This window comes from Silene latifolia, chromosome 4, assembly GCF_048544455.1.
Source record: "Silene latifolia isolate original U9 population chromosome 4, ASM4854445v1, whole genome shotgun sequence".
NCBI classification, from domain to species: Eukaryota; Viridiplantae; Streptophyta; class Magnoliopsida; order Caryophyllales; family Caryophyllaceae; genus Silene; species Silene latifolia.
The window spans coordinates 31,282,685-31,354,015 of NC_133529.1; the positions used below are offsets into that span (position 1 = coordinate 31,282,685).

Here is a 71,331-nt window from a genome sequence, read left to right on the forward strand (position 1 = left end):
TCCGTTGTGGTTGTGAGATAAAACCACTTTTCGTCAATATGGACATTGCATGACATGTCTTTGAACTTGACCATATTTTCATCAACATAGAGTGAAGCAAGTGAAAACAAAAGCCGTCTTAATTTGTTTAAATCGTTTAGTGAAGAGTGTATTGAATTGCTATACTTTTTTAATTCACCTTTGTTGACCCATCGTTGGACCGTACCATAACCAACTTTCAGTTTTTTTGCTATCTTGCGCATTGATGAACGGTTCTTGAAAGGCATGCTCTTTATCATCTTAATGTTCATTGGCACCGTTGGTGCATTGTTGTTGCCCAACATACGAGAAAGTAAGTGGGCCACTTCATCAATTGATATCGCCTTAGCTCGTTTCCACCATAACCATACCGTCTTTCGAGTGACGGACCATTTCAATGCCGCTTCTTTGATTTTTCCCCTAGAAGGGACGCCTTTTATCGGAATTCGCCCTCAAGAAATGCATAAGACCTTCTCTTTGTTCTATTATTAGGTTTTTTATACCCATTTTGTTGAACTACTAACCTGTTTTTGTGTGTTTTTAGCCAAGGTAAGAAGAAGGCTTTGATGATAAAATGAGATGAAGTGAAGATAAAGTTATGTGTAGTGTTTAAATGGTATAATAGAGTATGGTTAAGATGATATAATAGTTGATGTAGTATTAAGTGATGTCATTGTATGGGGTGTTGTGTAGTTAGGCGCCAAAATAGTTGATGTAGTATTAGGTGATGTCATTGTATGGGGCGTTGTGTAGTTAGGCGCCAAAATACAAAATTTGGCAAAAATTTGGAAAATTTTCCACTGTTTCTGTATTTGTACGTGGGAAATGTGTTTGCAAGTGGACTTTTTATGTAACTAAAGTGGATGGTTTATGTAACTTTATGTTTATTTTTTCACTCTATGATTAATTACACACTTCATTTCAGGTGGCCCCAATCAATATTTCCTACTTTACTCCTCATTTTTCCACATTTTCTTAAATAACCACTTTTTCCTTATGTTTACAATCATCGGATCGGAGGGAGTAACTTGTTTAATGTAATTTGAACACATATCCGATAAATTAGAATTTAATTAATCAAAACACGAAGTAATTTTAACACATACCTGATAAGTTGGATTTTAGGGGAAAGTGTCATATTACCCCCTTAAGTTTGATTGTATGTGCAATTAAGCCCCTTATGTTTAAGTTGTAGCAAATTAACCCCAAAACTTTTCATTTCCTTGCAATTAACTACTAGCCTTAATTTCAATAATATTTCTTATAAAAATCATAAAAAAATGTTCTTAAAAATTTTTAAATTTCGAGAAGTCAATTTTATCCTTTTCTTCAACATTCATCCTCGACCTTCTTTCTCTTTTGATGGGTTTTCATTAACATCACTACCTATTAGGCTATTAATAATCAGTACCAACATAAAGTATACACGATTATCCGGTAATCTAAAATACGAAATAAATATATTAGTCACGGTAAATTTTTAGGAAACTTTTGATGAGATCAAATTATCAAAAAGACACAAGTTTATTTCTTTGGAGGGTTTACGCCTGTACATATAAGTTTTAGGAAATTGAAAGACAGTTGTTCACGCCATAAACCATTTTTTACCCAGAATACATTCAAACATGCCTAACAGTCGTGAATCTCGTGATTCATGAAGCCATTATTTTATGGTGATTGTTGAGGTGATTAATGGGGTATAGAAGGTGAGGATAAATAAGACATTTTGCAAATATAATTGACTATAATAATTTCTTTTAATTTTATATAATCCCCTATTTACTAAATGATTAGGAAAAACTTGGAATTTTCCCGCCTAAAATGCATTAGCTATAAGTTGGGTCTTAATTTAGGAAATTATTCTATTGGTATATATAATGTCTTCGAATATCTTCTCAAATAATAAAAGTTCCATAATTGAGCTTAATATTTTGACTCATATTATTAAACAATTTCTTCATATATCTACATATACAAATGTTACTCTTATTTTTAAATTAGTTTATGTATTCTACCTTTTTTTATATTTTTTTTCTTTGCATATTCTAACAAAAATTACAATAATAGTTGTACATTTCCTACAACGTTTATATGGATAACTTTTCTAAAATAAAAAAGTCTCACATAAACTGTTAATTTTATTAGAGCTAAAAGTTTTAAAATTTTCTACTACCTTGTTAGGCCCAAAATCTGGATATGGGCTGACTTGGGCAGCGAGCACTGGAAGCATTGCGGGATGCGAGGATATCGGGAGTCGGGGTGACAAAGATCAGCAAGCGGCGCAAGATGTGGGCTTTGATCTGCGTGAAAGAAGCGTGTGAAAGTCCAACCTCTTGCCGAATCCGAAGAAGGAAAGTCCTACCCGGTGTCAAATTAGGAATAACTTAGAGGTAAAGCAAGAAACCCTAGCTCATCGAGCTCCCCTATATAAAGAGCCTCAATGCAAAGAAGAAAGGGGATCCGAAAATACGAGAACTAAACCCTAGCATTCATAGCAAGCAAACAAACTGTACTTCCTCTCGAATTATAGTGAAAATATTGGTGGGATTCCGTCTCCTCCGCGGTTGTTTCCCCACATCGGGTTTTCGCGTCACCAAAATTGCATGTGTTCTTTATTTACGTCGCTCATACAGGTTAACATACAACAATCAAACGAATCGTAATTCAGACCTAACGTTAAGACTACTTTAACCCTAAATTGGTATAAATTTACCAAAACAGTTTGGCGCCCACCGTGGAGCATAGTGGTCGTCTCCGTTAGCCAGTCTACAAAGCAACTAAAACATGTCCGGACACAAGGAAACCAACTCAGGCGGCACCAGCGGAGCCCCAGCAACACAGGTACCGCCCCCCTCGACAGCGACACAGGCACCATCTCCCTCGGCGGCGGCGGAAGACGTACAACCTCTGTTGGACCACCACGCGCTCGGATACCATCGGTCAAGCAAAGTCAAAGCTCCTGGCGCAAAAGTAGCAAGCCCATCTTCGGGAGGATCCGGGCTAGAGACACGGAGTCGTTCGGGGACGGCGAGGAGTCACACACGATGCGAAAGAGGAACACAATCCAGGCAACAGGTTCAGGCTCCTCCGAGTCCCACCAGCATCATGATAAGCGGGTTGGACACGTTAGCAAGGACAATCCGGACTATGCAGAGCGAAAATAGAAGCATGAGATCCCAGATGGAAGAGGACAACAATCTCCTCCGAGCGCAGATCAACGAATTGAGGAGCCAGGCCGCTAGTTCGGCCCCTTGGATGGAAGAAGACAGATCTGGAAAGCCGCCAGGAGAAAGTAGGGATCGAAGGCAGACACGGGTATTACCACGCGAAGTAGCACTCAGGCTGGATATGGATGGAACACCACAGCCAAGAGAAGGTCTGGTCCCAACAGGACTGGGGGCATTAATACCAGATGAGGAACCAGCACGCCAAGAGCCTACTCCCACATCAGGCGCAGAGGGACATCAGAGAAGCAGGGCTACAGTTGCGGTCCCGATAACCAGGATGCCAGTTACGAATCAAATTGAATATACCTGGGGAGGCACCCCGGCGGCAGCAACATCGCAGGTGCGCCAAACAGAAGTCTTGGAACAGCAAAACTTCGTACGAGGAGCAGAACGTCCGTCACAGGAGCATCTGCGACCCACCAAGAGAGAGACATATATAGAACAGCAGTACCAGGAACTACGGAGCCTCCTCCGGAGGGTCCCAGGAATGCCTCTGCCGATGGAGATGGCTGCACCAGAAAGCTACACTGACTCGCCGTTTACTGAAGATATAGCTACGGTGGCCTTACCAAAAGGATTTAGCGTCCCAACGATGACCCTCTTCGATGGAACCACAGACCCCTGTGATCACATCAGTCAATTCAAGCAGAAGATGATGGTTACTACCGCCACGGGAGCCTCAAAGGAGGCATGTATGTGTAAAGGATTCGGTTCAACCCTAACCGGAGCAGCATTACAATGGTTCGTCGGCTTGCCTAACGGGACCATATCTTCATTCGCTGACCTGGTCAACGCATTTAACCAACAGTTCTCCAGCAGCCGGAGAACACCCAAACAACCAAGCGACCTATACAGGATCGTCCAGGAAATAGGTGAATCAATCAAAGATTATGTCACCAGGTTCAATGCAGAGAAAGTCTCAATATGAGGCTGCGATATGTCCACTGCCATCAACGCCTTCAGGCAGGGCCTGGATAAGGAATCCAGCCTCTACAAAGAATTAACTATGTACCCTTGTGAGAGGTTCGAAGAAGTCCAGCAGAGAGCTACATCGACATTAAGGTTAGAAGAAGACATACAGGCTCGAAAGGGAGTAGCAAACTTCGACAAGACAAGCAGGAAATTCACAACAGAAAAGAAAGACGAACGAGCTAAGCCATACAAACGGACCCAATATATCGTGAGAATAGCATAAAAAAGTCAGCAAATTGACGACTCTCCGCATCCTCCTAAGCTATCTGAATACGGATTCAACACGGGAATGGAAGGGCTGCTGAAAGCACTTAGAAGCCTGGGTGATCAGGTGAGGTGGCCAAAGCCTCCCACTCAGGACCGACCTAACGATGACAGAGACAACAGCAAGAGATGCGAATGACATCAGGACATAGGTCACAGGACAGAAGACTGCTACAGGTTGCGAAAGGAAGTAAAGTTCCAGGTACGCAAGGGAAACTTGGATCACCTGCTATCACGTGGGGGCAAGCATGACAGGAGGGAAGCAGCAAATCAGGTGCTTCCTTCTGCCCCACCCATATGCACGAAATTTATTAACGTGATAACAGGCGGATCCGAGCTATCAGGTTTGACATATTCCGCCGCTAAGAGGAAAGCCACCGGAAGTAAAGGGGATCATCCAGAAACTTCATACAGGGTAAGCCAGAGCAATTTACCCGCGGTAACTTTCGACGAGACTAACATAGAAAGCGGTGCATAGCAACATGACGATGCCCTAACTATAACGTTATCCGTTGTCAATTGCACCGTACGAAAAGCATTAGTGGATACAGGGAGCTCTGTGAATCTCATCATGCTCGAAACCCTCAAAACCATGGGTTTTGATAAAGAGAACCTGATAAAGAAATCTGTGCCCCTGGTAGGATTCAGTGGTGAAACTGCGCATTCGGTGGGTGAGATAACCATCCCAACATATATTGAAAGAGTTAATAAACTAGTGAGATACCTAGTCATTGAGGGTCCAACCACCTACAACGTGATACTAGGAAGACCATGGCTACATCAGATGAAGGTGGTGCCCTCAACATATCACCAATGTCTCAAGTTCCCAACGCCATGGGGTACGGTCACAGTAAAAGGAGATCGAGAGGATTCCAGGAACTGTTACGCTCAAGCCCTCAAGGCTACAACCAAGCTCCCTTCATAGCAATTACAGAAACGGGGCACCTCGACAGAATATAAGGAGCCTCCCTCAGAGGAACTGGACCAGATACACCTGGACGAGGCACACCCGGATAGGACAGTATTGATTGGGGCGACTTGCAGTGAAAAGCTGCGCGGCCAGCTGATTCAATTTCTCAAAAACAATATGGATTGCTTCGCTTGGTCCCACAATGATATGGTGGGCATAGACCCATCCGTTATTTCGCATACATTAAGCGTGAACCTAAGCAGCACCCCGGTACAGCAGAAGAGAAGAAAATTTGCGGCAGAAAGAAATGAGGTCATTAACAAAGAAGTAGACAGTCTCCTGGCAGCAGACAAAATTAGGGAAGTTAGCTACCCTGAATGGCTCTCTAATGTAGTAGTGGTGCCCAAGAAGAACGGCAAATGGAGGGTGTGTGTAGACTTCACAGATCTAAACAAAGCTTGTCCCAATGACCCTTTCCCACTGCCACATATCGATGCAATGGTGGACGCTACTGCGGGACACGAGGTACTCACTTTCCTCGATGCCTGGAGCGGTTATAATCAGATCAAGATGCATCCACAAGATCAAGAGAAAACAACATTCATGTCAGAAAGAGGCATATATTGTTACAAGGTCATGCCCTTTGGCCTAAAGAACACCGGGTCCACTTACCAACGGTTGGTAAATAAAATGTTCAAACAACAAATAGGAAAGACCATGGAAGTATACATAGACGACATGGTAGTGAAGTCCAAAAAAGCAGAAATGCACATGGAGCACTTGGCGGACACCTTCCAAACGTTAAGGGAGTTTAAAATGAAACTCAATCCATCTAAGTGCTCATTTGGGGTGTCCTCGGGAAAATTCTTAGGGTATATGGTGACCCAGAGGGGAATTGAAGCAAGCAAGGAACAGATAAAAGCAATACTCCAGCTGGAATCACCCCAGAAGCCAAAGGATGTGCAAAGATTAGCAGGGAAGGTGGCGGCCTTAAACAGGTTCATATCAAGGGCTTCGGAGAGGTGCAAGCTGTTCTATGATATATTGAGGAAGAGTCAGAAATTCGAATGGACTGGGGGACATGAAAAAGCGTTCGCAGAACTCAAAAGCTACCTAAGCACGCCACCATTACTCGCAAAACCGGAGCAAGGGGAACCACTATTCTTGTACACCATCGATCACGGAAGCAAATTGTAAGCGCGGTCTTAGTCAAAGAACGGGAAGGGTTGCAGCATCCGTATATTACATTAGCAAGTCTCGCTTCTGCCGGGAGACCGGTACACTTCCTTTGAAAAACTAGCATTGGCTTTGGTTACTGCTTCTTATAAACTGCGGCCATACTTTGAATCTCACACCATCCACGTAATAACCAATTACCCGCTAAAGACTATTATGAGGAAGCCTGAACTTTCGGGCAGAATGACTAAATGGTCAGTACATCTTAGTGGCTATGACTTACAATTTGAACCCAGAACGGCGATAAAATCCCAAGCCCTAGCAGATTTCGTCTCGACTTCGCCTGCCACCCATGGGGAGGCAGAAGAGGGAATACTGGCGATAACAGGGAATCGGGATGGTGAGATATGGACCTTATACATTGATGGAGCCTCAAATGCAAGAGGGGCTGGTGTAGGTTTGGTCCTTCGATCTCCTAAAGGAGATATGATAGTACAAGCTATTAGGTGTGAGTTCAAGGCAACCAACAACGAAGCCGAGTACGAAGCCCTTATATTTGGGATGCAGATGGCGTCAGGGCTCAAGGTGAGGAACCTGAGGGTATACAGTGACTCCTTACTTGTGGTAAATCATGTAAACAACGAATATGTAGCACGTGATTCAAAGATGATAGCCTACTTGAAGATAGCCACAGAGCAAAAATTAAAGTTTAGAACATTCAAGATAACTCAGGTGCCGCGGGAGCAGAACGTGGAGGCAGGCGCACTGGCCACGTTAGGATCCACCTTCCAGCCCACAGAACTATCAAACGTACCGATTACCCATGTGTTGACCCCAGCCATCCAGAGGGAGCCATATCAGAGACCAGTGAAAGAGGATGTACACATGCAGTGTGCACAGGGAGCCAGGACGCTGGTTTCCACAGTAGGACAGCAGGATGCAGATTGGAGGATTCTATACCTAAATTGGTTAAGGGATGGGACACTCCCTGAAGACAGAAAGGAAGCACAAAGTTTCAGAATAAAAGCTTCCAGGTATATCATGATTGATAATATTCTCTTCAGAAAATCATTGGCAGGACCATGCCTCAGGTGCTTAAGCAAAGAGGAAGTGAAAAAAGATCTGCAAGATGTACACAGCGGAGAATGCGGGAACCTTATTTGGAGGGCGAAGTCTGTCAAACAAAATCTTGAGACAAGGGTATTTCTGGCCCACCATGCGCGCAGACGCCGTAAATCACGCTAAACGATATGAATCATGTCAAAAGGCGGCTCCAGCAATCCACCAGCCAGCAGAACCAATGCATCCGATTATCTCTCCATGGCCATTCATGATGTGGGGCATGGACATAGTGGGTAAGCTGCCAGGGCTCCAGGAAACAGAGTATATATGCTAGTTATGACCGACTACTTCTCAAAGTGGATTGAAGCAGAGGCAATGACAGAGGTAAAAGAACAGCAGGTGATCTCTTTCATCAAGCGCAACATCATAAGCAGATTTGGGATACCATCCGAAATCATATGCGACAATGGGTCCCAGTTCATATCAGATAACACCGAAGGCTTCGTGCACGATGGAACATAACGCTAAGAAAATCAACCCCAGATATCCACAAACCAACGGCCAAGCCGAGTCTAAAGCAACAAAATCATTGTGGAGAACCTTTAAAACTTTGGAAGAGTTGGGGGAAAATGGGCGAGATGAACTACCATTGGTACTGGTCGGACGTAACAACACCGAAAATGGCAACAGGCCAAACTTCGTTTAGCCTTGTATACGGAGCAGAGGCAGTGATACCCTCAGAAGTTCTGGTACCCATGCATAGATACGGCTATCAGACGGCAGAGAAAAACAAGATCGAAATGGCCAGGAGCCTAGATACAGTTGATGAGCTGCGGGAAAGCGCCTACATACGTATGACATCGTATAAACAGTTCGTGGTGAGGACATATAACAAGAATGTCAAAATCAGGACCCTTGAAGTAGGGGACCTCGTACTAAGAAGGGTATTCGAAAATACCAAGAACCACAAGGCAGACAAGTTTGCCTACAAATGGGAAGGGCCGTATCAGGTCGAAAGTGTTATCAAGAATGGGGCATACAGGTTGATGACCATGCACGGTCAAATCCTGGATAAACCCTGGAACATCCGTCGGTACTTTGTTTGACAAAGTGCCAAAACTTTAGTGTATAAAGGACCTTTCAAAAGTCCGTGAAGCAAAAAAAAAAAAAAAAAAAAGGGGGGGGGGGGGGTTAGTATATGCTTTAGGTATTGGTGTGTTTCCAAAAACTTTTTATTTTGTCTTCCTTAGTTTTCCTTTAACCAAATAGAGTCATTTTTAAACCAAGTAGTTCAGGCTGTGGCTTCCTGGACCCAGGTGTTGCCCTGAAACACCATGAGATAACACCAGGTAATTTGCACTACTTAGAACTTTATAATGCTTCTACGAAGAAAGGCTTTGATACTAATGTTGGTTACTTGTCAGATAAGGAACACTTTGAGGGTCCAGCCCCTGCCATGTGAGGCTACGAAGACGTTTATCTTAAGTCAAGCCACATGGAGAGCATACGCCGAGGTAGCGCAGGGTACGGCATACTAAGACCACCCATACCTTAACGTTAACTCAGTAATCCCATAGCTATGTCGTAGATCAAAGAGTGCACGCACGGATTTCAAACGTCTGGAACCACAAGGAACGCAACATTCCTTGTTAGTCAGAAACATTCAATGAAGGTACGCTCTAATCAGCTAACCCTAATGATAAGATATTTTACGTCATGGGTAAAATATGTTATCAAAAGTCTGTCACCAGGAGCAGGAGCTGTGCACCTGGAGCCAGGTCAGCTTCCTGGGTACACCTACGTGGAATCAAAACTCCAGAAATCAATGGCAAAAACGCAAGTATAACAAAAGTAGGGCCTAGAAACCTGGGCCCAGAGCTACTTTAAGTAAAGGCACCTGCTACCTTTAGCAGGCGCCATCAGAAGTTCAAAACCTGCACACCGGCAGGCACAAAACGAGCCAAAACAAGAAAGAAAATAAAAAAGAGTTTTTTTACAAAACTTGCGCCACACAGGGCCAAGTCCCCAGATAATTTGAAATAAAATTTAAGAGAGGTCAATCCTATCGACAACTGCATCCTGACCATTGCTCTGCTCCCCGTGCTCTACTTGATTCTCCATTGCGGTGCACAGACGGCCTCGGGAGTTACTGATGGCGCCATCACCGATCTCCCCGCCAGGATCTCCTCCCAGTCCCGAGAGATGGTTCGAGAGATATCCATGTTTGTGACATCGAGCTCGGGTTAGCAGCTTCAGCCCGGGAGGAAACAGGGCGCTCGGGTCCATGCCATTGGGAAATGCGCGGGCAAACTCAGCAAGCTCCTCCTCCAGGTTCCAGGATGTGTGCCTCCCCTCAGTATAAGCATGGATGCAGTCAATCCGCCCCTCAAAAGCAGTGTAAGCTCCCACATTCTTGGCTAGCTCAGCCATCTCTTCAGCACGGGCCTCCGCCTTTGTCAGCCCAGAAGTCAGAATGCAGTTAGCTTCTGCGTCCTCGCCGGTGGTCTTTAGCGACTCCTTCTCTTTAGAGCCACATGGAGCTGTTCCCTCAGTTTGGCGCAGGTAGTTGTGAGCTCCTTATTCTTCCCCACGGAAGCCAGGCACTTAACCTTGGCTCTCTGCAACATCTTGCGAAGGTAGAGAGATGATTGAAGAGCCTGCAATAAGTAAACCGAGAGTCGGGAAAGCACGGGGGCAAAGAGAGAAAGGAGATAGTGAGAGAAGACTCACAAGGAAGGTGTTCGCGGCCAGGTCGGTCATCTCCTAGGGGCGGTCGAGTCAAATGCCTTAGAGCAAACCGGAGTCGGGAACCTTTCCAAAGACAGCCGGTGGTTGGCCCGATCGGCATCCCAAAGTTAGCAGAAGGCACGGACGGCTCGTCGGCATGAACGGGGGACCCGGGCGCACGCGATATTGGGGTCACTTCAATAGGCTCGGAGCAGGCCTAGAGGAGGATCTCCTTCTTGAGGAGGCGGGGAGTTAGAGGAATCAACAGTTCTTTTTCGGCATGGCGCATCGGATCTCGAGGCGGACGGTCTAGCACTTCCTACAGTGGCACAAGAACGCAAGGGATCAGAATAAAGAACCAATGGGTTAGGAGGTTCCTAAAGATTGAAGGGTATTTACCAGAAGACATGGTTTCTTGAAGCGGAGTCGGCTAAGCCGAGAGAGCGAGAAGGGAAACGATCTACGGTCTTCAGGAATGGAAAAGAGCTTGGCAAATGAAGTGTCCTCGTCCTCGATTTCTCAGGGTTCTTGAGTTCTGCATCAGATCAAAGAGTAAGGACAGTGAGTGACAAGAGCAATCAAGAAAAGACATGCGAAATATACTTACTTTTAGCAAAAACCCAGTTCTCGAACAAGTAATCGGCGTGAATGGGAAGAGAGTCAAGCTTGACATAGAAGAAATCCTCGTACCACCCATCATTCTTCCCCTTGGCGGCCCGATCAAGGAAATTCTCGGTCTTCTCCACAGCCCTAAAAGTGTATTGGCCATGTCCCAATGACCGACACTCAAACCTATGGGCCAGATCTGATAGTCCAATTTCAGCGCCCAGACTGTTGTTCAGAGCAACGGTGGACAAGAGGATTCTCCATACATAGGGGGCAATTTGGGCCATGGGTAGGGAGTTCAGACGAATGAACTCTTGAATCATCAAGGGAAAAGGGAATCTAAGGCCAAGGGCGAAGGGGTAAGTGTATAAGCGAGATCCCCCCGCACGGAAGGCGTCGCTTTCGACCGGTTTGGGGATGAGGATCACCACGTCATCACCCAATCCAAGCAGGGCTTTGATTCTAGGGATATCCTCTTGGGTTAGGTGGGAGTCGCCGGAATGCGGTCTTTTGAGAACTCCATGTGAAGGGAAATCGTTTTCGAGGTCGATGGTGGTGGAGGAGGATGATGTTAAACGGGTCTTTGTCATGGTAAACAAGGAGAGAAGCGAAGTACAGAGAGAAGACGGATGGCTGCGGCGGGCGGTGAAAGGACGTTGACGAAGAGGATTTGGGGAGACGGAAATTTGAAGATTTTGAGGAAATGAAATGATGATGAAAGAGAAAAGGCGGATGGTGAGATTAAATAGGAGGGGGTAGTTGGGGTTTTGAGAAATGTGAATTGAAATGGAGTATGCGAGAAGTCACTCAACGATACTGCGCAATTTCCGCTCAAACAATTAGGGTTGCACTTTCGCGGAAAATTGGGGCAAGCTGTTAGGCCCAAAATCGGATATGGGGCGACTTGGGGCGATGAGGGCCTGGAAGCATTGCGGGATGCAGGATATCAGGGAGTCAGGGTGACAGCATCAGCAAGCAGCGCAGGATGTGGGCTTTGATCTGCGCGAAAGAAGCGTGTGAGAGTCCAACCTCTTGCCGAATCCGAAGAAGGAAAGTCTTACCCGGTGTCAAATTAGGAATAACTTGGAGGGAAAGCAAGAAACCCTAGCTCATCGAGCTCCCCTATATAAAGAGCCTCAATGAAAAGAAGAAAGGGGATCAGAAAATACGAGAACTAAACCCTAGCATTCATAGCAAGCAAACAAACTGTACTTCCTCTCGAATTATAGTGAAAATATTGGTGGGATTCCGTCTCCTCCCGCGGTTGTTTCCCACATCGGGTTTTCCGCGTCACCAAAATTGCATGTGCTCTTTATTTACGTCGCTCATACAGGTTAACATACAACAATCAAACGAATCTTAATTTAGACCTAACGTTAAGACTACTTTAACCCTAAATTGGTAAAAATTTACCAAAACATACCTCCTAATACTTCACATTTAAAATTGTTAGTTTTACAATTAAATACAATTAATTTAATTGTAAGATCTATATACAAAGCGATCTAAAAACCGCGTTTTGGCGGGATCTTCCCTAGTGTATATTATTTAATTAAATTATGGACTGTAGTCGATTGCACTTGAAAGCAAAGTTATGGGGTTAATTTGCCCCCGTCAAAACTTAAGGGGGTTAATTGTACGTATAGATAAACTTATGGGGTAATTTGCTACTTCCCCGGTTAGAATTTAATTAATCAAAACTCGAATCAAGATTACAAAACCACTACGTTGGATGGAAATAAATTTTATGCATAATTTTTTGATAGAAACGGAAGATGTAGTTTGGAAGAGGAGAAAAAAACTTTCATGGAAAATGATAACTATTAACAATGTTAAGTAGTGGGGGCTTTTGTAATTTTTTTATTTTTATTTTTTAATATTGGGAGTAGGAAGTACCACACAGCTTGGTGTATGATATAAGAATTAGGTATATGGTATAAGAATTGAAGTGTGATCGTAGCTATTTTGATAGTGGATCGTTTTAAAGGTTAAAGATAAATAGTGCCAAGAGTGCGATAAAACGTCGTTGGCAAGTGGCAACCAAAGCCGGTGACGCCAGGCCCAGTGTTGTAGGTTACCCGCCAAAACCCAGTGGTACTTTTCCCGCCAATACCTTAAAACACCGCTACAATTACCATCACTCCACTACCAAGCATCCAAAATTACACATTCTTGAAATCAAATAAAATCAAAAAACCCCCCTTTTAATTCCTTTATCTTTAACCTAAATTATATCCTGTAATTCATCATTATGGACGACGATTTGCATTTCCCAGATCATAATAAGCTCCCTGAACTCAAGCTCGGTATAACCCTAATTACTACTATTGCTTTCATATCTCTCTTTCTTGTTCCTTCTATTTGTATACCCTCCGTATCAATCATTTGTTTACCTTTGATTAAAATACGCTTGATTGGGACGGATGAAGTATTTCAGTTTTCATTGTTCTATACTCACTCGGTCGAGTCATTTGTTTACTTTTGATTAAAATACGCTTTGATTGGGACGGAAGGAGTATTTGTATTTCGGGAATTGGTTTTTGGGATTTATGGTGTGTTTTGCTTGTTATTTGTAGATGCTAAACAGGCGCAGGGTTTTTTGTCATTTTTTAAAACCCTACCCAAGGTTAGTGTTCTCTATTTTCCGAAGCGATTTGTTTTTTTTTTTATAAATAAATTTGGGGGTTTTACGGATTTTGAAAATGGGTTTATGTGTTTGTATTGATAGGAGTCTCGAGCTGTTCGGTTCTTCGATCGTCGGGTTAGTTTCTCTTCTTTTGGTGCTGTGGAAATGTTGCCATTTTTCTGCTCATTTATGATTCTACTTGTTTGTTTGTTTTTAAATAGACGGTTTGTTTGCAATATTTGAAGGTTTATTGGTTGATAAAACACCTCCTTGTGACAAATTTAGTTAATTTTTTGGGACATGAGAAGAAAAATGTTGAAATGGATGGTTATGGCTAAATTTTAGCATCTAGTTGATTAAAGAAACACACGCGTGCGCGCGCGCACACACACACACATTTTCTGTATTTTGGAAACCTCTTGCGGTTAATTCACCTACTTTCAAACTTCGGGCAATACATCCACGGTTTGAACTTTGAAGGTGTTAATGATAAAATATATCACCCAAGGTATGCTTTAATTGCAATCTGAAGTTTGGAGAATTAATAATTAGCAAACAATTTAGGAAATGGAAGATGACTGCTTTAACTAAGTCTATTTCTTGAGGATAGTTATGGTTTACAATTTTAACATATCGTATCAGATATGTTTTCCTTTTCAACTAGAGTGACTACCGCCCATCTTTTCATCAGCCTTAGCATCTGTAAACAAAATGTTTTATGTTTTGTTTTGTACTTGGCGTCTGAGAAAGAAGTTGCGTGTCTAAACCAGGATTATTTTACTGCCCATGGAGAAAATGCAACTTTTATTGCGAGAACGTATTACCACACTACCACAGCCTTGCGGCAGTTGGGAAGTGGTTCTGAAGGCCTGTCAAGTGTAACTATTAGTAAAAGCATGTTTGAAACGATTGCTCGCGATTTGCTTTTGGAAAGGACAGACCACACTATTGAGCTGTATGAGGGCAGCGGTTCTAACTGGAGACTTGTGAAGAGCGGAAGTCCGGGAAACCTTGGCAGTTTTGAAGACATTTTGTTCGCTAATAATGAAATGCAGGACTCTCCAGCCACTGTTGCCTTGGTTCTAAACTTCAAGGACATTGGATGCACTGTTGGGCTAAGTTATGTTGACCTTACCAGAAGAGTTGTTGGTTTGGCTGAGTTTTTAGATGACAGCCACTTCACTAATACGGAATCTTCATTGGTTTCGCTTGGTTGCAAGGAATGTTTACTCCCGGCTGACTTGGCAAAGTCCACTGAAAGTAGAAGCTTGCTAGATGCATTGTCAAGATGTGGTGTAATGGTAACTGAAAGAAAAAGGTCCGAGTTTAAGGCAAGAGATTTGGTGCAAGATCTCAGCAGGCTTGTCAAAGGCTCGATTGAACCTGTTCGTGATTTAGTTTCCGGGTTTGAATATGCATCGGCTGCTTTAGGCTCCTTATTATCGTTTGCGGATTTACTTTCAGATGAAAGTAATTATGGAAATTATACTGTTCAGCCTTATAGTCTTCACAGTTTCATGAGATTAGATTCTGCAGCTATGAGAGCTCTAAATGTCATGGAGAGTAAAACTGATGCAAACAAAAATTTTAGTCTATTTGGTCTCATGAATAGAACATGTACTGTTGGGATGGGAAAACGGCTACTTCACATGTGGTTGAAGCAGCCTTTGCTAGACGTGAATGAAATAAATGCTCGACTGGATTTAGTACAAGCCTTTATCGAGGATATAGAACTTCGCCAAGATCTAAGGCAACATTTAAAACGAATATCAGATATGGAGCGACTAGCTCGTACTATTCAGAGGAAACGGGCCAGTCTACATCAGGTTGTAAAACTCTATCAGGTCGGTGAACTAACTCTATTTTTTTTTCATCATGTCTTCGCAAATTTTCAGTGTTTTTTTTAACTCCTGAAGTTGTTTTCGATGCCTAAGCTTGTCTTAGTGACTAAAGTCAAACAGCCATGAGTCAAATGCGTCACGTGTCACTCATTTTTTGTCAAAGTACTTGATTTGTTAAATTTAAAGTCATATCTACTTCTCAAAAAATTAAATTGTCATATACAAAGACGGAGAGAGGCTTGTATAATCACACGTGCAAATTGTAGCTCATCTGTAGCTTTATCATTCATGTAATCGCAATTTTTCTGCTTCACAGTCAAGCATCAGACTTCCTTACATTAGAAGTGCTCTCGAAAGATATGATGGACAGTTTTCTGCATTGGTTAGAGAAAGGTTTTTGGAACCTTTTGAAATTTGGAGCGATGATGATCATTTGAACAAGTTCATTTCCCTTGTGGAAACTTCTGTCGACCTTGACCAACTGGTGAATGGTGAGTATATGATTTCATCTAGTTACGATTCAAGGCTTCTTCAACTGAAAGACGAGCAAGAGTCAGTTGAACGCGAGATAGAAAGCCTTCACATCAAAACTGCTACTGATCTTGATCTTGCTGCTGATAAAGTCTTAAAGTTGGAAAAGGGAACACAATTCGGACATGTTTTCAGGATCACGAAGAAAGAGGAGCCAAAAGTAAGAAAAAAGCTTACTACACAATTTATTGTCCTTGAAACAAGAAAAGATGGTGTGAAGTTCACAAATCCAAAGCTAAAAAAATTAGGGGATCAATACCAAAGGATACTGGAGGAGTACAAAAACTGCCAAAAAGAATTGGTGCTGCGAGTGGTTCAGACTGCTGCCACTTTCTCTGAGGTATTATATCTTACGTTCTGCATCTACTTATTTTTGAGAATGGTTTATGCATTTAGAAAGTTTGGATGTACAGGTGTTTGAGTCTTTAGCTGTGTTACTGTCTGAACTGGATGTGTTACTCGGTTTTGCTGATTTGGCTTCAAGCTGTCCAACTCCCTATACAAGACCAGACATCACTCCTTCTGTAAGCCTTTGTCCATTAATTTGCTCTTTTTTTGAAGTCAATTTTATTGTGAAGTAGTAGACGAATTCTTGACACAATTTTCGTGTACATATGGCCAATCTATGTTGTTAACACAAGGGTAAAAGTGTAAGACTGTGTACATATGGCCTCGCTTACGTGACCATTTGTGTGAGTCCTTTGGGCAGTGGGATAATATTGATGTTGTTGGTGTAAGAGTTCATGAATGCTTACTCTATGTTCGTTGAGACAGGATGCTGGGGACATCATCTTAGAAGGGAGTAGACACCCTTGTGTGGAGGCTCAAGACTGGGTGAATTTCATACCAAATGATTGTAAACTTGTGAGTCCCTGTTGTGAATATCTATAGATGTCATTATGATGAGTTGACGACCCCTTACCCCGCAATTTGCGGGAGCCATTGAGGCATTGGGGTAACGTTGTTGTTGTTGTTGTTGTTGTTGTTGTTGCTGCTGTGTCTAGAGTACTAGACGGCCCATTTTCTAACAAGTTATTGTATTTATCATAAACCAGGTCAGAGAAAAAAGTTGGTTCCAAATCATCACTGGACCCAACATGGGAGGAAAATCCACTTTCATCAGACAAGTAAGCATATAAGTTCATAACCTAATGTTGATGATTGATTGGTCCTTATGGATGTATTTGTGACATTGGTCAATGTCTTCTTTTCGTGCCATCAATGTTTTCTTAGTACACAAAATATTAGATCACCATTTTATGTCAGAAAGTTAATGTGAAATAATACTCTGTAGAATGCAACTACGTAAATATGCCATTATGTTTGAAAAATGAGATGAGGCATTGGTAGCAGTGTGCTATAATTTTTTGACACACAATCACCCCATTTCATTTCCAATGGAGTAAAAATTCACTATTTTTTTGTTTTGAGTATGCGTTTCTTATGTTTGAGCATCGGTCCAATCATTTTTCATTATGGATCATCCCCAAACGTACGTTTGCCGTAGGAATTAGCCCATCCATATTCGCTGAAGCTTCTGGATATGCATATAATAACTGTGAATCACTGTTCTCATGAGATTATGAGATTGTTTTTGACTTCTTGTTAGCTACATGATCAAGATAATCCAGGATAGTATTAGTCTTTTAGCATGAGTGCATTTTTTGAAGTCTTCTTTTGCTAATTGTAAATGGTGTTTCTTCAATATGTTTTTTTGGCTTTTGTCTAATCTCCTTATTATCCCTTCAGGTTGGTGTGAATATTTTGATGGCGCAAGTTGGTTCATTTGTTCCTTGTGACAGGGCCAGCGTTTCTGTTCGTGATTGCATTTTTGCTCGTGTTGGTGCTGGTGACTGCCAAGTAAGTTCGCTATGCTTTCAACCCCATGCTTCCTATTGTCTTGGTTGGCAACAATCAACTTAAACATCTGGTTTGCTTGAATGAAAAATTAAAATGAAAAAGGAACTTCAAAATCGTTGCTCGCTTAGCTTAAATCCGATCTAATTCAAAATTTCCCATGACTTCATGAGGACCGTCAGGTTGATACCATTCTAGAGATGACCTGTGGCGAGAGCCTCCAGATGTTTCTCATCAAAGGACATGAACTGTTTGGAAGAATTTTTTTTTTTATTACAAAATAATTGAATGTCATTTTTGGAACTCTATCTGTATGCTAACATGATTTAAAAAAGCCTACGTGCCGGCATAACCTAGTAACCGTGTAGTTCAGGCCTTTGTTACTTCAATTTTGTTATTTTTGTTGGGTCGTCAAAGCAATATACAGATGTAGGCTATCTATTAATGTGTACAGTGAACTATATTTTATTTGTGAGCATCATCTCTTCTTTCCTGCAGTTGCGAGGAGTGTCTACATTCATGCAAGAAATGCTAGAGACTGCATCAATATTAAAGGGGGCCACTGACAAGTCTCTGATAATAATTGATGAGCTTGGCCGAGGAACATCAACTTACGATGGATTTGGTTAGTTTTCCTTTCTATCTTTCTTGTAATTACTCGTGAGCTGACTTAATCTGTAGTCCTCTTTATGAAGTAGATGAGCTCTCTTCGCCACATCCTTAATTTGCAACTTGCATATCCTGTACACAAGAAACTGTATGTGTTGAAACAATAGTTGGAACTTTTTAAAAATCCTTGATCGTTTAACTTTCAGGATGCATTAAGATTTAAGGGGTATTTCATTAGAATTTTCACTTCACTGAGTAAATAGAGAAGTTAATTCCATATATTCATTAGAATACTCAGGCATGTGAAACTGGCCTGGACTTGTGTTTTGCTCGCGTATTCATTCTTCTAAGCAATGCAACTTCAAAAAATTAAGTTTTTCATATAGTAATGCAGTCACATTATTAGCGTATTATTCAGTTCACGAATTCAATGGTCTACCGTTACAGGTTTAGCTTGGGCAATTAGTGAGCACATTGTTGACGTCATTAAAGCCCCTACTCTGTTTGCGACTCACTTTCATGAACTAACAGCTTTAGGTCATGATAATAGTGATATGCAACCTCAGAGTAGAAAGATTGCTGGCATTGCAAATTATCATGTTAGTGCACACATTGATTCTTCAAGCCGCAAACTGACTATGCTATACAAGGTATTTTCATAATCAGAAACTATTCTCTTTCCAGTTAGCTGTTTGTTACTTCGTTATTTTATTTGGAGCCTGTATATTCCTTTTGATCATGCTATTTTCCTAGTGACTTTGCTGTTACATTTGCTTTGGATTGTTTTTTTTTTCTATGCAAGCACATGCAAGTGGGTTAAGAGTATTTATAATAGATAGGTTAGAATGTAATAATGGTGCGTTAACGTCACATGGATACAACTCAACGAAAGTGATGGCAAAAATGTCCTTTTAACACAATTAACTTGCCAAAGTAAGACATGTAAACAAATGACCGAGATGGACCAAAAGGGAATAGTAAGCAAATGTAATGACAGAGGGAGTGATACTGCTGCTCTCATGAATCTGGTTCCTCCCTTTTACTTAATTCCCATAAATCCATAATCGCACTTGTCATTTTGGTTAATCAGATGTTTGAAACCAGATCCAATCCATCGGGAATCAAAGTGCTAATAATGATTTTCTTACTCTTGTCTGGCGTGTCTCTTCCTGTCTCAAAACTGAGACAGAAAATTATCACCGCCGCTCAATTTTACTGGAGCCTGTTCGAGGATACGTGGCACTAGATATTTGGTTCCACATTGAATATCGAGGAATTGATCCAACACAACACACGATGGGGTTGCTTAACCAATACGTTGACTTGAATCAATGGCTAGTGGAGTATTGTATCTTGAGGAAAACGGGACCGTAGAAAAACTTGTCATATTCAATGTCATGAGTAAGTGAGTAACACAACACTCGGGAATATTAAGAAGATACAAGTCCCTAGAATCTATGTCTATGGTTCATATCTGGTGTCAACTTTATATGCTCTTTGATTCTCTCTTAGCTGAGGGTTATCCTTAAAAATCCGTGTTCTCTTTGTACTGTTTTCAGGTTGAACCAGGAGCGTGTGATCAAAGTTTTGGTATCCATGTTGCAGAATTTGCTAATTTTCCTGAAAGCGTGGTGTCACTTGCTAGAGAAAAGGCAGCTGAACTGGAAGATTTTTCTCCTGCCATAATCAATACTGATGATCCCACTAAAGAGGTACAGGTTCTAAAAATGATGCTCAAAATTGTGTGATGTAGAACTTGTCTCCTTGTACCATCTGTATTTTCAAATTATTGAAAAGGAAGATTGCTGCGTGTCAGTGAAGTGAATTTTTCCATACATTACAGGTCGGAGTGAAAAGGAAGAGACCTGACCCCGACGCAATTTCCGAGGGTGCTGCAAGGGCTCACCGATACTTGAAAGAGTTTGCAGAGCTTCCATTAGATCGGATGGAGTTGAAGGAAGCATTGCTGCGTGTCAGTGAAATGAAGAGCGACTTGGAGAGGGATGCTAAGACACATCCTTGGTTGAAGCAGTTTCTCTAGTTCAGTATCCCTTAGTTTTGTTTATATCAGGTGGATGCATTTAGGTACTCCCTTAGTTTTGTTAACCTATCAATGGTCGTTGTTACTCAAGTAGTCTCGTGAATAGTTTTCCCCACCTCCGAGCATCGATGTAGTTAGAGTGGACAGCTCTTTTTGGTGTCAATTTGCGGGATGAAACTGCAGCAAGATTTGTAATATGTTAATTGTTAAGTTGCACGAGTTTTTTGCCCGATGCTTCACTAACTAGTAGTATTAGCGATGTCCCATGGCTATTAAATGTTGTAACATGTACGAATCTTTATATGAAATAGTTTCTTGAGTTAACCATGCCTGGCTGTCTGAACATCTCTCCTTGTACAATTAGCATTAGACATGACTACAGATGCCGTAACATGAACTAATACATAAGATCCTGTGAGAATCTGCAGCGAAGTGCACTGGGACGATGTAGATACAGAGAATGTCATTGCATCCCCTATACTCTTTTAGAGTTTCTTAAAGATACGTTCCACTAAAGAAAGTTCTTACTCTTACACAGAAGAACGAATTTGCTCCGCGTAAGGTATAATTACTATACTCTATTTCTACGCTCTTACTGTAAAATTGTTCTTAGTATTAATTAACGCTCATACAATAATAAAAAAATAAAAAAAAAGGACAAATTTATAAAAAAGAATTGGCAAGCTCAGATGCGCGGTAGTTATCACCTTGTATCAGATAGATGTGGCGGACCACAGTGCCACAGTAGCGCAGAATTCATCACAGCTTACAAATGCACCAGCCGGGAATCGAACCCGGGTCTGTACCGTGGCAGGGTACTATTCTACCACTAGACCACTGGTGCTTGTTGAACATTATTACTACTTTCATATATCTAACATAACAAACTGATAACATGATGTAACTAAAAATGGGACACCATCGTCTTTTCCTTTAATTTAGACTTTTTCAAGAAATGATAATAAAATGACAGTAATATTTTGTCTAATTCAACTTTTGAATTAAAATTGATAACCATGATTCTATTAGATTTTATTCTCTAGTATGATTCTTAAATAAAAAAGTTTGCAAAGAATCACCCTAACTACTAACCAAGAGACCAAGAAGTGTCGAATAATTTGTGGAAAATGAAAATGTCAATTACTAATTTACTATACAAATAATATAATATAAATTCAGTAGTTATACATTTACTTGGTTTATTTTATATACTCATTGAGATTCTTTTTCAAAATTGAATAATTGAGCATGCAATCCTGCCGAGATTCGTCCGTCATCGCGTCCTTTTCAAAATAAAATGTTTGTTTATCCTTAAATAATGAAAAGGTTGGTTGAACAAAAAAAAATTGAGAATTAGAGTAATTGAAAGCTAATTATAAAGAATCATTATTGTCTTATACCGTCTTACAATCTGGGACGTATTAATAGTAATAAATAAATGTTGACAAATAAAATGTATGTCTCAAATTATAACTTTATTCTGTAATTTGTGATTTATATTTTGTATGCATAAATATTAATATAAATCATAAATTTAAATGTCAATTACTATTTCTATTCATTTTCGTTGCATTATTTTCTCAAATACGTGAGTAAAATTTGAAACAAACATGTAGAGATTTGTTGTTTTCATTGATAAATCTCGCTGCTCATAACATAAATATTCACATTTTTCGTGCTAAAATACATTTTACATGAAACGATATAAAAAATGTTTTATACAATGCAGATTTACACAAAATAGTGTAATCGGGTCTAAATATAACTATTTTAATGGGTACAAGTACTTATTAAAAGAGTATGGTCACAACAACTTTGCGTAAGGCTGTTTCACACAAATTGTTTAACTTTATGATAAGGGAGCTCAATATGTATCAGATTAGTCACCCGAGGGTAGCAAACTTAGTCTTGAAAACATAGTCTCAAATCGTAAATAATCTTTTCGAGATTACTTTTTAAGAGGCTTGAACCTAAAATCCTAGAGAGTTTTACAAATATTTCACTATACTCCACCCTTACGGACAAGTTTAGCCTTCTTTTAAGATTCGGAATTTCACATATATTTCCATTTGCTTAGGGGAGTAGCACAAATTCTCATTGAAAACATGCACTATCCGTCATAAGGTAAAGACGGGTCGAATAATACCATTTGACATTGAAATGGGTTGGATAGTGCGTAAGTTGGCCGGAAAATAGTTTGTAATAATTTACGATCACATATTAGTTTCCTTTGTTAATATTATGCTATGTTACCATTTAAATTGAAACTATTAACATCTAATTTAAATTATATATACATTCTCAAATGCTAATAATGTGCTCTGATATAGTAAAATTATATGCTCTCTTATAATAAATAAAAATATAATCCCCAATAAAAACGTAAGAAACGTTAAATTATAAAAAGCTAAAATAAAATTAAACCGTATAATTTTTGAAGATGTAAATAAAAATTTAAGTTTCATAAATGGACATATTACAAAATTTTGAATCTTCAAATACAAATTCTTACCCAAATTTCTGGTAAATTTGATCCTTAATCTCTTACCTTTTACAAAATTAATTTTAATGTGTGAAATTACAAATTTTTACCTTTTACAAATTCAAATTTGTGATTCTCAATGCTATATCTTCCCTTTTTAATAGAAACATGAAAATATATATATATTTTTTTTTTTTTTTTTTTTTAATCTCACTTTTTAAAATTATACATGATTTTGTAAACCTACTAATACATTAATTATACGAATATAAATAAATAGCAGTTTTTTTTGTGCACAAAGTATCAAAAAAGATACTATATGACAAAAATGAAATTTGGTGAAATTTCTAAGGGATTCAGGTTCAAGCCTCGTCAAAAGCGATCTTGTGTAGTATTTATAACCTGAATATATGCCTTCTAGATTTCGATGCTGCCACTCTCGGGTGGCTTACCTGGTATATGTGATTTGCAGGCTATTACGTATAATCGAGGGTTTATTCAATACGCACCAAAAATAGCGGCTACAGATCTCCCGTCATAAAAAAAACGAACTTAAAAATACAATATCGACAATAAATTATTACTCCAATAAAACTATTGTAGGGGTACAATTGTCTTTCAAAACACCCATAAACATTTTTGAGCATAGACCATTTTGTTAAGCATGGACTATAAAGACCAAAGTCTCCCCTTCATTTCTTGTGTGAGGGGGTTAGTACTAAGCTTTCTAAAGTCCTTTTAAATCTCTTTTACTAAAGAGCTACTTGTATCGTAAAGAACCAAACATAAAAACTTTGACAAGAAACCAAAACTTTCCTTCAAAAAAATATTCCATTTCTATTGTTCACCCTTCTTCCATGTCAATCCAAATTCTCAAACAATCTTCTCAAAAAACTCCATCAATTCCTCAATTCATAAATTTAATAATCATTAATGGCACCCACTGAAAAACTCCCCTCTAATTAAATTCTCAATTTATATTTCTTAGACCCCACTAATCCAAAATCTCCCCTTTTACAAAATTAACTCCAAAAAAATAAAATAAAATTAGTGTAACATATTTTTGCAAGTAAAAAAATGATGATGAGTGGAGAAAGAAGAAGATATGCAATGAGTTGGAGAAAAGTTGCAAAATCTCTGATGAAATTAGGAGCTCATGTCTTTCTTTTCTCTTTTACTTGCTTACTTGTCTATAAGCTTGATCATATGGCTTCTTACTCTTGGTGGTAATTTTTTTGCCCTTTTTATTTACCCAATTTACCCCTTAAAAGGTGAATAGAACCCTGCTAATTAGTAAAAAAAAGGATAATTTTTTTAGTGTTGTTTACATGTGTTGATTATTTTTCTACATTTGGATTATTTTTGGGTGTTGACTGTTGAGTATAATGAAAGATATATGCTTTTTGTTCACTACATGTTATTTTTAGTATGTTTTGGTTGTTGGGGTTTACCCCATGTGGATTGGATTAGGTCAATGATTGATGTTCATAGAATGTTTTGTTGGAATTTTGAGTTGGGATTTTGTCAGAATTTCTACTTTTGTATGCTTTGATTAGTGTTATTTGGGATATATTGGTTTTGTTCCAAGGGAATTGGATCAAATAATTATTTTTTGCTGAATCATTTCTATGAATTATTAGTTGGGAATGTGTCAAAAATTCTTTTTTTTTGGTTATCAAATTGTGTTAAGAGCTAATCTATTTGGGGTTGGGGTTGGGTGGGTTCCTGTATTGGTGATTTTGGATTTACACTAAATTGAGCTAATGGATGACATGGGTTGAAGCTGAATTCGATTCCGAATTGCGTCGAACTTTGTCCTTGGGTGATTCGGACTGAATTATGTTGTAAAGACTTGTGGCCATGTGGGTCTGTGAATTTCTTTGCCTTAGGTGGACCTTTGAAGTTTATGGGTCCTTAGACCTTAGCTGTCGGTCATCGTCATCGAATTTGGTAGGTTTACTTTAGTATGGTATCAGAATTTAAGAAATTAAATGATTTTTAGATGAAATGGGTATTTCAGTTTTGGGAAGAAAAAGTAGGAAGTAATCATTTGTGTTGAAATAGTAATTGAAATGTTCTGATGTTCTCAGTTCGTTTATTGACTGTGGATTTGATTAAAAAGGAGAAAGAAAAGCTTGGGCATTTGTAATGAAGTTTCCAGTCTCTTTTATAATTGATTCCTATCTTCTGTTGCTTTTCAAGCACAAGACGTAATAATTTTGTAGAATATCTTTCTGTGTCATATTTCTTAAAATGGAACAAAGGTCAATGCTTGTTGAAATTTTGTTGGTGTTGAAGTTGAACTTGAAGTGGCAATCGTCATGTTACAAAAAATAGTTAAATTGTGTTCGGTATGTTGCTTAATTGCTTTATAAGCAACAACTATGAGAATGTGAACACCTTACACTTACATCCATCATGATCTTAAGATCCTTTGATTCCCATTTTTTCAATCATCAAGTATGGCTTCTGTTTTTTCGAGTGTCATTCTCTTTTTGTTCATGATAATATAGTTGATGTACGCAGTACGCTTGCTCACCTGCAAACTTTTAAAAGTATTTTCTGGAAGTGTATGTTGGAGCTTATAAATTTGCTCTAAACCTAGTTTGTTTACACAATGGCCTTCTAAGAAAAGGACTATTGGTTTTGATTGGTTTATCTCATAGTGTTTGATATTGAGTTTGTGTGCAGGACGGTGTTTTGCCCTATATGGCTCTTTCACATAGTCACCGCCCGAGGAAGATTCTCAATGCCTGCTCCTTCAGTTCCGCATGACCGTCATGTATATTTTTTCTCCCAGTTATTTCATACATTAGATTAATAGTCCCTACCCCAGAATTTACTGCGGGGTTTCTTCTGCTGAGGCTTATCTATGTTGCCTAAGTTTAATATATCGCCTTTCATTAACAGTGGGCGCCCTGTCATGCTGTTGTTGCGACACCATTGATAGTTGCATTTGAATTGCTCCTTTGTATATATCTCGAGAGTCTTCAGGGTATGTACTTCAATGTCTTCATTTAATTCCTTTGATTTTAAGCCAATTAGTCTGCTGTCCTTGGAGCGGCCTCTTGTCAAAATGGCAAGGGAAGGCTTGCCCCTGTTACGCCCTTGTGGTGGGACCCTCGGCGCACCGGTTAAGGTGTTGCTTTGTGACCGTGAGGTCACGGGTTCAAGTCCTTTGAGCGGCCTCTTGCCAAAATGGCAAGGGAAAACTTGCCCCTATTACACCCTTGTGGTGGGACCCTTTCCCGGACCCTCGCCTAGCGGGGACGCCATCGTGCACCGGGCTGCCCTTTTTTAGTCTGCTGTCCTTCCCTGCACGATGATAAGATGTTAAAGAGTGAAATTTATTCTGTTTCAGCCTTCAATATTCCTGTTGTGAGCCTGAAGGTTGTTTTCATTCCATTATTGACTTTCCAGACATTTATTCTAATTGACAATTTCAGGTACAAACTTTATTTTCTTGGTATTGGATTATCGACTGTTGTTGCTACATTCTGATACCTAACTGCAAGAGCTTAGATTATAAATTAAAAATAAATACTCCTCCGTCCAAGAATGAGCTTCTTACTTCAGGAAACACGTGAGGGGAATTTGAGACTTGAGATCATTGTTGGACAGCGAGAGTATGTATTAGCATCCTGTTTAAGTTCAAAATTATGTGGGGCGCTTCTCAGTGAGTGAGTTCTCACTGGAGCGCTAGTTACATTCTGGCTAGAGTTTGGATTGTGGACTTGATTCTAGTAATTTGGTCTGGACAATGAAGATATGGTGTCCCAATTACTATGACATACATACTACTGTATTATTTAAAGATTACTTTGATGATAACAGTCTTCTTACTCGTTTTCTGTAAAAGCCCATTTTTCCTTACTTTTTCAGCTAGTGCATTATTTGATGCGCAGAGTTTCTTACAGAATGTGCAGGGCCCTAATACCAAGCGATGAAGAAAGCTTGAGTGATGAAGCAATATGGGAGACACTTCCGGTGAGTTTTACTTCAGTTTTTTCCACTTAATTTTATCCCTCCTTGGAAAACTAGCTTTTCGCAGGGGAATGCATTTATTTGAAAAAATGGGAGAGCCCACATCCATAAGTTAGGCAAGACAACCCATCCCTGTAGAAATTTCATATTCCTATCGCAAATTATTAAGAGCAATGTGGAAAGTCTTATACTCCCATACCTTACTACTGGATCACGATATTCACAATGCTTCACACCCTTTTTCCTTTATGTGTGTGTGCATGTGGACACTTTGGGCATATTGATGCTATGTATGTTGGCGCCCACACTTTTTAGTTCTTGTGATATAGACTATAGATTATTGGGATGTAGTTCTGGCGGTCATACCACTAATGCAAAAAATAAAAAAATTCTTCTGGGTGGGGTTGTGGCTCTTATAGTTTACTCCCAAGTATTAGCCAAAAAAAATGACACTTCTTCCTCCATGTCACAGCTCTTACAAGAATTAGCAAAACCATCTGTGAAAGCTTGCTCAAACTGTGGAATGGTTCACGTCTTTAGTACAAGTAGAAATCTGAGACATCTTTGTAAGAGGCTAAGAGCTGTGATGGAGGAGGCAGTACCATTTTTTGTTCATGAACTTTCCTAGGGAATGTATTATTTATAAGGATGCTGTGCTTACCTTTTAGTAAGGTAGCAAACTGTTATCATTTAAATGATACTCCATTTAAAGTATGGGGCTTTATGTGTTTTTCATAGGTATTTGCTTAATGTCAAATGTTTTCTGCAGCATTTCTGGGTCGCTATCTCCATGGTTTTCTTTGTCGCTGCTACATTGTTCACCATGTTAAAACTATCTGGTATCATTCTTATCCTTTTATCTCTACAGTTTTCCTTGCAAAGTTTTTCTGGCTTTGTATTTTGTTCTCGAAACATAATTGTTCTTCGTACTTGGTTGTTTGTAAAAAGGATCTGTAAACCACACATTTTTTAGGAGCATTTCATTGCCATATCCTGGTTCTCGTATGAATTATTTGTGAACTCACATTGATCAGATAGTAACCAATCGACTTTGTGTCAGCTACTCTGCATGACTATAGGATGGGGTTTATCAAGTTAAGAACCATACTTTGGGAAACGGAAGAATAGAGATCAAATGCTCAATAGGAGCTGATCTTCTTGGCTGGAAAAAAATGGTTATTGTAGATTTGTAGCCATCACATGCTTTTCCAATCTGTTTTTATAATTTATCTTGGTAGGTGGTATCTTTTGCATACTACAAGTGGATCTGTGTGAACATACGCCCATGTATACGTAGTTTGCCGTTGCCACAATATAGAATATTCATTTGCTTTTATGTCTTTTACATGCGGTACATAATGTCCTTCACTTCGACTCATGTATCTGCAGTCATGTTGTATCTTCGTATTTCTGTATTGTACAGGTGATATTGGTGCATTGGGATGGTGGGATTTGTTTATCAATTTTAGGTATAAACTTTGTGCTTGTCCCAGTTATTGTCATTGTTTTATCCATTGATCTGCTTTTAGTCAAAATTTAGTGAAACCTTATATCGTTAACATTGGTTTTGCAGTATTGCGGAGTGCTTTTCCTTTCTTGTTTGTACAAAATGGACCAATCCTCTGATCCACAGGACTTCCAACTCTACCATATGCACTTCGTCCTCTAACTCTGTCAGTTATCTTGATTGGACCAGCGGGTTAGTTGTTTATCCTGAAGAGGATCAAAATCAAGATACACTTTGTGGTTTGCCAGACATTGGTGGCCATCTTATGAAGCTACCAATCATAGTCTTTCAAGTCCTACTCTGCATGCACTTAGAGGTAAAATCCTTGTTGTAGTTAGCGTCTTGCTTGGTAAAAAGTTACTCAATTTCTCGTATGAGAGCCTCGTGATAAGATTTATCATGAGACTGAGCCATATATGGGGGTAGTTACTTCTAAATCTCAGTTTTTAGTGGGTTAATGTGTATTTCGGTGGGGGAAATTTAGGTGAACTGAGTTGGTTTCATTTATATATTTTGAGACCATCACTCAGGAGACTGATTGTGAAAATTATTATATATACTAATTGTTAACAATATATTGACCACTATCTAAATGATTTTTGCCGTATATTGAATAACATTCAGGGAACTCCTGCTAGTGCTAGATCTATCCCTCTTCCACTTCTTTTCTCGCCTATATTTCTCTTGCAAGGAGTTGGGGTTTTATTAGCTGCATCGCAATTGGTGGAGAAAATTGTTCTCTTACTACATAGTGAAGTTGGACAGGGACACTATTTTACCTATTCAGCAAAATTTTCTGACTGTTTCGAATTTATGCACCGTGGTTCAAGGTATGTAAACTCTTTTTAGGTGTTTTTTTTTGTATTATAAAATAAGTCCCTTTTTTAACGTGAAATCTTTCTAGTTACTTGTTACTTCAAACTAGACCTGTCAAACGGGTCGGGCGGGTCGGGTCGGGTCCCGGGTCGGGTCAGAATACGGGTCGGGTTAGGTTAGAATACAGGTTACGAAATAATTTCTAGCGTCTTTTTTAAACGATTTTTTTAATTAAAAAAATATTTTTTAAAAATGTAAATCATATTTAAAATTAATATTTTAATCATATTCAACGTTTACATTAATTATGTTGACATAATTATTAAAATAAAGTTTTTTTAATAATTATTTTATTATTAAATATTATAAAAGTTATATAAAATTAACTTTTTAGTTGTTTTTGTAATTTTAAGTAATAAAAAAAAATATTTTTTTAACTATTTTTTCAAATATAATATATAAATATTAATATTTTAATTAAATTCTTGATTTACCTTTGACCCAACGGGTCGACCCGTTCAGGTCGGGTCTCGACCCTAAAATAACGGGTCATTTCGGGTTCGGGTCAAACGGGCTGCGGGTCGAAAAAACCGTGTCTCTAACCCTAAAAAACGGGCCGTGCGGGTCGGGTTTTCGGGTCGGGTCCAGTTTTGACAGGTCTACTTCAAACAATCATGAATTTCTGGAAAACAAATGCTAACCCTCTTCCATTTTAAATCAGGCTACTTGGTTGGTGGTCCATTGACGAGGGAAGTCGGGAGGAGCAAGCACGGCTTTTGCATGAAGGAACATCAGGGTCTGTACATTTCTTTTTCAGTGTGCTGGTGCTGCACTTAGTGCCAGTTTGTTATACCATGTGGTTACTTGATGCTAGCAGTTTTCTGCTATTTGTTTGCCATTCAAGCCTATAATCTTTGCCCTTTTCCTTCCGTTTACGTTGTTATCACAAATACTATCATACAACCAGTTGTATAATAGCATTGTACAACCGTCTCAAAGTTGTTGAGCTCTTACACAAAGCTGTTGAGCTATTTTACAAGTTATTGAGCTATTTTATGAAGTTATCGAGTTTAATAATTATTCTTGTAAGCTAAATAACTTTATACCATAGCTCGATAATTTTGTTAATAAAGCTCGACAACTTTGTAACAAAGCTCAACTACATTGAATAAGATGTATATACAACCAGTTGTATAATACATTAACTGCGTTGTTATTCGCTCGTGATTCCTGCCTTTCTTGGAATAACTATTGTTGGGGTCTTTTTTTCCGTACCCTTAAAGATTAGGATTACTTCCACTTTTGTCCCCTCAGGTTTTGGCTAATACCCCTTTGTTGCCCAGTGGTTTCAATATTCACTGCCATGACATGTATTTTGCACAATTTCTCACTTTGGTGACCCGAGGTTTGAAAATTCTCCCTCTGGTGGCGTAAGCTATAATATAGTAAAATTTCATCTCACTCAGTGATTTTTATAAGCACAACAATGTGTGCTTACTCAGATCATATAGATATTAAGGTAATTTTTAACATAAAAGTATTAGAAAGTATGTTGCATGCTTAAAAACACTTCTTGTTTGGAATTTTGGATTGAACTTTGGCTGTATTACACTTGAGGTCACCGAAGTGAAAAATCACTTAAAACTAGGTCGTCAAAGTGAAACTTGTGAAATCCCAGTTCACTAAGTGAAAATTTCTTAAAGAGTCTAATGCATATCATCTTACTTCCATTCTCGAAGTGCTATTTCAACTTGACAATGACACTAATTCTTAGCACCTATAAGTAGTCCTCCCTCCATCCTATCTTTATTATCCCAATTATATTTTTGGCCATCACAAAATAATTAGCCTCTAAATCTAGTAAAATAAAAAGGTGAACAACCACAATAGCCGTAGTAAAATAACGGGGACAAATAGTAGCCATAGGCCCATAGTTATATAAGTTAAGGGTTGAAAGTTAAGCGGGACATCTAAATCGTAAATATAACATCTAGTTAAGCGGGACATATAAATGGGTTGAAAGTTGGAACCATGTGTGTAAATGTGGGGATAGTATGAAAACTGTGTGTTAAATAATTTTTTGTCTACTAATCTGGTTCTTCTCTGCTTTATTCAGATACAATACCTTTTGCAATTATCCACCCGAGGTGGTTAAAAAAATGCCTAAGAAGGACTTAGCTGAGGAGGTTAGTCATCTGCAGTGCTAACTGTTAATTTACCAAACAAATCCTGAAGAATGGGTGCATGATTTAGCGTATTTTTTTTTTATCCAGGTCTGGAGATTGCAGGCGGCTCTGGGGCAGCAAACAGAGATAACCAAAATTTGCCAAGACGAATTTGAAAGATTACAAAATGTAAGATTCCAACTTCTATTGATGCGCATTTGACTTATACATCTGAAAAAATCTTTATACGACGTTTTCCAAATGCTATAACAACTCTCCTTACGCTGCCTCTGGCGAAGGCAACACGTAGGTTGTGTATTTAATGGGAAGGTTATGATTTGTGTAGTACTAACTTCATTCTAGCATTTTAGGAGATATTTTTTTTCTATATAAGCTTCTCCGTTCTGTGGAAGAACAAATGCATAGTTATTGAACTTGGATTGGGATAGTACTTGCCCTCTTATGATGTCGATAACCTGTCCATTTTCAACATTAAAATTTCTCATATTACATAATTGTTCTTTAGGAGAAAGTTCTGTGCCGGGTATGCTTTGAGAGAGAGATCAGCATCGTCCTCCTGCCTTGTAGGCACCGGATTCTGTGCTGGTTAGTTATCTACTCCGTATTTCAATTTTGCGTACTGAATTTCAAGCTTTCCTATGCACCAGCGTTCTATTGACTAAAATTACAAAATTTGGCTGCAGTTTGTGCAGTGATAAATGTAAGAAATGTCCAGTTTGTCGCGTCTCTATCGAGGAGAGACTAGCTGTATATGGCGTATAGTTGGCTTATTTCATCAACGTTCCCCTATGTACAGAACTCGAATGCACATACAACTTGCTTCTTGTTTTCATGCAAAAAAACCTGCTTCTTTTCATGCTGGTAGCTGCTATTCTTTGAATCGAGTTAGCAAGTGCCTGACTAAGTTAAGTTTTATAGAGGAGCTGTTAGCTTGCTTACATTAAACCTGCAAATCATGTAAATATATAATTTAGTCACACCAACTTGGCTCTCTAATTTTAAGGGTTAACCAGGGCATAGATTTGTCTCAATTTGTACTCTTTCATTGCCGATTTTTTTTTTTAAACTGTAAGCAGACATTAAATGTAATTCTCATCGAAATTTCCATTTTGGAATTTCGTGAACAATCATATTGTGTTATTTGCACAAGTTAAGGATTCATACATTCGACCCATTGTACTCTATTATGCTGAGTCCTAAAACCATTAGAATTATCTTTGATGTTGTCGACGACGACGAGGCGATTACTAGAAAGTAGAAACCTTGCTTGTGATCTCTTGATGATGTATTTTATGTTCTCGGAAGGACAAGGCGCTGTAGATTCGTAGTAGCAGTAGGTTTTGTGTGAAAGCATTCCTTTGGTAACAACTCAATATTTGTCGCTATTGTTGATTTAAGGGTCCGTTTGGATACAATTTTAGGAGGGAAGAGGAGGGGAGGGGGAGTGAGGGGAGGTGAAGGGAGGGGAGAGAAGGGGAGGGCAAATGGGATTTGGGTGTTTGGATAACAAAAATTATGAAGGGAAATGGAAGGGGAGGAAGGAGGGAGATGAAGAATGGATGGAGGATTGAAGGATGTTGGTGGTATAATTAGAGTACAAATAATGTTTTCTTTCCAAATCTTGCCACCTTTGGAAAGATTATAGTTTGTTCTATAGGAGGGAAAATAAGTCCTCCCATTTCTCTCCCCTTCCATTTCCTTTCTCCCATATTTTTTATCCAAACAAAGGAAATTAAATCCCTTCCTTTCCCTCCCCTCCCCTTCTCTCCAATTCCTTCAATCCAAACGGACCCTAAGTGAATCATGGTTCATTTGAGTGTAGTCAGGATTCGGTCAAAGCCAAGTAATCTCAAATCCCTATTATATGAGAGTCACCTTCATTTCGATAACGGGTAGATGTCGTCGTACCACTCGTACCCAATCAAACAAATTATTTTCAACTAGTAAGGGTAGTTGAGGTCGAACCACAAGGAGATCAGGTATTGAGTACTAGTTTCGTCTTAGATTATAAGTTAGCTACGCAAATCAAGAAATTGGTTTTAAACTAATTAATTAATAACTAACCAAGACAACTAAAATAAGAAAACAAGTAATCAAAATAACAATGGTCTTAAACAATAAAGGAAAGGCTATGATCCGATTTCTCCTCCAACACACCATGTTTACACTCATAAATCCCGTTAATAAGTCATTGGGTAATAGTTAGGGGGGAAACGCCTCTAATTCCCTCTCGAGCTCATAGTAGGACACCAGTAAGGCCAACCTACCTCCCTCCCGGGTTCGTAAGTCGGAATCCCTTATCCTAAATTAAGGTCAATAAGCCCACGTTATCTTCCTGGTCATCCCACTCCCTCTCCCAAGGGTCGATTTCAAACCGAAAATTAAAGGCACCCTTCTTAAGTTCTCCCTCCCGGGTTCAACTCAAGTTGGCTACTAGTTTAGGTGAGGTGAGTCGGCTCTCAGCCTAGTCAACTCCCATTGACAGTCAAAGATCAAAAGTCAACAACAATCCCAAATAGAACATAACAAGTCAAATTCTTTAATTAACCCATACCAATTGCTCAACAACTAATCAAAATGGGATTTAATCATTGGCATGTTAGGGATTAATCAAACCCTAGTGAAAATACTACTCACTAATCATTACTAATCTAACACTAAATACATTTATAATCAGTGGTGGAACTAGGGAGGGGGGCTAGCAGGGGCGGTCGCCCCCCTTGGCGAAAACATAAATTTTTTTTATACTAGCTTGAGTTTTGAAAAAAAAAAATTGAAAAAAAATTAGAATATATGAAAAAATTTATCTATTAAACTATTCTTTCCAAATAATCTTTTAACTTATACGGAGTATAACAATATAACAAATAAGGAAAATTTCCTAAATACTATTTATTACCCTAAACCTAAACTAATTATACACTAATACAAATAATTATAAAATTAGCAGACTGCTAACACAAACTCCACACCTCCATTGCCGATTCACGTAATCACGTCTAATTGCCTAAAGAATTAGCAAGTAAGTCACCAAAGTCCAATTTGTGTTTTTGTATGTCAAATTAGCTTTGTGTTATGCGGACAATGCGGTTATGCTTATCAGCTTATGCCTAATTTTCTAATCCTTGGGTTTTTTGCAATTGTTTTTTGTCAATTACAGGTAAGTTAGACGACTAGCAAATAGCAATAACAATTTGATTTTGTATTTGCTCAAATCTCAATACAAAGGTATGTTCTCAAATTTAACTATTTTTATTTATAATCTTCTATTTGAGTTATAACTTATAAGTTATGTATTTGTATTGTGCAATTTGTTAGAGAAGTAGACATGAACTTGAAAATTTGATCAATTATAATGTATAAACTAGTATTAATCGAAAATTTGAATTGCCATGCTTAATTAGATATAACTTTCATTTATAGTGTATTCTTTTTGTGGTAGATGAGTAAGAATACGAAAATTTCTGATTTTTTCAAGAAAAGAAGTCAAGAAGAGGTTAACACTAGTAACCCAAGTATAACCTCTACGGATGTGACAGAAACTGAAAAGCCAAATATAGAAGAATTTAATGATCATGAATCTAACTTGGGTGCGAAAATCCAATTAATGAAGAGCCCCGTTTAAAGTTCCTCGTGTTGAAGTGTCGGATCGTTATATTTAGAGCGTGACCGGGAAAAAGAAAGCCAATTTGGGAGTACCAAACATCAAAAGAGCAAAATGAAATCCGTAAAACTTTTCTTCAAAAAGGTCCATACACATGGCATACAGCAAAATATCCTTCTGACCGAAAGGATAGAAACTTTTGCTTATCTTGGTTCAAACAATTTCCTGATTGGTTAGAGTATTCACCGACTACTGATGTTGCATATTGTCTCCCATGTTTTCTGTATGCCAAACCAAGTAATCGTCAAAGGGAAAATGCTTTCACAATTGAGGGATTTCGCTCATGGAAGAAAGTAAATGGGAAAGATTGTGCCTTTTTAAGTCATATTGGGCGAGATCATAACTCGGCTCACAAAGATGCGATAAAAAGTGTAATGATCTCTTGAGAATGGAACAACATATTGACACTACGATTGATAATATAACACCGAAATTATTGAAAGGAATCGATTGAAGTTAAAAGTATCAATAGTTGCGATCGGATGGTTAACTTTCCAAAGACTTTGTGCATTCCAGGGGCATGATGAAAGTCTAGGCTCACTTAATAGAGGTAATTTTCTTGAATTTATTCGAGCTATAGCCTCTTTTAGTAAAGATGTTGAAAAAGTTGTCCTAGAAAATGCTCCAGGAAATGCATCATACACATCACATCGATCCAAGAAGAGATATTATCAATATATAGTGATAGAATTCGAGATGTTATACGTAATGAGATTGGTGATCAGAAGTATTGTATAATTGTTGATGAAACAAAAGACGTCTCAAAAAGGGATCAAATGACAGTGGTATTGAGATTTGTTGACAAAAATGGTTATATCCAGGAGCGTCTTTTTGACTTGATTCATGTCAATGAAACAAATGCATTATATCTAAAGGGTGCAATTGAAAACTGTCTCCTTGCTCATAAGTTGAACATTGAAAATATTCGAGGCCAAGGATATGATGGAGCTAGTAATATGCGTGGAGAATGGTCAGGTCTACAAGCTTTGTTTTTGAAAGAATGTCCATATGCTTATTATGTTCATTGCTTTGCTCACATACTACAACTAGCTTTAATAGCAGCATCCCGTGATGTGATCTCTGTTTATTAGTTTTTCTCTAAGCTAACATTTATTGTTAATATCATCATTTTAAATCCGCTAAGAGGCATGATCAATTACAAGCGACCCATTTATTTTGAGATAGAGAGATTGATAGAACTTGAGGAGTTAGAAACCCGGGAAAGGACAGAATCAAATAGGCACTATTAAAAAAGCGGGAGATACCCGATGGGGTTCACACTTGGGATCACTTAATAGCTTGTTAAATATGTATACCGCTTCATGTTCGAGTGTTACATGGATCGTAATTAAGGAAGGAAAAGGTGCAAAAAGAGGAGAAGCCGATAAGGCTTATGATGACATGACTTCCTTTGAGTTTGTTCTTGTCTTGCACATTATGATCGATTTTGGGATAACAAATGATCTTTGTCAAGCATTGCAAAGAAAATCACAAGATATATTAAATGCTATGCACCTAGTGTCTAATACAAAGATCTTGATACAAAAGCTAAGAGATGATGGGTGGGAAAATTTGTTACAACAAGTGTTATTATTTTGCAACAACCATGAGATCGAAGTGCCAAACATGGAGGATCATTATATTTATGGGAGAGGAAGATACAGACAACCAAAAGATCGTGTCACTAACTTACATTATTTTCGATTCGATGTCTTCAATGCTGCGATAGACTCTCAACTACATGAGCTAGATTTTAGATTCAATGATGAAATGATTGAATTGCTTTATCTGAGTTCGTCTCTTGACCCGAAGAGAAAATTTCAAAATTTCAAGGTTGATGACATTTACAAGCTTGTTTCAAAATTTTATCCAGCGGATTTTACCGAGCAAGAGAAGTTGAATCTTAAAAGTCAGTTAGACCTCTTCTTCCTTGAAATGATGGAGCACCCTCAATTAGATAGGTTAAAATCTATATCTGATCTTTGTCGATGGCTTGCGGAAACTGAAAAGGGGGAGATATATTATCTTATCGATCGACTAGTTCGATTAGTCTTAACTCTATCGGTGTCAATCAAGAATCGCAGAGCGTGCTTTTTCAGCCATGAAATTGATAAAGACCGCACCGTAATCGCATGGAGGATGATTATTTAACAGATTCATTAATCGTGTACGTTGAGAAAGGGATTGCCAAGGAGTTTGACATTGATTCGATAATTGATGAATTCGCTTCTAAGAAGAATCGCCGATCATTGTTAAAGATTTCGAAATCCAACAAGTGATTTGTAGGATGTTATTTATATTTTACAGGTAATTTTAGCGGATCAACTTTATTATAATGCATTATTTTAAAAAAATTGACCTTATTTGTAATTTATGTTCAAATAGGTTTTGAAATACAAACTTGTTGTTTACGTGTGATCGCGATCCGCCCCCCTGAATTAAAATCCTAGCTCCGCCACTGTTTATAATTGCTCTAAACATGGTATTAAATAAAATAAAGTGATAAAGATTGAAATTTTAACAACTAATCTCAAGACTAAACATGAGTAAATTAACACTAGCATACTAAGAATACTAAAGACTAATTAAAACTTTAACTAATTAAAGAGATTAAACTAATTAAAATACAATACTAATGAAATGACAATAAAAGAGAGAGAAGAAATTAATACCAAATTTGTATTTAGGAGAAATAAGATTATCAACCTTCATACAAGATGTTGTATATTGAGAAGAGATAATGGATCTAAACTAAAACAACAATAAAAATGAGGATTTGTTTTTTGGATCTAACCCTAAACTATTATTACTCCATTCGTCTTGTGCTCGCTGCCCAGAATAAAGACAAAATGACGGCTCTCCTTACCTAACATACTAAGACCCCCCAACAAAGGGTCAAGAGAAATGAGGCAATAGAATCATTGGGTTTAAGGGATTCGTCATCAACAAGGAGGGGAACATCAAACCTCTCAAGGATAGGCTCCTCGATTAAATCAACCTCAAAATCCCAATTCTCCAACAAGGCTTCCTCACAAAGAAATTCATCATCCCATTTGACCTCCAACTCTTCAACCATGATGCTCTCTTCATCACTCTCACTCCTGTATTCCTCAAAGACCGCATCCTCATCATTGGTGGGTGTGGTCAAGGGAGTATGGGAGGTAGTGTGTATATCCTCGAAAGGGGTGTAAGGCTCGTTCTCAAAAAAAGGGGTCTCAACCCGAACTTGCTCGAAAGGACTCTCCACCTCCACCTCAATCTCAAGTCTTTCCTTCAAGACACCCTCACTAACACCCACAATCTCCTCACCAACATCCTCAACACTCTCACCAACATCCACAATAGTATTCTCTACAATACTCAACAAAGAAAAATTAGGCTTTCGGCTTTCACGGTTCAACCAATCAAAAATATTATAGGCTTCCTCATCCGACTTAGAAGACAAATCACATCACACAAGCAATCAAGCAAAGATCTAACTTGACAATTTATGCCTTTTTCAATTGTAAGACGCAATTCTTCCTCACTAAAACCATGATCATCTAGTGAGTCAAGAAATTGCACAAGTCTATCAAGATAAGCCCAAAATACTTCATTTTCATATTGAGGAAAACCAAGATAGAACAACATTTTCAAATGACAAAAAAAAAAAAAAAAAACGTAGCCAAACAAATCTAAGACTAAACTAATATCAATCTGTTGATCTCCCCGGCAACGACGCCATTTTGACAAGCGGATAGAGGTCGTCGTACCCAATCAAACAAATTCTCAACTAGTAAGGGTAGTCGAGGTCGAACCACAAGGAGATCAAGTATTGAGTACTAATTTCGTCTTAGATTATAAGTTAGCTACGCGGATCAAGAAATTGGTTTTAAACTAATTAATTAATAACTAACCAAGACAACTAAAATAAGAAAACAAGTAATCAAAATAACAATGGTCTTAAACAATAAAGGAAACGCTAGGGTCCGATTTCTCCTCCAACACACCATGTTTACACTCATAAATCCCTAGCTTTCTAAGTTGAAATTTTTAGAAAGCTGAGGAATTCTAGTACAAGTGATTTGTAACTAAGCTCATACATATGAAACATGGTAGAGAGTCCGAACAAGTCGAAAAATACTTCAGTTTGGTGATAGATGACTAGCTTTCTAAGTGTATCATGACAAAGAAACTTGGTTGGGAGGATGTTCTTATCTAGTAGTCGATAATATTTGTGCATATTAGCGAGTACAAGTTTATATGCATTGTTTATTATCACCTTTAATATTTGTGTAAATTGATATGGGGTGATAATAATGAATGGAGGTAGTACTTCACAAATAAAAATATAGAAATTTTTATAATAAGAAAAAGGTTGAATTAATTACGTAGCAAAGAAATTTGAAGACAATAATAATAACAATAATCGTGATAAAACATTAATAAACATATCAATATTCGTGGCATAATATTAATTATCCGTGGCAAGCGTTTAGTAAATTGTGGAAAATATACTCTAACGATATATTATGGCAATATATGTATTAATTAACAAAAACTTTTTTCTTACGAGCCCTTTTTGTCATCAGGGTTCACTACGACTGCAAACTTTTTTCTTACGAGCCCTTTTCTTCTCATTCTTCTCGTACCCGTTTTCTACCTACTCTCCAGTTCTACCACGTTTCCCTCCTTCTCTTACCTTCTCTTTTCCTTCTTTTTCTTCTCATTCCCCGTTTTTCGCACATTTTCTCAACTCAATACCATTAACACTCTCATATCCCTCTCTTCCAAGCTACCAATACAGATCATTTTCACCCACACCGCATGAGTAAAAAAGAAAAACGTGAAAAAAGAAAACAGGAGAAAGAAAGTGCTCAAGACCAGGATAATGATAAGCCTAAGTGAGGTGACAATGTTTTCTATATTTGTACTTAATTACTTTTATTATGACATCATATACATAATATAGAATACATAGTGTAGATCCCGTGTAATAAATACACGATGGATGTATGGAGTTTTTAATTTTTAGTACTCCATATATATTTCAAGTTAAAATCTTCTCTACAACAAAGCTAATAATTCAAACTATAGATTTTCTCAATTTCTTAAAGAATTAATTTCACGATGCTAATGATAGTGGTTTATAGTTTTGTTTAATACTAGTGTAACTCCCGTGCAGATGCACATTATTTTAGATATAGACATTAGAGAATTTGACAACTAATTAAACTAATGCAATTAATCTTTATTTTGAAAAGAGTAGAAAATTTGCATATATAACTTCAAAGAGAGATTTTTTTAGCCTTATTTATGAAAAGTTAAACTTGATGTTATAAAATTAATTAGAAGATAGATGTTATAAAATTAATTAGAAGATAAGTATTATTTAATAGTAAAATACATAGTCAACACTAATTAATTAGGAAATAAATATTATCCAGTAGAATATCTCTTAGGCGAGAAATTTAAGCGGAAAAATTTGGAGATGTGTTAATCTTTTAGTATATAATAAGGGATGGAGTATGCGTCACATGATTTTCATTTAATCATAAAATGAATTATTTAGCAATTTGTAATTTTATATCAGTTTTATTTAATAAATTATCATTAATTTCCTTATTTACGTAACGTAATTAGTTATTGTAGTTTCGTTACTTATTTGAATACTTTGGCAGGAAAATATTTCAGATATATAGAGGATTTCACACATATTGGGTAATTAGTGCATTTCATTTCATTGTACTAAAAGATACAAAACAAAATTAAGGGATACTAATACAAATGAGAAATATTATACTTAAATGTAGTTGCTATTTCATTCACAACTTTTACTCCATTATAAATTGTTCTTTATGATTTTGAAATTAGTTTCAAATATATATTTTGACATATTATTTATTTTATGTTTGTCTAAATTGTCAAATTTTTAATCAAAAAACAAAGTTACATATTTTTTACCGTTAAATCTAATTATATTTTAATTTAAATAATTGTATTTTTAGAATGAGATAATCGATTTCTCATGAGAATTTGGATAAGGGTTGAATTTCAAATTTTTGTGAAACTAAAGGGCTTAATTACTCAAATTGAAACTTAAGGGTTTAATTTCGCGATTAGACAAAATAAGGGGGTTTGATTGCTACTTTCGTGTTAAATTTTCCATCACTGTCTTCCCCTAACAAAATAAAACAAAATTGTCTCTTTTCTTTTCTTTTGAAACAATAAGTCAATAACTAAGTTACTCTAAAATTGCAATTATATACATCTCAACTCGCATATGACAAAAGTAATTATTCAATTTTGTTAATACAAATTGTCATTTCAGACAATCCTAACTAAGACGAAAAAAATGTCACTATTTTATAACCATTTAGTGATAAAAAGTTAACAACTGAAATTGTCACTTTCTAATGGAAAAAAGGAGCACATATCTAATGTATTAAAATGAGACTCGTTTAATTGAGTTTGTATGTATTTTTTTTTGAGTTTTAAAGTTTTAAAGTTATATTTTAATTTTTGAGTTAAAACTCAAAATTAACTGAATTTATATGTATAGTTTTTGAATAATATTGTATTATATTTTATTAACTTAATAAGGTCCAAAAAACTTTAAAGTAAAAGACTAAAAATAATAATCTTTAAAACAAAACTCCCAAACTTTATTGTAATAAAATCTTGAAGAATATCTTTGTGATATATTCTCTCCATTGACTCGATCTGGGTTTTACAAGGAGATAAGTGTGAGGGGTGAGTTTCTCCACCATGGTGAGGTTAACAAGAATGAGAAGAGTTTTGGGATCGTTGGGGTTGGAGATTGTTTGAGAGGAGTTCGCCATTGTTGGTAACGAAGACAGCTGGTCGTGGGTTTTGATAAGTTGAGATCAATTAGGAGTTTACTATCGATGAGTTTCGGGTTAGTTTGGTTATGGATTTTTCAAAGTTCAGGAATCTGTACCGCGATTGAGCGGAAGGCTCTTTTCTCGTTCTATGTTACAGAGTATAATTTCTTGTAGATTTTAGGAAGGAGGAGTCGAAGTATTAATTTATGAAGAACTTTTTATGAATGTTGTGTTATGGATATTTCAGCTTCATATTTGTATTTACTCCGTACAATTTATGAAGAACTTTTTCACACCTTAATAGAATTCGTTGTGAAGATCACTTCAGTTTATCCCCTCCTCTTTCTCTCAAATGTTTCTCTCTAAAACCCCCCCAAAAAACCCCAATCTTCCCGTTTTGTTCCACCATTAGCCGCCTACCCCCTACATCCCCCCATATTAATACCGCCTCTCCGGAGATGTGGCCACGCTTTGGCCCGTCTCTGGAGGTCGGACCTCCACCTCTTCTTTCCCCTAACATTTTGATTTCCGGTTGTTTTTCTTCGGATGGCTGTCTTTCTCCGTCGCCGTCACCGATCAGATCATAATTTCGTCTTCTCTTGTTCGATCAGTCGAAGTTTGGTTTCTTGTAGTTGTTTGGTCTTCCCCGTTGCCGGTGTCGTCCCTCTTCTCGGTTCACGGTGGTCTTGCATGTCTTGCATGTCCCCTCCCCCATCTCCTTGTCCTGTCTCCGTCCTTTTGGATTTCATCCCAGGGGTGATCCCCCTTTCCCCTACTTCTGGGTTGATTTTATTGCTCGTGTTTGGTTTGTGTCGATGAGTATAGCTCATCCATCTGCTGCTTTGTGGTCCTATGTGGTCGTGATTTGGGTTTGATATGGTGATCCCCCTATTCCCCCACTTATCGGTCCCACTTCGTTTACCAATAGTGTCTGTCAGTGTCGCCTCTTTGTGTGGACGCGGGCCCACGGGGGCGAAAAGCGAAGCAAGCTTTTCTTTTTGTTGTTTGCATTTGTGGAGTCGCCACCAATTTATTGTGGAAAATTGGAAACCGTTCGAATACCTCGTGCTATGTCAAGACACAAAGTAGTGACATGAACACCAAGAACTCGTTACCCTTATCATTCTATGTCTAGAATGACTCTCGTGGATGCCAATGAACACGGATGTTCACAGAGATCTGGAGTAAGGGGTGAGGGTACGTATTAAGAAGCTCTTTTGATCGAACACCTAATCCCGCCCGCCTCGATAGCGGCCTCTACTAATGATTAGGGAAATTGTCTATACTCGATATATTGTCGATTATATGCATGCAATGCAACAAACAAATAAATTAATCCTAGCATGTGAGAATTAATACTAAGTCGGTGAACACGTAATTTAACATGCAATTGAGTCGAAGTAGGGATTTAATGTTGATTACATGTGAGAGCATACAAGCAATACGATAAAAGAAATACAATAAAAATATAATAAAGAAAATTACAATAATTACATCGGATTAATTGATTTATGTCGAAAATACATTAAAAACGGATGGTTTTAGAAAAGAAAGAATAAATAAATAAACGAACAGATTATTGGCAATAATACGAGTAATAGCTAATTAATACGTAACTAATAAACTAGGCCAGAGCAGAAACGGGAATTCAGGGACAGAAATCAACCGGGAACAGGCGCAACAGAGTTGCGTCCCTTGGAAGAGGCGCAACAGTCGCTGTGTCTGTTCCTGGGTTGAGTTCTGGCTGTGAAGCCGGAACCGCATCTCGTTAATGTTCATTGGTGAATTTAATGCTTGATTAATATTATTTGACTCAGATGGAAGTGATTAAGAGATTATTTACATGTGATTAAGGTCATAAAAACGATAAAACATGAACAAAAACTGATTAGGACGAATTATTTACAAGATTAACAAGGTAAATTAAGAGAATTAAACAAACTAAACAAAATTATTAAGCTAAACAGGTTACTAACGACGAATTAACGATGGCGACGGTAAACAACAGATGAAAATTTATCAAAGAATGAATTCCAGAGACTCAATATGGATAAATCGAACCTCTAAAACCCGAATTGCCTTGAATGACGAAAACCCGCAAATATGAGTTATAAGGGATTTAAGTCGGGATTTATGATGAATTAATCAACAATGAATTATTTACATGTTAAAATTATTATATTAGAATTATCGAGTTAAAAGAAATATGAACAATTGAAAACAAAAGTAAAACAAACGGATTAACAAAAGACGAAGGAAGAAGAAAGGAAGCAGGAACTGCGGCAGCCTCTTCGAAGAGGCGCAGCAGTTGCTGCGTCCTTTCTCGACGACTGTCTCCTGATAATTCGTAAAAAGGGTTTTAAAATAAGGTTTTACAAATCGGTTTTAAGAATACTTTCGACATAAATCTTACAATGATGATTACAATAATAAAGAACAATAAATAAAAGAAGGATTTACACCCTCAGACTTACATGTTTGACGAAACGAGATTGACTAAGTTAACGTTTAGTGATGCTCGACTCGAATGTACGACGAAAGTGCCCTATAGGAGGAAAACGAACATATTGATTAAAGTTGATTGATGTGGAGTTGGTCAAATTGGTCGGTCATGCAAAACGAGGCTGGTACTCAGAAGGATCCGAGCTTACGTGATCGAACGTTCAAGCACGTAGACGCCAAAAAGTAAGAACGTGGTCTAGAATGTAAAGGGAGAAGAGAAGGGCGGACACTCGCGTGAGAAATATGTGAGACCGAAGGTCTCTATTTATACTAATCACACGGAGGAATTATGGGTTTTCGGAGAAACTTTGGAAGTGAATCTCGAAAAGATATGAAAAAATACGCAGAAAAGGACTGAGGAAGAGGCGCAGCAGGCACTGCGTCCCTTGGAAGAGGCGTAGCACTTGCTGCGTCCTTTCTTCAGTGGTTTCCTCCTGTGGAAGAAAGATTTCCGCGTTTCTATTATGGAATAGCGGATTAATCTCGTTTCCTTAATATTTTGTGTGAATATTACGGGAGATATTTTACCAAAGATTAAAAGATTGGAAAATATGGAATAGAAACATCCGGAACATTCCAGAACATTCTGACTCGGCATTTTAAACGGTTATTAGAAAATGAAGACGTTTTTTTGACCCGGACTCCAAATGTACTCTAATTACTGTCAAAACGACCGTTTCGGCGCGTAGATGACAAGTAAGAGGTAGACACAAGTGTTTGAGCGATCAGTTGACGATAAACTTACGAACTGTCACAAATCATTTCGTGTACCAAACATGCGGCTCAATCATCACCGGGTGGTTTGCGGGAGGTGCAGAAATGAGGTATCTAAAGAGCCCCCACTTTGACTGAGGCTTGGACCAGGTGAAAGTCAAAGTATAGCCATCAGGTCAATCGAAGATTACAACCTGACGACTATGGCGAGGCGAGGCGGCTCAAGGGGTCTGAGCCAAGGACCTGTCGTCGGGAACATTTTAGAGTCTGTCGACTATCGGGGAGGGTCGTTTAAAGTCCATTAGACTACGTAAGGAGGCTCGCCAGCCATAAGAAGAGACCATACCTGAAATTCCTTGAAACTCCAGGGGAAACAAAACGCGATATTGGAAAGGCAGCAGGACGTAGTCAGGAATTGCTGGGGGAAATCTGCTTAGGTCGGCTTCAAACAAACTTATGAAGAGCTTGGGGTCGATGTTGATCTCCATATCTCGAGAGGGACGATTGCCTGTCCGCGTACTCTCGCTGGGGGAACATAATCGGGAACTTATCTCCATGTCTCGAGAGGGACGATTGTCTGTCATGAACTCTCGATGGGGGAATAGAATAAAGGTGTGTCGAAACACCTGTCAGAGAATACTCGCTCATTGTGACAAGCAAGGTCTTGGTAAAAAATATGACGACAGTTTGCAGTTGGCTTGAAAATGCGGGTCCGGGCGAAGAATAAATATCAAATGGACCAAATATGTGATATGGCATCGAGGAAGAGGCGCACCAAAGATGGGCCCACAAATAACGAACTTACAACGAATCTTCAAAAATTCATTTGGAGGGAAACTGAGGAAGAGGCGCAGCACTTGCTGCGCCTTTTCCTGAGTGTGACATTCTTGAGTAAAAACCCGATGAAACAGGGGTTATGTTTCATTATTTCGAAACACAAAATCATCCATTTCTCTCTCAAATTCCAACCATTTCTCGTCAAAATTTGATCAAAAACTTGCATTTCCATGACTAATCGAGGTATGTGTATTATTTTCGCATTAATCGTCCATAATTGATCAAATTGGACCGACAAATTAGGGTTTTCAACCCCAATTATGTCGAAAATTTGGGGCTTTTCCCCCAAATGATTTTGTCTTGCAAAATTGACCTTCTAAATGGCTAATTGGTAGTATAAGGGTCATAGGCATGTATTTGTTTCGAATTTTCGTTGAGTTTTGAGCATTTGAGTGAAATTGTGACGGTCTCACAGCTAAACCGTAAATCGCTTCGAAAATAGCCTTAGGATTGCCTACTTGTGACGAAACTTGATATTTGGAATCCTTGTATGATGGGTAAACTTCCTACCATTTCGGAATTTTGATTTGTGACGGCTTTTCAGGACACTTTCCTAGGGCATAATCGCCGTTATAACGAAATGCTGTCGAAATTCCGACTCGAACCCATGACTAGGCTTCAACTTAGGCTTGACTTGACCCAAATTACCACATGAGCGGACAGGTTTGTGGGAAAATTGGCCAAAGATGGCGAGAAAAGAGCGATTTCGGAGCTTTGAAAACTCGAAAATCCCCTAATTAAGGCTTGTCGTCATTTGACGCGGCCTAAATTCACTTTAATTTTGCAGGTGATGAGGCTTCTACGTCAGGGAGAGTTCCCATGGACGTGGACACCACTCTTAACCCTTCTCGTTCGCTTGAGGAGGCGCTAGAGCAGGCTTTTACCGCTGCGGTGACGGCTGCTGAGGACGAGGTCCTTGAGGAGGAGGTTTTTGAGGAGGAGGAGGCTCCGAGACTGGCCAACGTTGGATAGGGTGGTCGCCAGATGAGGGGAGCACCAGCGTGGGCTGAGACTTGGGACAACAGGCACCTACTTTGGGCTGCAGAGGGTCACCTGTCCTACCGGACGGTGAAGAGCTTGGTAACTCAAACTCATCACTCTTCATTTATCTTCTTTCATTTCTTTTCGTTATTACTCTTCTTCTTCATTTAAGCTAAAGATAGCTCTTGTTTCGAATCAAAATAGGAGGCCGGGAACATCAGATCGTTCTCGGGCTACACGACGGCGATGGGGTGCTACGAGAGGCTGTCAGCTGAGGAGCGAGCCATCATCGAGCGAGGAGCGTTCGGTGCCTTGGTGCAGGCTTGGAGGGACATCACGAAGAGGAAGCTTCGGGCTAACCTTAGCTTGGACCGGTTTTGGGACACGACCTCCACCTTTCACATGCCTTTTGGTGAGGTGGGGGTAACGTTGGAGGACTACGACATGATTTCTGGTTTGCCGTGTGGGACTGAGATGGTGGAGTGGCCGGAGACAGCCATGAGGGTAGACTCGGCTGAGGCTAGGAGATTGATCGGCTGGAACTTGGTGCCGAAGGCTGCCGCGGTACCCGGATTGGTGCCTAGTTCTTATGTCCGGGATTATTTTGCGGGGAAGACCCCGACGTCGGTGGTGATCGATGGGAGTGAGATGACTCCTCCTCCCTGTACTGCAGAGCAGAGAGTACGTTTGTGCCTCTGGTGGTTCTTGTCTTCGATCTACCTCGGAGACAAGGGAGAGAGGCTATTGACGAAGCTCCTTCCCTTTCTTTCGACACGAGCGACCTATTTTACATTTGGGTGGGTCACTTCTGGTTTTGCGGTCCTCATTCGCTTTATGAGGGCCATGGTTCGTCCGGAGTTGATGGAGAAGGGGACTTCTCCTACCGTTGTTGGCCCTGGACTGTTGTTGGAGGTATGAACCTTCATTTCATTTCATGAAAGATCATTTCCTATTCTTATCGAATCACGAAAGATAGTTATTGATTATCTCGTTTTACAGGCGTGGGTGTACTCCTACTTTCCGAGCCTCGCGCCCAAGAGGACGGAGCCGGTGGAGAGGGCCTATCCCGTTGTGAGGGATTGAGTGATGTGCCGCACAAGGAGCCGGCGTTCCTTTCACGACGTCTGTCGACGGGAGGTGAACGCTCTTCAGTTGGACGGCGTGAGTACTTCACCTTGCGTTGTTTGTCTTTCTTCATTACTTTCTTTTCAGAACTGATCATAAGAATGACCCTTCGTTTGCTTTTCTTAGTGGGTGCCCAGGCCTTGGGTTGACTACGCTGGCGCTCCTCCCTTTGTGGCTGAGGTCCTTTGACCTAGGAGCTCGAGTCGGTTGCTGCTGAGGACGTCGATGGGTCCTGTGTGGTACTTGGGCGAGCGTTTGGCTCGTCAGTGCTCTCGGGACGTCTTGACGGTTCCCATCGATCCTCCTCGGACGATGTTCAGGGAGCCTTCTGAGGCTGAGAGGGAGGCTGACCTGGCAGGCGTTGGTGGTGACGCCCTCCTTCTTCCAGGCGAGGACTACTTGGCGTTCCTCTACGGGAGGTTGGCGTACTGGCCAGTCGTGGTAAGTGTTTTACTCTTACTTTGATCATTTTGAAAACACGATGAATGATCATCAGTTAATGGAAATCATTTGACTTTGCAGGAGGTCGAAGTGGCGGGCATCGAGCCCCCAGAGTACCCTAAGACCCTTGAGTACACCGACGCGACGGGGATGACGACGATCTCCGAGCCGCGTGACTTTGGCGTGGCGGTAACAGATGCTGGTGGACGAGGGGCAGCATCTGATTCGGAGGGTGAGTCTCCTAACTTGTATAATTTTGTGTAAGAACACATTTGATTGAGTTTGTCCAATCGTTAAGAATCTCTTCTTTTGAAATGCAGGTTGCGCCATCCCGGTTCGTGGCTTTGTGAAGGGTAGCCAACCGGCTGCGAGCTACTGCCATCGAGGCACTTATTGGCGGCCGAGGACGTCAGGTATGAACCTTCCGTTTACTTCATTTTTGAATTTTCTAACTTTTCTTATTGTTTGTTTGCGTGAAATGATTGACATGAGCCAATTCTTGCGTTTGCAGGGAGAGAGCGACCTGGAGCGAGAGCTAGCCTTGTCTCGGGAGGAGACAACTCGCCTGTTGAGGGAGCTCGAGGTGCGTGACGCCGAGGTTGCTGCTCTCGAGGCGGGAGTTGCTGAGCTAGGCGGCGACCAGCAGTAGTTTGCTTGTTGTTTTTTGTCTTCGGCTGTATTTTGCACATTTTGTACATTTTTAGGACCCACATTTTGGACATTCGGATTTTGTTTGGGGCTCGAGCTCCCAGTTTGGTGTACATATCCCCTCTTGGTTGTATATATGATGGCCTGAGTGCCTTTGTTGCTGGGTTGCTTTGTTTGTACCTGCAGGTTAGCTTTGAACAGGTTTGGTAGATGACGGTTTATGCCGTCATGCTGCCGAAATTTACACAGAAATTCACATAGAATATATATTTGTACACATGGCCTAAATTAGCGCAAAATAACGACTCGAAAATGCAAAAAATTTGCCGGAAATGACCGGACGGTAGGGAGGGCTACCCCCTACCCGGTCTGTGCGCATTCCTGGCTTGGAGTTTATGATATGCATCTTCCCGGAGAGGCTGATGAGGCAGGTCGGATTGAAGCAAATGATTCCGAAGCTTGACACTATCCCGCAGATTGCCGTGGCGCTTACTACTGAGAGTCGAAGAGAATGAGCCATCAAATGGGCTCAAAGAAATATGTTGTTCTTGAACTCTTCTGTTAGTGCTCTATGGGTGTCAGATTCCTATCTGCGGTGGAGGAAAGCTACTACTCCGGAGAAGCGCGAGAGATTGAGGAAGCGCGAGCCTGTTGACTACAAGGTTCGTGATGTAGAAAAGGAGAAAGAGAAGCATCTGACTGAGGGAGAGGAAGAAGCCGAGTTTCGAGTTGTGCATCCTTCGAAGAAACCGAAGACTTCTCCTGCCGTGGAAAAGGTGGTTGACAAGAATGGCAAGGCTAGACCACGAGAGAGACCGTTGGTGATTAGGTCTGAAGTGGCGCAAGAGCGTCCGACTCGAGGTCGAGACAAGAAATTTGATAAAAATGACAAAGGCAAAGGGAAAATGGAAGAATAGTCTGAGTCTTTATTATTATTATTATTTATTATTATTATTGTAATAAGAAGGTGGGGTTTTTAGAATCCTAGCCTATTTTTCTATTTTTATTTTTTTTGCATTATTCATATTATGTGGCATATTATTATTATTAAAAGGAATGAAATAAAAAAAGTTGATTGGTTATGAAACGTTGTGATTTTCTTATATTATTCTTGCCGAACTCCAAATGCAATTGCAAATGTCTTTCTATTTACATTTAAAATAATTAATGGGTTGTATCCCGTGAAGGATTGCCTACGTATTCATTTGAAAAATGAAATCAAACCCTTGCGCGTAGTTCAAGTAAATGTAAAAGAATAATTGTTCTAAGCAAGAGCTTGTAATGAACTTTAGAAAATAAGCATGAGCTTTTTACTTACTCCTAAAGTGCAATTCAGTTTGTTTGATGATATGAGGATGACAAATTGTCAAAATGCAAGAGCAAGGTGACATCAGCTTATTTTAGCTTGGCCAGGGGCCGTTTATTTCGTGCCACAAGAGCGGCACGTGAGGTTGCGCGAGGCGCGTTTTTGCTCCTATCCTAGGCATAGTAACGTTTCAGTTGGTCGAGGTTTGTCGGGTTGGAAAATTCATTCCCATCTAAGTCTGTGATCCTAACCGCACCCCCTGGAAGTATGGACTTGACTAGAAATGGCCCGGAACAATTGGGTTTGAATTTTCCTCGTGGATCGACAGGTAAAAGAGCTCTAACTGATTTGAGGACCAAGTCTCCTTCTTTGATGTTCCTTGGCTTAACTCTTTTGTTGAAGGCTCGTTTGATACGTGCCTGATATGTTTGCACATTATGTAATGCACGCAATCTTCGTTCATCCAGGAGGATGAGTTCTTCATATCTATCCCTCTTCCAATCGGCTTCTGGGATTTGACTTTCGAGTAAAATACACAAGGATGGTATTTCTAGCTCGACTGGTTGTACGGCTTCCATGCCGTAGGTCAAATAGAAAGGGGTGGCCCCAGTGGACATCCTAACAGATGTACGGTATCCCCATAAGGCAAAAGGTATCTTGCTTGGCCAATCTTGATAGTTGTCAATCATTTTCTTGAGGATTGTGACAACGTTCTTGTTTGCCGCCTCTACCGCGCCATTAGTTTGTGGTCTATATGGAGAGGAATGATGTGCTTGACTTTGTACTTGGCTAGCAATTGCTCAATCTCAGCTTGGAAATGTGATCCATTGTCACTAATGATCTCATGTGGGCAACCGTATCGACAGATGATGTTGCTTTGTATGAACTTTGCTACATTTTTGGCCGTGAGACTAGTGTAGGAAGCCGCTTCTACCCATTTGGTGAAATAATCGATTGCTACCAGGATGAAACAGTGTCCTCCTGTTCCTGCTGGAGTGATCTTGCCGATGATGTCAATTCCCAAAGCAGAACATGGCCAAGGAGATGTCATGGTGTAAAGCAATGAAGGAGGGACATGTTGCACATTCCCAAAGATTTGACAATTGTGGCAATGTCTGACATATTTGATGCAATCAGATTTCATTGTGGTCCAATAATACCCCAAACGTGTGATTTTCATTGCCATCATGGGTCCACTCATATGAGGTCTCCATCATGGACTTCTTCCATCACTTTCCGTGCCTGTGAATGATCAAGACAATGTAGGATTACACCAAGAGGTGTTCTTTTGTATAACTCTCCTTGCATGAGAACGTATTGGGAAGCTAGTAAGCGTATAGCGCGTTGTCCCCTCTTGTCCATATCCGGTGGATAGGTGCCGTTGAGTTTGAAGTTTAGGATCGCTTGGAACCAAGGTTCCTCTGTGATTTCCTCTTCATCAATGATTTGGTGCACATAAACTGGGTCTGACCGTCGTCCGATGCATAAAGGCATTTCTACCATGCTATCCGGCATATTAATCAAAGATGCAAGTTTTGCAAGAGCATCTGCAAATTGATTCTCCTCTCGAGGTAGGTGTAGGTAAGTTACTTGATTTAAGAATTGGGCAACTTGGTCTATTCTGGTTTGATAAGGTGCTAGGCTTTCACTTCGAATTTTCCAAGATCCCGTAATTTGGTTGATGATCAAAGATGAATCTCCATGTACGCGAAGATTCTTGATGCCTAAACCTACTGCTGCTTGTAATCCAATGAGACAAGCTTCGTATTCTGCGGCATTATTTGTCACCTCGAAGTCGAGTTTAACAGATATTGGTGTATGCTCGCCTTCAGGAGAAATAAGCAACACTCCTATTCCAAATCCTTTCAAGTTCGATACTCCATCAAAGTAAAGGTCCCAGGAGTCTACATCGTTTGGAGTATATCCTCATCTGGAAATGACCAAGTGTCTATCGTTTGTGAATCATTGATGGGATTTTCTGCGAAGAACTCGGCAACGGCGCGCCCTTTTATAACTTTCAGAGGTACATACTTGAGATCGAACTCTGGGAGCATCAAAGTCCATCTTGCTAGGCGTCCATTGAGAATGGGTTTCTCGAAGAGGTATTTGACAGGATCCATTTTGGAGTATATTTTGACGGAGTAGCTAAGCATGTAATGGCGTAGCTTCTTCGTTGCCCACACAAGAGCGAGGCATGTCTTTTCGAGTGATGTATATTTGCACTCGTACTCCAAGAACTTCTTACTAAGGTAGTAGATACCTCTTTCTTTTTTTCCTACGCTTTGAGCTAGCATGGCGCCCATGGCTGTTTCAGTTACCGTGAGATATAGACCAAGAGGTTTATCTCGTTGGGGTGTCATGAGCACTGGTGGTTTGGCTAGTATCTCCTTGATTCGGTCGAAAGCCTTCTGACAGTCATAATCTCACATGGTGTGATCTGTTTTCTTTAGCTTTTTGAAGATAGGTTCACAGATCATGGTGAGTTTTGATATGAATCGACTTATGTATTGCACCTTACCCAGGAATCCTCTAACTTCTTTCTCCGTTTTAGGTTGCGGCATTTCGATTAAAGCTTTGATCTTGGAGGGGTCTATTTCTATTCCTCGTTGGCTAACAACGTATCCTAGGAGTTTACCAGATGTTACTCCGAATGCGCATTTATGAGGGTTGAGTCTCATGTTGTACTTTCGTATCCTTGAGAAGAATTTGCGAAGGTTCGCAATGTGTCCCTCTCTATCCTTGGACTTGACAATCATATCATCTACGTATACCTCAACTTCTTTATGCATCATGTCATGTAAGAGCGTAGTTGCGGTGCGTTGGTATGTAGCTCCAGCGTTGATTAACCCAAACGGCATAACCGTGTAGCAATAGGTGCCCCATTGAGTGACGAAGGCGGTCTTATGCATATCTTCTATGGCCATCTTGATCTGTTTATATCCTGCTTATCCATCCATGAAAGATAGTAGCGCGTGATCTGCTGTGTTATCCACTAATATGTCGATATGTGGTAAAGAAAAGTCATCTTTAGGACTCGCTTTATTTAAGTATTTGAAATCAACACAAACACGGATTCTCCCATCCTTTTTGGGTACGGGTACTATGTTAGCTACCCAGTCTGAGTACTCGAAAACTTTGATGAACCCGGCTTTGAATTGCTTATCGACTTCTTCCTTGATCTTGAGAGCCCATTCTGTCCTTATTCGACGAAGCTTCTGTTTTACGGGTTTGAAACCTGGTTTGATCGGGATTCTATGTTCTGCAATGTCCCTGTCGATCCCTGGCATGTCTTTGTAGGACCAAGCAAAAATGTCTTTGAACTCGTGTAGGAGATCTATGAAACTGGCCCTTTTGGTAGAGCTCAAGGTCGTCCCTATCTTAAGTTCTTGGGGTTCTAGTTCGATTCCTACGTTGATAGGTTCAGTGTTTTCTATTACTGGTCCCCCTTCCCCCTCTTGTAGTATTTCTTCGGCTATGTAGGGAGGTATCTCGATCGAGTCTGGGTCTGGGTCATCCTCAGTATCATCGTAAACAGAATTGCATTCAAAATAACACGAAGAGTAAGCAGAACCTGATTTATTCATATTAAAAGTTGAGAAAAGTTGAAACAAAGAAGCCATCTGATCTGTAGTGAGTGGCGGTAAAGGGACAGTCGTTGGGACATTTCCCAAACTACTGTTATTACTACTTGATGCTAAGCTAGGAGAAACAAGGGGAATGGGAATGACGACAGGAGGAGACTCTCTAGGAACTTCTCTAGACTCCGACTCTGACTCCGACTCTGACTCTGACTCGAATTCATCGTCTTCTGGTTCTCCTTTGAACATCTCTCCTTCTCAAGTGGTGAGCTTGAAGAGTCTTCTTTGGTTGTTCGTCCACTTGATCGACTTTCTCCATCCTTTCTGCTGATTGGTGTTGGTTTATGTGATTAACGCGGTAGGGTTGAAGTGATCGTCTTGAAGTATCATGGTAATGATCTCATCCTGTGCGGCTCTAACAAATCGATCTTCTCCAAATAATAGACTAACAGCTTGTTCGTCTAAGCAAGGTGCTTGACGAGTCTTGACGGTAGGAACCGTTTCTGGAGGAATGAAGTAGCAATCGTGAAAGATCTCGATTCCGGCTAGCTTCCTTTCAAGATAGTGCCAAGGTTCGGGAAATCCGTGAAAGAATTCTTGACTTCCTTCCCTAACGAAGTATCCATTTCGGGTAGGGAGGTAGGGTCGCATTTGGATTCCCACATTCTTACGGTTTTGAAGTTGAGCGAGCATCTCGAGAACTTCCTCTTTAGTGGGTTTGTATCCTAGTCCAAGTGGTATTCTTTGTGAGTTGCCTTCTTTGTAGGGTGTAAAGGTATTTTTTCGGATAGGATTCAAAGGCATTCCCGGGAAGTATCCTTGGTATTTGAGTATGTGGTTGACACCAAGTTGGAGTAGGGACTGAACTATAAGGGTGCCAACTCACTCTCTACGACATTTATGTTATGGAAGCCACCAAGTTCATATGCTGGATCCACAAGGACTTGATTACTTGACTTCTTTTCGATTATTGCCTTGATGGGTGACGAAGTGATCGTCACCACTTTACCATTTAGTGGGATTTTGATTTTTCTGGTGGAGAGTGGATGTTACCGCTTTGGAAGCGTGAATCCAAGGTCTTCCCAGAAGTATGTTAAAAGATGCTTCAATGTCCACTATTTGGAAGTTAACCTTTTGTTCAATCGGCTCTGTGGCTATGGTTAGGTTAACAAGTCCTACTACCTTTCGTCGTGTACCATCATATGCGCGAACACCTTGGTTGGTAGGGGTCCAATGCCTAATTTGTATGCCGTTTTCAAGGGTATGACATTGACTGCGGAACCATCATCTACCAAAGTCATTGGCACATTCTTCTTTAAGCAAATGACGGTGATATAAAGAGCCAAGTTATGACTAGCACCAAAGGGTGGCAAATCTTCATCCGAGAAAGTAATATGATTACTTAGCTTTGGTGATTCTTGGAAGACCAAGTTGACCACGTCATTGGGTGTGGAGTTATGTGCCACATTTAGTTTGGCCAAGGCTTGCAGTAAAGCTTGGCGATGTGGGAATGAGCTTGCCACTAGTTGCCAGACTGAAAGATCAGCCTTTGTCTTCTGTAGTTGCTTTAGCAAATGGTCAGTAGAGCCATCTTCATTATCATTTGATGTGACAACGTTGGTTGGACCATTCGTTATGGGACCGTTTTGAGAAGTGTTTTGGTATGGACGTCCCGAACGAGTAAGGTGGTCCACATCTTGATCTTCACTATTTTGGACTATTTCTTCACTGACTTTGACTAGGTAGTGTTCAGTGAGATACTCATCTTCATCATCATCGGCCCATACTCCATTGATAGTAGTGAGTTCCCTCATCCTTATGATCTCAGCCTCCAATTGGATGATTTGGTCAATTAGTTCATCAACCATGGTTACTATTTCTTGCATTGTAGTGTTTTGAGAGAAAATTAGTGGCGCACGTTCCTTAGGTGTTTCATTGGGATCGCGTAGGGTTGCCACTACACTCTCTAGTTCCATGACTTGCCTATTCACACTTTTTGCCCATGCGATGAAATCGATTATGGTAGGGGAAATGGTGGAGTAGTTCCCTTCATTCTCTATTGCATGGATTCATCTTCGAGTGGAGAAATGAGGTGTGAACAATCTATGGTAGATTCCTCACTTGTAACCACTAGAATTCCAAGAGGATTCTGAGTGTTATTGGGCTTGCCTCCAGGCGGTATTGGTAGGCGACCCTCTTCAATCATATCTTGAAGTACATTTTTCAGTTTGTAGCACTTTTCTGTATCATGTCCCTTACCCCTATGATATTCGCAATACGAATTCTGGTCCCAGAACTTGGATTTCTTTTCTGGTTCGGGTGTAGGACCTATGGCTTGAAGTTTACCTTGTTTCATCAGCCTCTTTAGAGCATTGGAGTACGTGTCCCTAATATTTGTGAATTTTCTTGGTGAGGTACTCTTCTTGGATGGCTCGAGAAGGTTAACTTCATCAGTCTTGCTAGTAGAGCCGTAAGAACGACTTGTTGAGCCTTGATATCCACGACCTACCGTTTTGGACAAGTGCCCTTTACGGATGTCATCTTCGATCCTTGTTCCTAGTACGGTTAAGTCTTTGAAAGTCTTGATATTTTGGTACCTCAAATGACTCGCATAGATGGGCTTTAGATTGTCCACGAATTTCTCCACGAGGGTAGCTTCATCTGGACGTTCAACAAGTTGGGTACTAGTCTTCCTCCACCTACTTAGGAAGTCGGTGAAACCTTCTTTGTCATTTTGGGTAAGAACCTCTAAAGTGCGCATGTTGACTTGGATTTCAGCATTATCCGCATACTGTTGGGCAAACTCAATTGCGGCATCGTCCCAGGTAGCGATCTTCTTATGCTCTAGAGAATAGAACCATTGTCTTGGGATGGTGTCAAGAGATGAAGGAAAGATCCTTAAGAACATCTCGGGTTTAATGCCTTTGATAGACATGTAATCCTTGAAAGCACGGATGTGGTTCAAAGGGTTTTCATGCCCCTTGAATTTAGGGATATCCGTCATGTTGAAGTTGGTTGGCAACTTGGAGCTCACGGCCTCATATTTGCGATTATTTTCCCTATAAATGTCATCCCCTTTGAGATAAATCAATTGTTCCTCCAAGTATTGGAGTCGTTTCTCAGCTGCAGTCATACCTACAGGAGGGTTTTCGTCCCCAAAGTTATTCACGAATTCATCAGACACTTCACTTTCTCGAGGAGGCATCCTCATTTCCACGGCATATATTCGGCCTTCGAGTGTGTCGAGGCAATCATATACTTGATCTTGAGTGACTTGGAGACGAGCTAGTGCGGCTAGGATTTGATCATTACCATTCTGGGGTTGGTTGTGGCTCACGTCGCTTGTTTCAGGCATCTTGGAAACTGGATAAGAGATCGACAACGAATCAAAACACGATCGACCATTCTAGCACACTTACTCGTAAACGTTTTGACTTGTGAAGTGGGTGTGTGCCACTTGTGTCAAGTGAGTTTTGCGGAAATGACAAAGTTTGAAAAATGTTGGTCCTAGTCAACTGTAGTGTAGTTTTAGGAGTGGACTCGAAGTGAGGTTTTGAAATGGGCTTTGAGGCCCGAAGTTTGACTCGACAAATGGACAGAGTTTTGGCTGGCTTTGCGCTAATATTAGTTTCGAAAATTTTACATTTTAAAAGGGATTTTGATTTTACAAAAATTGTCATGGTTTTGTTTAGAAATGGTGATCACATATGGTACAAACATTTATACAGACATTATAACGGGATGCTGAGTGCATTTAAAAGGGTTTTGGCTTAAAGGGTGGGTTGCCATATCGAACAATCAAACCCGAGGTCTGTGGAGAGGCTCGTACCAAACAAGAGTAAGGCCGATTCCTAGTCCATTTCCTCAAGTAGTGAAAGTCCTTGATACAAACAGGAGTAAGTACCATGGTATGGATGACGTCAATCGCTATCCATCCTTAGGCCCAAATAAGAATTAGGACCGTTTAGACGGGACGATTGGTCGAATGGGTTGGGTTGGGCCTAGGAAGGCCGAATGAAACGATCTAGGAAGACCGAGTTATGAAAACCGACAATTGTCTTATACAAACTATTCTTTAACCTTGTTCAAGTTTCACCCTTTTGGCTACACGTAAGTGTATTATCCCCAGCGGAGTCGCCAAACTGTGGACGCGGGCCCACGGGGGCGAAAAGCCAAGCAAGCTTTTCTTTTTGTTGTTTGCATTTGTGGAGTTGCCACCAATTTATTGTGGAAAATTGGAAACCGTTCGAATACCTCGTGCTATGTTAAGACACAAAGTAGTGACATGAACACCAAGAACTCGTTACCCTTAGCATTCTATGTCAAGAATGACTCTCGTGGATGCCAATGAACACGGATGTTCACAGAGATCTGGAGTAAGGGGTGAGGGTACATATTAGGAAGCTCTTTTGATCGAACACCTAATCCCCCCCGCCTCGATAGCGGCCTTTACTAATGATTAGGGAAATTGTCTATACTCGATATATTGTCGATTGTATGCATGCAATGCAACAAGCAAATAGATTAATCCTACCATGTGAGAATTAATACTAAGTCGGTGAACACGTAATTTACCATGCAATTGAGTCGAAGTAGGGATTTAATGTTGATTACATGTGAGAGCATACAAGCAATATGATAAAAGAAATACAAAAAAAATACAATAAAGAAAATTACAATAATTACATCGGATTAATTGATTTATGTCGAAAATACATTTAAAACATATGGTTTTAGAAAAGAAAGAATAAATAAATAAACGAACAGATTATTGGCGATAATACGAGTAATAGTTAATTAATACGTAACTAATAAACTAGGCCAGAGCAGAAACGGGAATTCAGGGACAGAAATCAACCGGGAACAAGCACAGCAGAGTTACGTCCCTTGGAAGAGGCGCAGCAGTCGTTGCGTTTGTTCCTGGGTTGAGTTCTGGCTGTGAAGCCGGAACCGCATCTCGTTAATGTTCATTGGTGAATTTAATGCTTGATTAATATTATTTGACTCGGATGGAAGTGATTAAGAGATTATTTACATGTGATTAAGGTCATAAAAACGATAAAACATGAACAAAAACTAATTAGGACGAATTATTTACAAGATTAACAAGGTTAATTAAGAGAATTAAACAAACTAAACAAAATTATTAAGCTAAACAGGTTACTAACGACGAATTAACGATGGCGACGGTAAACAACAGATGAAAATTTATCAAAGAATGAATTCCAGAGACTCAATATGGATAAATCGAACCTCTAAAACCCGAATTGACTTGAATGACGAAAACCCGCAAATATGAATTATAAGGGATTTAAGTCGGGATTTATGATGAATTAATCAATAATGAATTATTTACATGTTAAAATTATTATATTAGAATTATCGTGTTAAAAGAAATATGAACAATTGAAAACAAAAGTAAAACAAACAGATTAACAAAAGACGAAGGAAGAAGAAAGGAAGCAGGAACTGCGGCAGCCTCACGAAGAGGCGCAGTAGGTGTTGCGTCCCTTCGAAGAGGCGCAGCAGTTGCTGCGTCCTTTCTCGACGTCCGTCTCCTGATAATTCGTAAAAAGGGTTTTAAAATAAGGTTTTACAAATCGGTTTTAAGAATACTTTCGACATAAATCTTACAATGATGATTACAATAATAAAGAACAATAAATAAAAGAAGGATTTACACCCTCAGACTTACATGTTTGACGAAACGAGATTGACTAAGTTAACGTTTAGTGATGCTCGACTCGAATGTACGACGAAAGTGCCCTCTAGGAGGAAAACGAACAGATTGATTAAAGTTGATTGATGTGGAGTTGGTCAAATTGGTCGGTCATGCAAAACGAGGCTGGTACTCAGAAGGATCCGAGCTTACGTGGTCGAAAGTTCAAGCACGTAGACGCCAAAAAGTAAGAACGTGTTCTAGAATGCAAAGGGAGAAGAGAAGGGCGGACACTCGCGTGAAAAATATGTGAGACCGAAGGTCTCTATTTATACTAATCACACGGAGGAATTATGGGTTTTCGGAGAAACTTTGGAAGTGAATCTCGAAAAGATATGAAAAAATATGCAGAAAAGGACTGAGGAAGAGGCGCAGCAGACACTGCGTCCCTTGGAAGAGGCGCAACACTTGCTGCGTCCTTTCCTCAGTGGTTTCCTCCTGCGGAAGAAAATTTCCGCGTTTCTATTATGGAATAGCGGATTAATCTCGTTTCCTTAATATTTTGTGTGAATATTACGAGAGATATTTACCAAAGATTAAAAAATTGGAAAATATGGAATATAAATATCCGGAACATTCCAGAACATTCTGACTCAGCATTTTAAACGGTTATTAGAAAATGAAGACGGTTTTTGACCCGGACTCCAAATGTACTCTATTTACTGCCAAAGCGACCGTATCGGCGCGCAGATAACAATTAAAAGGTAGACACAAGTGTTTGAGCGATCACTTGATGATAAACTTATGAACTGTCATAAATAATTTCGTGTACCAAACATGCGACCCAATCATCACCGGGTGGTTTGCGGGAGGTGCAGAAATGAGGTATCTGCACTTTATTTGTTTTGTTTGCATGTTTGGCGGTGGTCCTGGGAGGAGTCGGTTGGTGCTATGAGTGGCTTTGTAGTGTGTTTCCAACCTTTCGGTTTTGCATGTCCCCGTGTCGGGTTTTGTTGTTTCATTTGAGGCTTTGGGGTTTTTCGGGTGTTTGTTGTGTTGTGCTTCGTGTATCGGCTTGGGACTGTGGTGGGAGATTATGGTCTGATCTTGTTGATTTGAGGAAGATTCTTTCATCTGTTGATTGACTCGGGTTCATATTGTTATTGGTCTTACTCAGTTTTATGTTTGGTGTGTTGGTCTGACTTGGTGGTTTCAATATGGGACGGGTTGTAGTGTCGGGTAGGTTGGTTGTGGTGGTTACTTTCCTCTTATATTTCATAATCTTAGTTATAAGTGTCCTGTTTGTTTTTGTCCTTTTAATTTGCTTTTCGTCAATAAAGATCTCCTTGAGTAAGCGTCTCTTTCAATGGTTTAGGATGTTCTATCCCTCTATCACTTGGAGTTTGCTTCTGTCTTGGAATCATGCTACGGATCCTCTAAGTCAAGTGTGGGTTGGTTCCGTCAGATGTTGGTGCCTTTTGGAATATGTGGATTGGAGTTTGGCTACGGGGATGTCCTTGTTCTCATCTATCTACATGCTGGTTTTCGTGGTTTGTTGGTCTTACGATCAAAGGCCTCGATCTCTAAGGTGTAGGAGAGTTATCTCCACCGATGGCAGACTTCATCGTCTTGCTTTTCACCTTTTCTTTCTACGTTCTTTTCGCAATAGCGTAAGTATACCTTGTTATTGTCACCCGACGGTTTGTATGTATTAGCGGTTTCTGGAAGTCAGTTGTGATGGTGAAGCTGGTTCAATCGCTCGTTATCAATATTCCGTTCTACTCCATGCTAACTTAGTTTTATTAGTTTGTATTAATAATGCTGTTTTAGTTTTAGATAATGGATGTATTATGGGCTCCGAGAGCCGGAACATTATGTAATACATCTTTTCATCTCTGTAAAAAAAAAAAACAAAAAATAGAATGCGTTGTTAATACCTTTACCATAATATCCTACGACTTAATACTATGCTGAAAACGATCCTTGTATCATATCATTTCAAAGTATAATAAGTACGAGTACATGAAAAAACAATAGTCTATCACTCTTATGTAAATACATATAACTGGTGTAGATGAGAAGAAGGGTAGTGGATAACAATAACAAAAGTCGAACTTAGATAATCGATGAATCACGTAATCAATTTTCTTAAAGGATTATAAAAACCTCGAGTTCCAAGAAGTATCTCGCGGGATAAGACAATGATTTTCCTCTTGTTCTAAGCTTGAATTAAGAGAAGAATGCAAATAAAGTGTTTACTAATACCCCGTAATAAACACACATGCACATATGTGTTTGATATGCAAATAATATTTATAATCTCAATACCAAACTAATGAATGTAGTAGGGTAATGAGGTCGATCCACATAGACGAAATTATGGTTCTTAAATTGGTCGTTTGTTTCCTAGTTTAGTTCTAGCAAATGCAATTGGACGGTTGATAAACTAATTAATAAGACTGCAACTATGAACAAGTAAATGAAAAATTGATTAAGATGCTAATTAAGGAAGCAAGGGTGGTCGGGTTCACTCATGTGGAGAAAGGGTCGAGTAAAGGCACAAATTAACAAGTAAATAAGGTAAATTCAAAGGCAAATCCCCACCCCTTGATGTGAGACTAACCCGAGGCTTAGCATAATCGAACTCTTGCTCTAATTACCCATAACCCACTAATCGTCATGAATTATCTAGTTACAAGTCAAGCTCTTACCCAACAAGTAATAAAATAGTGAAATTGACTCGAATTCTCATTGAGACATTTCCACGAACACTTTGTATGCATGACAATTAGAAGAGAAATTACCCATGTAGTACTTGCTTGTTCAAGCCAACATTCTACCCAAATTAACCACACAAGATTACCCTCCACCCAAGCAATACACTACTCAAACATGGTAATGAAATCGAGAACAAAAGATGGGAACTTTAACATGAAAATAGGAAGAACAATCATAATATAAAGGCAAGTGATTAAACTACAATCAACATGTAAATAAATGAAAGGAAATGAAATTAGGAGAATGATTATACCAATAGTAATTAAAGGAGCAAACTTTGATTGAAATAAAGAGGATGAATCTCTTCTTCTTTCAAATTGCAACCCAGTAATCTAAATGTAAACTAATGAGAATTGTAGATTTTGAATAAACTAAAGAGTAATTAAATTAATTGTGAAGATAGATTACAACTTGATTAAAGGAAATTAAAGAGAAAAATATTAGGGTTCTTGTTACAATAATAGAGAGACTAATCTAATTGTGTGAGAGTAGAATAAGCTAAGGTAGTCTCCAAAGGTCTAATGTCTCATAGTCTTTTATACTAGTCTAACACTACTACTAACACAACTAATAATAATAATAATAATAATAATAATAATAATAATAATAATAATAATAATAATAATAATATAAATATTATAATAATAATAATAATAATAATAATATAAATATAATAATAATAATAATAATAATAATAGTAATAATAATAATAATAATAATAATAATAATAATAATAATAATAATAATAATAATAATAATAATAATGCTAATAACAATCTTACTAATCGACATAATTACATCAAAACGAAAACCCATCCACACAATTGACAAAACAGCCGAAACATGAAGCAAGGAATGGCATGCCGGTCAACCAGCCGCCGACTAGGGTCCCGGCAGCGAGCAACTTGAAGAAAGGAGAAGAATTTGAGATTGGGTGTTGTATACCGGTTGACTGGTAGAAGGTATACCGATATAGGGCTCGATTTGATGCGATATTTGAAGAGGGGGAGTTGTGTGCTGTTATGTCGGCTACCGGTGGTATTGCCGGTAGCGAGATCTTCAAAAAAGAAGAAAAATTGGGTGTGCGGCTAACGGTAGAGGAGGTCGGCTGCCGGCAAGCCGGTATGGAATGCATTTGTTTCATATTGACGCGATTTAGGTCTCGAGTCAAAGATGCCGCAATATGATGGTGGTGGTGGCTGCTGCTATGGCCACGCAGGGTGGAGCTGCTCGTTGGTTTCTCGATTGATGCTCACGATGGTGGTGATGATTTCAGACCATGGGAATGCGTGGTGATCGAGGTCGGATTGCTGGTTGTCGATGGTGACGCCTGTGATAGTTGTCCGTGGTGAATGCGAGGCAGAGGAGGTTATGGCTCGGTTGTTGTGGCTGAGTGTCGAGCAACAATGGTGGATGGTGATGGGCTGAGAATTTGAGCAGGGGAGGATGATGGAGGTGATGCGTGGTGGTTTTGTTGTGAAGGGTGGATGGCTCATCAATGGTGATCGAGTGATGATGGGCTGATGGGTTTGTTGCTTGGATGCTTGAATTGTGGGCTCAGAGGCGAGACGGAACTAGTATTGGAGCGCGTCTCGAGTAGTAGCTAGGCTGCCAGATCAAACTGAGGGAGGATTGTGGTGGACGAATGGTAAATGCTACTAATGGTGGTGAGATGGTTGAATGGTAGTGATGATGGTGAAGTGGTGAAGCGGTGGCTCGAATTTGAGTCGAATTGATGGAGGAAATTGAAGATTGGAGACTTGAAGTTGGAATAATGACGAGGTGAACGTTGGTAATGGTGATGAAGGGTGATTTTGGAGTTCATTTAATTGGAGAAAGGGGTTGATGATGGGTTTGGTCAAGGGTCAACAATTGACTTTTATCTTTGTTTTCCTTTGATTTATTTTGCACTTTGACCCGTCTCAACTTGCTTGCATCACCATTTTCCGTCTTGGTTTCCCGTCTCACCTATACATTAAACTAATATAATAATAAAGTAATAGTAATAGTAATAGTACTAATATTATATAAAACCGACTAATTATTAAATATAACTAGTACGACTAATTATTATAAATTAGTAATTAAATGAGCTAATTAAACAATTAAGCACGCAAAATCGAGTCGGAATAAGGTAATAGCTGTTATGCTTTTTATTTGTATTAGCTTCGCAAGTGTACGAATGAACGTTGTAGCTTGCAAAGGGCGAACCCAAGGGACGAAGATTATGGTTCTAAGATTAGTTGTTTAGACACTAGTTTAGTTCAACCTAATATGATGGATTGTTAATGAAACTAACAAAGAAAACTAAGCTAAACAATTAAGAGTAGAGCGATTACTAAAATGATGAGGAAGACGATAGGGGAAGAACTAGGAGTCCGAGTTCACTTACATAGATAAAGGAGGGGGTCAAACATAGATTAACAACATCCAAGAGCAACATAAAGGAAAGACCAATCTCTCGATGTGGGCTAACCCTAGGCTAAGATTGATTAAGTCCTCACTCAATTAACCAAACCCAAGTTTTATCATGTAGTTTCCTAAGTACTAATCAAGCTCTCACCCAAAAAGTAGAAAAATATAGTGTAAATACCTAAACTTCTCATTCAAGCATTTTCACAAATACCTTAAGTGCATGATAGAACAAACAAGCATATACTCAAGGATTATAGTTTTTCTATGTCAAAACCCCAAACCTATAACTCTATATAAGACCCCCCTTCATCCTAGTAAAGCACTACTCACACATACTCATGGTGACATAAGTAAAAGATGAAGAATTTAGCATAAAACAAGCAAGAGAAAGCATGTTTGCAAATATTACTAACTAAACAATTCAATATGTAAACAATTGAAAGATGAACAATAATAGAGAAGGGATTATACCAATATTGAAGACAAAGTTGCAATATTTGATTAAATAGAAGAATAGTCTTCACCAATCTTCAATTAACAACCCAATACTAAATGTAAACAATTGATAATAACTAATTCTAAACTAATTTATGAAGTAATTAATATTTGATTAAGGAAAGATTAAGGATTTGATTAAGGGTTTGCATAAGATTAGGGAAATAATTTCAGATCTAGGGTATATGTTACAAATGATTAAGGGAGGGGGTATTTATAGGTTGCACTACAATTAGGGTGAAATTACAAGGAAGCTTAAAATGCGGAAGAGGGACTCCCAGCCGGTGGGCCGGCTGCCGGTGCCTTGCCCTGCTGGGAGTTCCTAGTAATCAATAAGTTGGAAATGAAGTCATAAGGTGCCTCTGGCCGGTGGACCGGCTGCCGGTGGTCCACCGGCTGGGAGCTCATTTGACTTCTCCTTCCTTTGTTGACTTTTTGAGCTTCAACTTGTGCTCCCAGCCGGCCGGCTGGCGGTGCCTTGCTCGGTTGGGAGTTCGCTGTAACTTCTGGTTTTCTTGCTTTCTTCTTGTTCTCCCAGCCGGGTGGCTGGCTGCCGGTGCCCTGACCGGCTGGGAGTTAGCTGTAACTTCTACCCAAAAATTGCAAATGCCAAGTAAGGGTGAGTCCCAGCCAGCTGACCGACTGCCGGCCTACCGGCTGGGAACTCCTCTCAGCAATTCTTCTTCCTTTCTTCATACTTAGCCTATCGAGCCGTCTCTCTTGCTCCGATTCCTCCATCTCCGCCTCCAAACCTGCAAGAGGGGCATAATATCATGGACTAGGGAGTCGGGGTACAAAATGCAAGGAAAGACGTATAAAACCGACTCGGATTGAGTCGAAAAGTATGAAAATAAGGGAGGAAGTGGGGTCTTGCGGAAATTTTTTGACACATCCAACATTTAAGCACGAGCCAACATATAAGATGCATCACAAAAAGTCAAACCGCTTTCCTCATCAAAGCGGCCGTTTTGCTTACAAAAACCGAACAAAGAGAGTCATTAGTGGAGGATGTCGTCTCCGGGTCTTACCAAGGTGTCGACTCCCTAATTCTAGCTCAAGCAACCTAAATTGACAACACGAAGTGCCTAAGAAACAAATTCTAGGCAGGAAAGGGGAAGTACGTAGCTATACTCCCAATATTGACACGACGCACACAAGATTCGACCTTATATCAAACCCTTGACCAAAAGGAGACCAAAGCCCGACTCTCACGGGTTTCACTAGTCGCTCAAATGAAAGAACGGGGTGATTTTTGTGATAAAAAGTAGCCAAAATCACTCTTCTAAACTCGACTTGCGAAGCATGCCCGCAATCTAGTATGGTACTATATCCAATATCCGCAAGAGAAATTCCAAATGATGCACATGCAAGAGACAATCTGGTTGTAATGGGGCTCGGGTTCGGTGAAAAGGGGTTGGTGCAAGCACCGTTTTAAGACATGTAAGGCTATCGGTTAAGTAGTCGTCACATCTAACCAATCCACTAAACTCTACCCATGCAAATGAATTCTTTCACAAAATATGGCAAGGTGGCCATTTTAAAAAATTATTCAATCCTCTTCAAAACAAATTCAATTTGCAAATTACTAACCCTTTTATTTGACACAAAAATGTACATTCTTTTCTTTTGTTTTTCATTTTGTTGTTCTCTTTTTCTATTTGTTTTACTCCTTCATTTTTTTTTCTTTCTTTTTCATTCACTCGTAACCCTCCTAATAATGCAAAAATTGGCCAACCATCAAGTTTCGTTTCACTTTTGTGATAATTAGGACCGTTCACCTCAATAAAAAATCAAATTTCCTACCCAATTATACTTCTCAAAACAACTACAAAGGCGAACTACTCAACAAAGGTGAGATGTTTATGGAATGTAGTTATTTTATTGGGAAATGAAATGACAAGGCTTAGGCACAAATTGGGTAAACAAAAGGGAAAGATGATCAAATGGGTGAAAAATAAGTTTATTTGGCTATGAGAGGCTACTTTATTTGAACAAAATTGTCTCAACATTCGTATCGACACTTCTACGGTAAGGAATGAGCATCATACTTATGTGTTTTGACATAATATACCAGGTAAGGAGAACTACTCACAAATACCTAACGAGACCGGTTTGATGGACTGGCCATATGGAGGCTCTATCCTCACATTTGAGTAGCTATGTCGGTCCTAGGTCGAGTCTCCGGTCCAATACGGTCTCATAGGGTGGTCGCAACTCGGTTGTTAAGCTATACTTACGGGTTTTTGCAAGCAAAAACCCTAACTATGTGTCATCAAGAGGTACGAGCTATCAAAAGGGAAATGACACGGGCAAAAGAAATTATCATCATTGGCAAGATATGCCCTCCACATTTAGACTCCCTATGCAAATATTTACATACGAAATGCAACGTGTATGGATGCAAACTACACATATGAACAAGTTACGTGAATGCAAGCGTAAACACATATATACATGTCTAACCTAAATGCATACAAGTTCTAGTCCTAATAACACACCAACACACGCATATCTAAAATGGTTCCAAAGGGAACACCCACATCACATATCCCGTCCTCCTCCATGCTTATATACAAAAAGAAAAGGAAGGATAAAGGAGAAAGGATTAGAAGAATCTTCTCCGATGCTCGCACGTGTTGTCAATAAAAAAGGTTAGGACAAATGCAATATATATAATATAAACAATGCAAATTTTTGGATTTTTTGAAATTTTTCAATTTTTAGTCATCTTTTTGCAATTTTCTCAAATTAACAAGTATAAACAAATATTTACAAATATTCACAGGGTGGATATTTCCCTCCCCACACTTAAGATGCACATCGTCCTCGATGGGACTAAAGTAGGGAGATAATGGAAAATTAAAGAACATAATTTTGTATTTTTGAAATATTCAATTTTTTTTGGATTTTTTGTTTTTTTTTTTATTGAAATGAAGGTGCAATAAATTAAATAACATGTTTTTGAAAATTTTCAAATTTTTAATGGTTTTTATATAATGAATCCCCTCCCCACACTTAAAACGTGACATTGTCCTCAATGGAACAAATGTAGGGAGAGAACTAAAATGCAAGTAAGTATAAGTAAGGGAAGAGAATATATACAATTTGGTGGTTCTTGAGGGACTCCACAAAACCTCTCTTTCAAAATTTTGCTTCTTGACTTCTTTGGTGATGTGATCCATGTCACACAAGGCACGGAGGAGACGGTCAAAGGCTCTAACGACAGCCTCAAATTGACACAAGTAGTGCCATGCCATAGTAATCCTCACCCGGCCTCTTCTCCAACACTGCTTGTCATTCTTCCTTTTACTCTTCTTTGCACCATTTCTTGGGTCCTTTTGATGGCTTGGACCCTTCTTGTTGAAGAAGTAGCTAGGATGTGAAGGGACCGACATCTCATAAACCTCATAAAATAAGGAAACCTCCTCATGGTCATCAAGACAAGGAGAGTGCTGAAGAATAAGAGGTGGAGGAGTCAACCTCTCAACATTGAGGTTCATAATATCATCGTTTTTATCCAAATTCTCTTGACTCTTCAATTGAACCGAATCACTACCAAAGATGAGAGTTTCAATATCTTCCAACCTAGAGTCAAAACTACAAGTGTCGTAGTTTCTCTTATGGCTCCTCAACTCTCCAAATATGGCAAGCTCAAATTCATCGACCTCCGTTTCCCAACTTTTACCTTCTTCCCCACACTTGTCATTGACATTCACTTCTTCTTTATCCTCATAAAGGTCCCAACACTCATTCGTTGAGACAACGAGCTCATGATCATTGATAATTTTTTGCTTTGAGGTGACTTCCGCTAAGAAGTTGTGGTAAGGAGGCATTTTTTCCGTGGATGGAAGAGTTGTTTCCATCTTTTTCACCAAGCTCATGAATCTCTCGTGTCGTGAATCTTCATTGTTGCTCCCCTTCTGGACCACAATTTCCTCAAAAACAAAATGCTCATCATCTTGGGGTTCATCATTCACTATCTCCATTGATCCTCCTAATTCTTTCCCACTTCTCAAGGTAACCAAGTGTGTGACACCCCCATATACCAAGGTGCCTTACCAGGACCACCCTAGCATGAGAGACCGTCACCATCTCGGTTTCCTTAAGCTAGTATATCAAAGTTACCATTCCAAAACAACATTTATTAAAGTATAAAGAATTAACGTTTACATGTTCCAAAAACCAAATCCAAAACAAATGTTTGCTAGTGTTCAACAACTGAAACTAAAACGATAAATCTCATGACAACGAAAGCTAGACTCGAAGTGATGACTCCCATCTCGTCCCCAAAGCTAAAGACCACCATTACCTGTCACAATCTGCTCACCATCCTCGAATGGATCACCACATATTTACAAAACAACCACGGGGCCAGTTTACTGCATAATTAAAATACGACAAAGTATGATAAGATAAACAGCTGTTCACAAACCACCTCCAACTCCCATACACATCTCGTAACTGACTACACACTAAAGTGTGTAGCCCTGCCAATGGGGGACTGCAGCCATGCCTACCAAATCCCCGCTCATCAACGAGCGATAACCCTGTTCATTAATGTGCACATCCCCTCCTGTGGCGAGTTTCACAAAGGGCGAAACTAGGGCGTGAAGCCACTCCCGCAAGTTACTCCACTATGCTGAGGATGTGAACCTCCGCTATAACGTGGAAAATATAACTTATAAATTCAAGCGGAAATTAGGAATTTTTTTGAAACTTTTAAAGTTTAAAGCGCGGGTTCATTAAAACCTAAAACACAACTGGAGAATGCGGAAATAAATATTTAAATTATACAAACATGATAGTCAAGGTGAGGGAAAATATATCCCTCGAATGACAAATGATAAAAGGTGAGTCTAAGCAATTCTACTAAACCGACTACTAGTCCAAGGTGCTCGCTAGCTCACACGTCTAAACCCCACAAATTCATCTTCACAAACCTGTCATTCATGTAAACATGAAAGCCACAGTCAGTGGGGAGTAACTCAGGGTTCTCCCAGCCACATTATGTCAAAACGAACATAACAAAGAACATGAACAAATAATCATATTAGATAAGTTATGAGTGAATCGACTTATAACTAAACATGGGATCATACGTGTTTAAACCAACAAGGATAAAAGAAATGATGGAATAAACAAGTAAGTAAGGCATAAGCAACAATAAAATGAATGGAGAAGAAAGACAAGGAAACAGAAACGACCACTTAGCCACGAGCACGTATTTCAAGGAGATATGACCAAAGTAACCATCCAAATAATGCAAGACATTTACTACTCTTAGACTATAATTTCCCCGGGTAGGACTACGATAATGATACGGTCCTAGTCTAAATCTGCAGATTTTCGGGTGTACATCCCGATTCGACTTGCGCCAGCACAGCACGCACCCAAGACTCGACTACTAATGGAGACCGAGTACCCCAATCGCCAGAACAGCACGAAAGTGGCGGAATGACTAAGATAAGACTCACTTGCCAGAACAAAGACAAGTGGCCAAAAGCCGTACTTGCCGAAAAAGACAAGCGAGCCAAAACCGTACTTGCGAGCGTAACAAAGACAAGGCGAAAATGCATGTCAAGCACATACGATGGTATTATGGCATTTCTACAAGAATACGACTCTTCATAAGTGACTACTTATAATAAATATTTCATACATGTATTATATTAATAAATATTCCACTTCATAATTTAACATGCCGGTTAAATAAAATATAATAAGCGATAATGAATAATTTACGTTATGTGAAATCTACAGAATAAATGTGACCAACTCAAGCGACTCATTTATGAGCCCATCAAACAAGTCATAAAAACCCAATACTTGAAGTCACAGGAAATCCATCAAGTTAATCATGCAAAATCCAACCATGTAATCATGTGAAGTCCAACATTTAAAACATAACAAGCCCAAAAGAAG

At 39.4% G+C, this 71,331-nt stretch overlaps 7 protein-coding genes and 2 non-coding genes across 10 annotated transcripts in view; 6 read left to right on the forward strand and 3 right to left on the reverse strand.

Annotated features, from left to right (window-relative positions):
- Positions 1-278, reverse strand: part of LOC141651322 (uncharacterized) — a 1,143-nt gene extending 865 nt beyond the window's left edge. Inside the window, exon 1 of the mRNA XM_074459039.1 lies at positions 1-278. This exon is cut by the window's left edge and continues 865 nt beyond it. Within this exon, the coding sequence (XP_074315140.1) occupies positions 1-278 (278 nt within the window).
- Positions 279-5,073: 4,795 nt separating this feature from the next.
- LOC141651323 (uncharacterized) lies at positions 5,074-5,406 on the forward strand. The gene has a single exon (XM_074459041.1). It carries the CDS (start codon positions 5,074-5,076, stop codon positions 5,404-5,406), a length of 333 nt encoding a protein of 110 aa, XP_074315142.1.
- Positions 5,407-6,783: 1,377 nt separating this feature from the next.
- Positions 6,784-7,812, forward strand: LOC141651324 (uncharacterized). The gene has a single exon (XM_074459042.1). It carries the CDS (start codon positions 6,784-6,786, stop codon positions 7,810-7,812), a length of 1,029 nt encoding a protein of 342 aa, XP_074315143.1.
- Positions 7,813-8,309: 497 nt separating this feature from the next.
- On the forward strand, positions 8,310-8,735 carry LOC141651325 (uncharacterized). Its single transcript, XM_074459043.1, has one exon. It carries the CDS (start codon positions 8,310-8,312, stop codon positions 8,733-8,735), a length of 426 nt encoding a protein of 141 aa, XP_074315144.1.
- Positions 8,736-12,960: 4,225 nt separating this feature from the next.
- LOC141653381 (DNA mismatch repair protein MSH2-like) lies at positions 12,961-20,791 on the forward strand. Its single transcript, XM_074461117.1, has 13 exons — positions 12,961-13,268; positions 13,539-13,588; positions 13,691-13,723; positions 14,359-15,432; positions 15,746-16,300; positions 16,374-16,484; positions 16,735-16,824; positions 17,016-17,087; positions 17,710-17,820; positions 18,316-18,442; positions 18,874-19,076; positions 19,986-20,138; positions 20,270-20,791. Exons 1-13 carry the CDS (start codon positions 13,214-13,216, stop codon positions 20,465-20,467), a joined length of 2,832 nt encoding a protein of 943 aa, XP_074317218.1. The 5' UTR covers positions 12,961-13,213; the 3' UTR covers positions 20,468-20,791.
- Positions 20,792-21,148: 357 nt separating this feature from the next.
- On the reverse strand, positions 21,149-21,235 carry LOC141654121 (small nucleolar RNA snoR114). Its single transcript, XR_012547692.1, has one exon. It is a non-coding gene; the product is annotated as a small nucleolar RNA snoR114 (small nucleolar RNA).
- A 5-nt stretch (positions 21,236-21,240) lies between these two features.
- TRNAG-GCC (transfer RNA glycine (anticodon GCC)) lies at positions 21,241-21,311 on the reverse strand. Its single transcript has one exon. It is a non-coding gene; the product is annotated as a tRNA-Gly (tRNA).
- A 2,298-nt stretch (positions 21,312-23,609) lies between these two features.
- On the forward strand, positions 23,610-32,616 carry LOC141653382 (uncharacterized). Of its 2 annotated transcripts, none has more exons than XM_074461119.1 (14): positions 23,610-24,175; positions 25,641-25,731; positions 25,860-25,944; positions 26,311-26,395; positions 26,867-26,936; positions 27,703-27,772; positions 28,357-28,402; positions 28,507-28,756; positions 29,065-29,270; positions 29,978-30,052; positions 31,373-31,442; positions 31,530-31,610; positions 31,948-32,027; positions 32,126-32,616. In XM_074461119.1, the coding sequence occupies exons 1-14, from the start codon at positions 24,027-24,029 to the stop codon at positions 32,202-32,204; spliced, it is 1,437 nt and encodes a 478-aa protein (XP_074317220.1). In that variant the 5' UTR covers positions 23,610-24,026; the 3' UTR covers positions 32,205-32,616. The 2 variants fall into 2 exon arrangements, with proteins under 2 accessions (XP_074317220.1, XP_074317219.1); XM_074461118.1 differs by having other exon boundaries at positions 23,653-24,175; positions 26,855-26,936.
- A 3,798-nt stretch (positions 32,617-36,414) lies between these two features.
- Positions 36,415-37,257, forward strand: LOC141651326 (uncharacterized). Its single transcript, XM_074459044.1, has one exon. It carries the CDS (start codon positions 36,415-36,417, stop codon positions 37,255-37,257), a length of 843 nt encoding a protein of 280 aa, XP_074315145.1.
- Positions 37,258-71,331: the final 34,074 nt, after the last annotated feature.

Coding starts and splice junctions, on each gene's coding strand:
- LOC141651323 (XM_074459041.1), top strand. CDS start 5,074: ATGGGTTTTGATAAAGAGAACCTGATAAAGAAATCTGTGCCCCTGGTA.
- LOC141651324 (XM_074459042.1), top strand. CDS start 6,784: ATGAGGAAGCCTGAACTTTCGGGCAGAATGACTAAATGGTCAGTACAT.
- LOC141651325 (XM_074459043.1), top strand. CDS start 8,310: ATGGCAACAGGCCAAACTTCGTTTAGCCTTGTATACGGAGCAGAGGCA.
- LOC141653381 (XM_074461117.1), top strand. CDS start 13,214: ATGGACGACGATTTGCATTTCCCAGATCATAATAAGCTCCCTGAACTC. Junction 16,301..16,373: donor CTGCTGCCACTTTCTCTGAG/GTATTATATCTT, acceptor TTGGATGTACAG/GTGTTTGAGTCTTTAGCTGT. Junction 18,443..18,873: donor ATCAACTTACGATGGATTTG/GTTAGTTTTCCT, acceptor CTACCGTTACAG/GTTTAGCTTGGGCAATTAGT.
- LOC141653382 (XM_074461118.1), top strand. CDS start 24,027: ATGATGATGAGTGGAGAAAGAAGAAGATATGCAATGAGTTGGAGAAAA. Junction 26,937..27,702: donor CAATATGGGAGACACTTCCG/GTGAGTTTTACT, acceptor TGTTTTCTGCAG/CATTTCTGGGTCGCTATCTC. Junction 27,773..28,356: donor CACCATGTTAAAACTATCTG/GTATCATTCTTA, acceptor TGTATTGTACAG/GTGATATTGGTGCATTGGGA.
- LOC141651326 (XM_074459044.1), top strand. CDS start 36,415: ATGTATACCGCTTCATGTTCGAGTGTTACATGGATCGTAATTAAGGAA.